The sequence below is a fragment of the Salvelinus namaycush genome, chromosome 15, assembly GCF_016432855.1.
Source record: "Salvelinus namaycush isolate Seneca chromosome 15, SaNama_1.0, whole genome shotgun sequence".
NCBI lineage: Eukaryota > Metazoa > Chordata > Actinopteri > Salmoniformes > Salmonidae > Salvelinus > Salvelinus namaycush.
In genome coordinates this window covers 26180692-26251876 of record NC_052321.1, presented here as the reverse complement: position 1 = coordinate 26251876, position 71185 = coordinate 26180692, and the positions used below count along the sequence as shown (strand labels likewise).

Sequence of the window (71185 nt, the reverse complement as noted above, 5' to 3'; positions counted from 1 at the left end):
GTGATATTTAATTTATACACAAACCATGTCATGGTTTTTATTCTGTCGTGAAAATGTGTATTTTCTTGCATAGTCCTGTATTAGTTTGGTTACTTTATATTTTTCAGTTAAATTTTCACACATTTACCACTTGAAAAGTTACATACTGCTTGACAGTCACTTAAATGTACTAAATAGTGGAATCACAGCAACAACAAAAAATAATTATATATATATATATAATACTTCCAAAAAAGCACTCCTAATTCTAGAAACAGTGTTGCTTGATTTTGACATTTCAACTATTTGACAGTTGAAATTGACACGCCCCTTGCCATGATGTTAGATTGGTTTATTACACACGTGACACAGGGTGGGCGGGGGTCCGGAAGTGCCATTAACAGTCTTGAATGTTTTGTTTGTTTCCTGAAACATCATTCTAACGGCGTGTATAACATGTCGACCATGCCACCAACTGTGAATGATCAACCGGTACTGCATCGGCGGGAGTTTGAGGAGCTAGACAGTCGAATAAGATGTCAATCTCATAATCCACCCAACTACACAGAAAGGAAAACGTTCCAGGTAGCTAAAATATATTTTATAATGAACCCTCATTGGTCTATCTGTAGTAACGTTAACGTCGTTAGCCAATGCTATCCAGCGGGTGTAGTTAGCTAGTTATCTAGGCAATGCGAGCAGCGCAATATTTATCAAGTGGCTTCAGCTCAAAAGTTTATGCCTAACTAGGTGATTTACATTTCATGTTGTGCTTGCTTGCCTGGATTATTACTATTAGCTAGCTAATCCCTTGCCATGTATTTGAGTCATGATGATATGAGAGCAACTCGATAGCTAGCTAACAGCTAGATATGACAAGAGTGATGTGTGATCTGTGTACCTCCGGTCATCAGGGAGGGAACATTGACAGCTACATTTAGTGCATTTATTGTATTGCTTTGGCCAAGGATTCTGCTGTCACCTAGCTACTTGCACAACCAACAGTTGCATTTCAAAGCTGACAGGCAGTCTGACTCCAGCATGTACCAGTATAACGCACATAATGAAGTTATACTCTGTAAAAAGAGTCCTTCACACAGCCTTATAGCATTTCACACAGCCTTATGACACATCACAGAAAGAGCTAGCAGACACCTTGAAAGAGAATGGAACTCTAACTGATACACTTCAATCAGAAGACAGATCTGATGAGAAATCAGTTCATTCCAAAAGTTCCCCCACCCTCATATGTAACCAAGCCACCCTAGCAGACATGGAGAGTGACAACCTGTCCCAAGCCTTTGGGAATATCTCCCTACTGGAGGCAGAGGTGAATGAGCTTCGTGGTGAGGTGACAGTTCTGAGGCAGGAAAAGGAGGACCTGAGAAAGAAACTGGCAACGGTCTAGAGCATAATGAGGTAGCTGACATTAGGGAGGAGTTAGAAAAGGAGTTGTCAGCAGTCAAAGAATTGCTACAACACAGAGACACCACCATCCACAATCTAAGAGAACAACTGTAGCCTACCACAACCCTCACTACCACACCCTCACATTGTTAGTACCACTGCTTCTCATAGTGAACCTCCGGAACTCACAGACTCGGCACAAGAGGTCAGTAACCAGACCCAGTACAACTCCTCCTCCCACACCAGCACATTCCCTTTGTCAGATAGGTCTGACCAGACCTCCCCAAGATGCTCACATCCCAGAGCACCAGCACCCAGCGCCAGCATAGCCATGCTGGGACACAAAGGAGAGAGGAAGACAATGAAAGGCCACCTATGGTCCCCACTCCATCCAAAGAGCATCACTCCAGACACCACAGCCCAGAACAGCAGAACACAGACTATGGCTTTCATTTTATGTGACTTCAATTGGAAATTCTCAGAGAGAAACTGCTATTCCCTGGCATGTCAGTTAGAAAGCTATGGTGCCCAACAACAGCAAGTGCCTTAAAGTATTGTCAAGCAACAAATTAAATGGAGCCAAACATATTATAATTCACACAGGTACTAATGATTTGATGGCAATGGGAGGACATGTAGCTCATACAATTGGCAGTCAGAGCTGCAGAGAGATTTCCTAACACCAAAATCACTATGAGCACCCTGTTGCCACGTGGAGATGTGCCCTTCCACATTATTCAGAGCAACAATGATGAGCTGTCTAGAAGTTGTGCTTGGACAATGTTTACCTAGCGAACCACCAGGAAATTTACCCCCAGCTGAGGTATGCGCTAGTACACTTGAACAAACAGGGTGTTAAGGTGTTTGCTAGGAAACAATTAAAAAAAAATCTGGGACAAAGCAAAAGCCAAAATAAAAACTCTGCCATACATCTTCCACGATTACAACCACCAGCCCCCACCCAGAGAGACCAGAACCACCCTACCCCATCGGTTTCCTTCCAGAGAGGCCAGCTCCACCCTACTCCATCGGGCCTCTTCCAGAGAGGCCAGCTCCACCCTACAACATCGGGCCCCTTCCACTACCCCTCCTCCCCATTCTAACAGAACAACACTCCAATCAGAAGAGACCAACAGTCCAGCAAGACCGCTATGCAGAAGTGGTACAAAGAATAGAGCACACTGCTGCAGCTGAGCTAAACCAGATAAAGCATCTGCTGAACATAATCTGCTAAATCCACTAATTCCTTCTTTGTTATTATCAGAAATAGAATTATTAGAAATACAACCTATTATGAGTTTTATATAAACTACCCAGGAAAGGGTGAAAGTTGACTCATAAATGAATGTAGCCTCAGAAACAAAGTTCATAAGATTAGTACCGGTAATTTGCTAATCTAAGATAATGTTAATATTACCAATTTCTGAGACTCACTTAGACAGGACCTTTGATACAGCTGTAGGAATACAAGGATATAACATCTATAGAAAAGGCAGGAATGTCTACGGGGGAGATGTTGGTGTATGTATGTATATATGTATATATATAATGGGGATCCTAATAAACTAAACACGACCACATGCCTATCCTTGGTATGGTATCCTCTCCTGCACATTCCATGTAGAGTAGCTACTTATTTTGAACAGAGCCCTATGTCGTCCTGGAGAATTGTAGTCCAGCACACTGTATGGGGAATAGGGGTGTCATTTAAACTTAATCCATACTTGTCTTTTCAGGATGACCCCAGAGGCAGACCACTTGGATCTAGGTGGCAAGACCCTCCTGGTGACCCCGGGACTTGGTGGTCATGCCTCTCTGGTGACCCCGGAACCACGTCCCACCCAGTTGCTGACCCCAGAGCCAGGTTATGCCGCTCCAGCGACCCCAGGGCCAGACCACTCCCAGCCGGTGACCCTACGGCAAGGTGGCCAAGCATTGACGACCTCACAACCAGACCTCAGGTGGACGACTGCGAGCGGATGGGGACTCTGTTTGGGCAGCTGAACAAGTGCCTGCGCAGTGCAGGCTTCACCCAGATGTACTTTGGGGAGAAGATTGTGGAGCCTGTGATCATCATCTTTTTCTGGGTCCTACTGTGGTTCCTGGGCATCCAAGCTCTGGGGCTGGTGGGGACTCTGTGCATTGTCATCATCTTCATCCAGAAGTAACTGGATCTCCGGCCTGTTTGGCAGTTGGGAGCTCCAGTGTCTAAAAATGAAAAAATGTGAACTTACAGCGTGAGTCCCTCACTGTCTTTTCTGTTTGCAATAAGGCTTCCTAGATTTGTTGAGCGTTTCTCGATGCTCAGCTTCATACCGGCCAATGTACGCTATATGGATGAACATTTTAGAGTGCTGACGAATAAAATGGAGGCCTTGCTCCTAACTACCGGTTGCCTGGTTTCAAGCTTTTAAAACAAATCTAACTCAAAATCAGACCACTTGGCTCACTAGCTATACCCCAATACTCAAAGGCGATGTCTCATCTTACGTGTGAGTACTGATTTGAAAGAACTGGATCAATGAAAGCAATATGTCTCATAGCTTAAAGGTAGAGTCAGCGAAATGACATTGCACTAGCAGCGCTGCAGATAGTGTGATGAGCAAGATGCAAGTCACATACAGTATCTGCATGTACACGGTTTCGCTTCGAGCTCTTACAACATGGTAGCCACTGGACAAAAACACCAGAGAAGTTTAGCCTCACGCTCCAACTCTCTTAGTTTTTGTGGAAATTAACCCTCTATACGGTTTACTTTGTGCATTTACATCATATAGCTGACTCTACCTTTAACTAGTTTTGTCTCACAGATTAACTGGTATCTATCATTTTCAAGTGTTATGAGACTTTGATCATGAGTGATGGCAATCAAGGAAAGAAAGTCTGTCAGGAGTATTTGGATGTAGATTGCTTCAATTAGCATTTCTAAAGGTGCAATCTGTAAAATGATATCTATGGTGTTCAGGGAATTATACTATGTGTGGGGGGAAAAATAACCTGTAGCCTTGGAATATGGTCTTTCTATGAGATTTACATATACCAGCAGCTCATAATAATTTCTATGATACAGTATATTTGTAGTGAGAGCAACATTACTTACCTCCACATTTAATGCTATATGCCATTTGGTTATAAACAATGGAATGAAGTAAAAGGTCATTTAGTCGTTAGCAATTATACAAATCAACAGGTCTGTTGCTGCTTCATTAGTTTTAATTACCAATGACCATCAGGACATCTTACAGATTGCACCTTTTTAAGGCTAATTGGGAGCAACATTCTAACACCTGCATGCCTCAAAAGGACAAAGCTTGCGGTCCAAACAATTAAAAGACACACCCTATCCCCTCAGCCCTCAACTTTAGTGGACACTTCTGATGACGTATCATGACGTCTGACGAGTATACACTTGCAGGGCGAGGGAGGAAGGAATCATTTTTAAATGGACCACTCTTGGCCGGAAATTCTTTACTCCTTCATGCTGCTATGATTGTGTTTTCAGCCACTGGTGGCTTGTCGGTGCTTTATATGCACTACATTCAATTATGAGTGCATGTCTACTTATATTAAATATATAATTATTAATATACGCCTACTGTATAATAGCTAGCAAATTAATTAGCTAACTAACGTTAGCCTGCCTAGCTGGAACTTCTGAAGAAGGGAAATGTTTTATTTCTACAATTTCCAAAAGATAACCAAACAAAAACATATTTGGACCACCCGCCAAGATGGCGACAGGGATTCCCCCAAGGGCATACGGTGAGGGTGTGTCGTTTAAGTGTTTGGACTGGAACCCTTGAATGCATAAAACTGACTGGTTAATTAGGTTCTATAGTAACTGAAGTTGTCCCCCTACGTTTTAATATGCATTCAAACATCTCCCTTTGACATGCATGTAACCTCAGAGTGAAGGAGAAATGTGTGCTCAGGACAATCCAGGATGTTTAACCAATCATGGATGTTTAACTTGCACTTATATCAAGTCTATCCCTACATTATCTCAAGCCTATCCTTTTGAATGAGAATTGTACATATATACAGTGCATTCGGAAAGTATTCAGACCCCTTGACTTTTTCCACCATTTTGTTACTTTACAGCCTTATTCTAAAATTGATGAGGATTTGTATTTATTTAATACATCTACACACAATCCCCATAATGACATAGCAAAAACAGGTTTAAAAAAACAGAAATACCTTATGTAAATAACTATTCAGACCCTTTGCTATGAGACTTGAAATTGAGCTCAGGTGCGGCCTGTTTCGATTGATCATCCTTGAGATGTTTCTACAACTTGATTGGAGTCCATCTGTGGTGATTTGGAAAGGCACACACCTGTCTATATAAGGTCCCACAGTTGACAGTGCATGTCAGAGCAAAAACTGAGCCATGAGGTCGAAATCGCTTCCAAAGGTGCTTCATCGAAGTACTGAGTAAAGGGTCTGAATACTTATGTAAATGTAATATTTCAGTTTTTTTATTTTATTTTTATAAATTTGCAAACACTTCTAAAAACCTGTTTTTGCTCTGTCATTATGGGGTATTGTGTGTAGATTGATGAGGGGGGGAAACGATTTAATACATGTTAGAATAAGGCTGTAACAAAATGTGGAAAAAGTCAAGGGGTCTGAATACTTTCCGAATGTACTGTACATTGTCATATATAATGAGTGGTATATCATTCTGAAAACCACTCCAAATGTAAACAGAAGGTGGTGCTGTAAGGCTAACAAATACTTTTCTTGCTGGTTTTTCATTGTCAATTCATGTGAGAAAGTCTATATCAAATTGCAAAGTTGAAACTGACTAAATCACTGCTTTTGTTAGATACGGCTACTATCATACAGTTTGAAGATAATGAGGATGACCATTTTTCTGTCATTGGTGTCTAAATATTCAACATCAAACACAACATCAGAATGGATGATAGCTTACAGTATCTACTTATACTACTGTAACCCGGTGCACTGTTAAGCATGCCCAGTGTTCACTGCATGAGAATCATTGTTTAACTTGTGGGGTATTAGATACACATCACATACACTCCTAGGAAAATATTCAGCAACACTATTAGTGCAAGAGCCAGGGATGTAGTCCACACTGGTAAATTAATGTTGTCCATAAGTGCTGATCCAAAGTAGCCTTTGCTACCAAATGGTTAAGGTTAGGGAAACCTGATCCTAGATCTTTGCTGGGGCCAATCTCTACCAGGATTCATCGACTGTAGAATAAAACAGTCATTTTATAATCTTGTGCTACCAACTAAAATACATTAGTTCTTGTGGAATGCTTTTTGGTGTTTGGCATGTTCCATGTTTACAGTGCCTGGAATGTATTCAGTCCCCTTGACCTTTTCCAAATGTTGTTACGTTACAGCTGTTTTCTAAAATGTTTTTTTTTCCCCCTCAACAATCTACCCCATAATGACAAAATGAAAACAGGCTTTTAGAAATTTTACCAAATGTATTAATAATAGAAAACAGAAATACCTTATTTACGTAAGTATTCAGACCCTTTGCTATGAGACTCAAAATTGAGCTCAGGTGCATCCTGTTTCCATTGATCATCCTTGATGTTTCTACAACTTGATTGGAGTCCACCTGTGGTACATTCAAATGATTGGACATGATTTGGAAAGGCACACAACTGTCTACAAAGGGTCTCACAATTGACAGTGCATGTCACAGCAAAAACCAAGCCATGAGGTCGAAGGAATTGTCCGTAGAGCTTCGAGACAGGATTGTGTCGAGGCACAGATCTTTGTGTCGAGGAACACAGTGCCCTCCATCATTCTTAAATAGAAGAAGTTTGGAACCACCAAGACTCTTCCTAGAGCTGGCCACCCGGCCCAGCTGAGCAATCGGGGGAGAAGGGCCTTGGTCAGGGAGGTGACCAAGGACCCGATGGTCACTCTGACAGAGCTCTAGAGTTCATCTTTGGAGATTGTTGTCCTTCTGGAAAGTTCTCCCATCTCTGCAGCACTCTACCAGTCAGGCCTTTATGGAAGAGTGGCCAGGCAGAAGCCCCTCCTCAGTAAAAGGCACATGACAGCCCACTTGGAGTTATTATTTCAGAATAAGGCTGTAACGTAACAAAATGTGGAAAAAGTCAAGGGGTCTGAATACTTTCCGAAGGCACTGTATATGCAAAAAAAGTGGAATCTCTATTAATATTTACAAAGTAGGTTTTTAAGAATGTTTGGTCACAAAGCAAAACAAGATGTGAATCTACAAAGGGAGCGAGTGAATTGAGAGTGAATTAATTGGATTAAATTGACATTGCATCAGATTCACTGTAGGTATGTCTGTGATCAGTTTGTTAAAGGGATGCGTGATCTTTGTTTACGAATGAGAATATAATTCCTCTGTCTATGTTGAAATGTTGGGTAAATTACAAGGTGGATGATGTTTGAGAAATTTGTAACCAATGTTAAGTTTTTTTTCTCAATCTTTTTGGCACTAATTGTACACTAAGTGTTAATTCTTTACTACTGTATGAGTATGAGGGTCGTTCCACCAATTGGGTGCCTTTTTGAGTAGTGTAACTTGGTAAAAAGTTAGTTTTGTTTGACAATTTTTACATTCTGTCATAAAAAGCACATGTTAAACTTAATAAAAATTAATAAATAACATGTTTTCCCATCTCAATAGGTTGAATTAAAAAATATGACAATAGTAAGTGCCATATAAAATAACAGGGTTGACTGTGACAGGGTTGACAATTTCATCTTAAATCAGCCTTAAATTAAAACATTTCTAGCCTGTCAATCGATGGTTAACAGGGTTGATGTGGTATGCTCAACCCACTCAGTTTTCCACCACAGAATACCAGAAAATGGTCGAAAAGAGTACAACCAGTTCAACCGCTTTTACACTAGGGTATGACTAAAAGATTTTCAATGTTTCTTTCAAAATATATAGTTTCATCATATTAAAACGAGAGTTCAGTTCACGTAACAGGGTTGATCTTAAAATGAGAGGCAGGTTTTGGGGGATTTTTTTACCTTAAAAGGAATCACTAATCACATTGAATAAATAATAATCGGCAGAAATAACTTAACTAGGGCTTTACAATGATGGTGAAACCTTGGAGAAATGTTGGGGTTAAGTGGGTTGTTATGTTATTCCTGTGTGTCCTGTTCTCAACACATGAACATGTGCCTCTGCAGAAATACCAAACTAGTTGAGCAAGTCATGGCCATAGAAATATTTCATTCTAATTCTATGGTCATAACATCATACTGTTCTGATGACATCATAATGAATTTTAATAAACCTGTTTATGATGTAAATCAAAATTCCTTGACCAGAACAGGGAGGTTTCAGGAAGGTCCTGCTACATTTCACCATATCATGATGCAAGAGCAGGTCAGTGCTTAATTTGTAAAAATATCTTGCCTGAGACCTGACGACTTCTTTTTGCTCTTGATCAACAATCTAGCCTTTAGCTCAGCGGGCAAACACAGTCGAATGGGACGCTGACCAGGTGATCTGTGTTGAAACCCAGTCACATAGTTATTGTATATTCAAATCATATTTTATTGGTTGTATACAGGTATTTAGCAGATGTTATTGCGGGTGTAGCGAAATGCTTGTGCTCCTAGCTCCAACAGTGCCGCAGTATCTAACAATTCGCAACAATACACACAAATCTAAAAGTAAAATAATGGAATTAAGAAATATATACATATTAGGACGAGCAATGTCGGAGTGGCATTGACTAAAATACAGTAGAATAGAATACAGTATATACATAGGAAATGAGTAAAGCAGTATGTAAACATTATTAAAGTGACCAATGATTCCATGTCTATGTATATGGGGCAGCAGCCTCTAAGATGCAGGGTTGAGTAACCGGGTTGTAGCCGGCTAGTGATGGCTATTTAACAGTCTGATGGTCTTGAGATAGAAGCTGTTTTTCAGTCTCTCTGTCCTAGATTTGATGCAACTCTGCTGACCTCGCCTTCTGGACGGTAGCGGGGTGAACAGGCCGTGGTTTGGGTGTTTGATGTCCTTGATGATCTTTTTGGCTTTTCTGTGACATCGGGTTCTGTAGGTGTCCTGGAGGGCAGTGTGCCCCCGGTGATGCGTTGGGCAGACCGCAGCACCCTCTGGAGAGCCCAGCAGTTGTCGTACCAGGTGGTGATACAGCCTGACAGGATGCTCTCAATTGTGCATCTGTAAAAGTTTGTGAGGGTCTTAGGGGCCAAGCCAAATTTCTTCAGCCTCCTGAGGTTGAAGAGGCGCATTCTTCACCACACTGTCTGTGTGGGTGGACCATTTCAGATTGTCAGTGATGTGTATGCTGAGGAACTTGAAGCTTTCCACCTTCTCCACTGCGGTCTTGTTGATATGGATAGAGGCGTGCTTCCTCTGCTGTTTCCTGAAGTCCACGATCAGCTCCTTCGTTTTGTTGATGTTGACTGGAGGTTATTTTCCTGGCACCACTCCGCCAGGGCCCTCACCTCCTTCCTGTAGGCTGTCTCGTCATTGTTGGTAATCAGGCCTACTACTGTTGTGTCGTCTGCAAACTGGATGATTGAGTTGGAGGCGTGTCATGGGGCCACACAGTCATGGGTGAACAGGGAGTACAGGAGGGGGCTGAGCACGCACCCTTGTGGGGCCCCTGTGTTGAGGATCAGCGAAGTGGAGGTGTTGTTTCCTACCATGACCATCTGGTGGCAGCCTGTCGGGAAGTCGAGGACCCAGTTGCACAGGGTGGGGTTCAGACCCAGGGCCCCGAGCTTAATGATGAGCTTGGAGGGTACTTTGGTGTTGAAGGCTGAGCAATGTTCATCATGTGTTGAACCGTGCTTTCGGCCGCAGGGGGACCAGCAGCTCTGCAAAGCCCAGGAGGCCCAGCGTGTGGAGCGGGCCGTGCTGCTGGAAGCCGTCCAGGGCCTGGAGATCGAGTTGTCTGTGTGCCAGCAGAGACAGAAGGACCTGCAGGACACTTTCTCCACAGCCCAGAGCCACTGGAGGGCCCAAGAGGAGCGGCTGCACCATGAAGGTAACAATGGCACTCATCTTCATCTAAAATGTGTGTTTTATAATTTGGTGCAATGTTTCCCAATCTGTTTCTTGGGGAAGATCCTAGAATTTGCTGCAGTGTGTTTTAGCAGTGTGTGTGTGTGTGTGTGTGTGTGTGTGTGTGTGTGTAGTGTCCTCCCTTACCTGTTTGTTGGGAGACCACAGGCAGATGACCGACAGTTTGATTGAGACAGTCAAAACCGAGCAGAAGAAAGCAGCCAATCAGTTTGCAGAGCGGAGGTCAGTAAATTGATAATGACAGGCTGTGTTAAAAGATTTCTACTCAAGAGCTTGATGATTAGTTGATTTATTGAATCACGAAAACATTTATGATTTCTGGGGACTGGAATCGAATCCCCCAGATTTAAGTTGATAATGATTCCTTGTTGACCATTTCTTCTTTATTTCATGAAGCACGGAAAAGCCGGGCAAACAAGATGAGGTAAAATTTATGTATCTGTTTATTCTTCATTGACCTTAACACTTTATTGAGGAGTTATGCCAGCTTTACATACTTCCTCTTACTTGTCCTTTAGATGGTTGCTGATGCTGCTGAAGGCAAGGGCTACAATCAGAGCAGGCCCCGGCTGCAGCGCACCATGAAGCTCCACTCCGACCTGCACCAGGCCTTAGAGGGCCTCCAGCTGCAGACACTAGCATCACCCTCCCCATCATTAGACCCCATGAGCTCCTACCAGGTCTCCGTCCAGCAGCTTCAGGAGGAGCTGCAGAGAGAGAAGGACCAAGTATCGAGGCTGGTGGAGCGTCTGGAGAGGGCTGAGCAGAAGTCAGAGGAGCTGAGGCAGCAGCAGGAGCAAGATGCCAAGGAAAGCTGGAACACTGTCCACCAAGAGATGGAGACCAACCAGGAGATGGGCGGCATGGTGGAGCGGATGAGGGGGAAGGTGCAGGAGGTTAGCGCCATACTGCGACGCAAGATAAGCTGGGGTGGATGGGCTGGGATGAAGGATGAGGAGGAAGAAGAAGAGGAGGGGAAGCCTGCAAATGCCCTTAACTCAGAGTGCGTAAACCAGTGTCAGACAATGCACCCAGATCCACAAATGCTAGAACAGGCTCAAAGGAACCCAGAACTAGAACCAGAGAAGGGAGCCCAGGACCAGCACTCCTGCCTAGAGACGTTGCTGTGGAGGTGGCAGAAGACGCTGGGGGGACAGAGGGACATTGTGAAGAGGCTGAAGGCCGACATGAAGAGGGAGACAGAGAGCATGCAGGTGATGGCTGCCGGCCTCTTGAACAACAGACAGCACAGCCTGGACACATGCCAGGTCCAAGCCCTTGAAGAGCACCTGGAGATCTGGAGGCGGAGGCAGAGAGAGATGAAAATGCAGGTAAGATGGATGCTTGTTTAATTCAAGTGAGTCTTATCTGTCATGCTTAATTTTTTCATAAAAAAAAAATCATAATAATAATAAAAGGGAAGCTATGCATGTGGGCCTACATTGAGCCCTGAGCTACAAAGTCTAATGTCTAGTGGTTCTCTTTTTCAGCTGTCTGAGATGCAGGCCCAGTTTGACATGGAGCGGAACCGCTCTGCCGAGTTCCTGAAAGAGAATGACAAGCTGAGTAGACTGCTTTGCACAGTGGAGTCCTCGGTGGCTGACCTGCAGCCCCTGCTCACCTACCACCAGGTCCTAGTAGAGGACGCCATGAAGGACAACTCTATACAACATGGCCGCCACTGGAGCAAGATGTAAAAATAACTCTCAAAGACTGATGAATAAAAGTTGACAATATAATTTGCTTTTGTGTTTGCTTACTGTTTCGATTGGCCTCTAAAAGATAATGTATGATGTAATTATAACTCTTTCATATACATTTCTGCCCTTTATATGTCCCTAAGTCAACATAAATTGATTGTTCCTTATCTTTACAATAAGAGCTACAATTATCTACTAGACTATACTGAGCACCTACATTGTCTGGGATTCAAATGTCCCTTTATATTTGCAAGTTGCATTTTAAATTGTGCATGCTGCAAACAGATATAATACCTGAAAGTAATTATGTAACAATATATGTACCTACGCTGTAATTACATAGGCATTATTACACATTGTAAAAAGGGTTAAGTATTGCTGCTAAAATGGCTATTCAACCTAGTAGTCCTTTCACCTATCCACTAAGGTACTGGCAACAAAGACGGGAAGCTATTCAATATTATGTTCTTTATTCTGTAAACCCAGAGCAAACAGGGTCTAATTAAAAAGTCCTGTGAGACATTGCCATATCAGCAGTTCATCAGCACAGAAAGCTGATACATATTTACATAATATCGTTTTATTTATAATATACTCTTTTTATTCATATCTCACTCATTTTCAGATAGTTTGTTTTGAATAACATGTTTTGAGTCCTGAAATCACCTGTATAATATTACTTAACATGCAACTATCTGAGCCACAGGCAAAGACTGCCTATCGTCGTCCTGGGGGAAACCCTGTATTTCAAAAAAGTTATTTTTTAAGAACAACGCTTAATTCAATTAATGGGACTTCACAAGGCATTTTGCGTGACTTGTATTAGACCTAGAGTCATGAAACCTTCACAACTTCAGTTTAATTTATCTGTATTTATTTGTATTATTTTACTGCTCTAGGTTGTTATTATTTCTTGGATAACCTTATCTACTATTATGTATTGATTTATTTTTCATTCACTGCGTAGAACACCGGAGGAATTGTCACTAAATTATTACTGTGAATCATTGTAATGTTTATGTATCAATTAATCCCATAAGGGGATGGGTTGCCAACTGGCAATTTGAAACAAAAATAAAATGTAATTCATTCATTCACTGAATATTGAGGGGAATGACTACTTTCAATGTATGTGAAAAAAACAAAATCGGCAAATAATTTGATACAAGGTTTTTCCAGGACGCCGACAATATCGAAGAGAATAAGTCTCCACAGTGTTGGAGAAGAACGAGACAACACTATCTCCCAGAAGAGCCTATCCCACACAGACAGTTCAATCTAGTTTCTAGTTAACACTATATTGCATTTAATCATAAAGCTAAAATTCACAGGTTATATCAAAGGTCATTACAAACAGATGAATCACATGATTGACTCATCTCGGTGACTTATCTATATTACATGCAGTTATGTTAGCTACAAACAAACTGTACAAACTGTACAGTGTTAGTTTAATCTACGTTGAACAAACCGGCAATTGTGATATCCAATTTCATGGCACTTGTATCAGCGTAAGGATATCTAGCCTTGCAATAAAAAAGTCCCTCCCTTTCTGAATGTTAGCCTCTAGTCTGGATGGCTGGAGTATTTAAAGGTTGTCCAAACCATCCCTCTATCACACTCTCTCCCTCTAACTCTATGCTGAAACATATTGCTCTTCTCTTCCAAACTCCTTAGGTTGATAGAAGATGGCAACTGCAGGAAAAGTATGTATCTCTGTCTTCACCCCTCTCTTTTTCGAATACACATCTGTATATATATTTCAATTAATATATCTACTGCAACTTTTATCACTTATTTATTTTGTATTTGGGTTCATGTACAGTACACATATAGCTGTACACATACAGTTGGCTTCCTACCAAATGATTGTTATTGAGAGATATGCATGTGTAAAGATGTAATAATAGAGAATCCTCTGCATTTTAATTAGTTGATCAATCCTCTCTCTAACTGATATTGAACTGACATGTAATGATGCACAATCTGTGATTAAAAGTGTTTTGGTACGATTTTATTAAGGTTGAGTGTGTATTTTAGAAAATGACAGTGAGTGGTGGCAGTAATGCAATTTTTGGATTATCCAAACTAATTGGATTGCTTTCAGTTACTTTTGCATTAATTTCCCCTTAAAAGGCATCAGAATAAGACAAAAAGGATCCATCAAATGCATTTGGTGTGTCATCATAGTGCTCTCTGATTTGTGGTGAGATTACTCAGGTGGAACAAACTTAAACTTGCGCCTTTTTTCAATGCTGATTTGAACATCATTGCGAAAACTTCAGAAAAAGAATCCAAGAAGTAATCATCTAGTTTTTCAAAAGTATCTGTAATCAGATTACAATATAATGTTAAAAAAACTATTATTAACTTCCCAACCCTGGGCTTACTATAGCTCTCTAGTAAGTTATTTTCAAGTTCATCAGAGGTTTGTCCTGCAGAATAACAACCTCTTGTTTGGGATAAATATCCCTTTGGAATTACACAATAACTGGAATGGTCTTGAAACCTGGCAACTGCGGTCACTCACTCACTCACTCACATACGCTCACGCACACACACACTCACACTCACACACACTGTAAACTCCATGCCTAATGTGAAGTATAATATGTTTTTTGGGGAGAGTCTCTCTGAAACTATCCAAATTGTTATTGCACAACCATTGACTTTGGCAGAGAGTGCATCTGGGATAAAGCCAATGGACAAAAAGATAAATATTTATATAGGGTTTCAGTTGCTCAACAGTTGAATGAATCAGATTGTACTGTAAACAATGAAGTATATAAACACTGAAATGAAGCCCTTTGCAGAAAGGAATTACACAACATAACCAAAAGTATGTGAACACCTGCTTGTCGAGCACTCATTCCAAAATCATGGGCATTAATATGAAGTTGGTCCCCCCTTTGCTGCTATAACAGCCTCCACTCTTCTGGTAAGGCTTTCCACTGAATGTTGGAACATTGTTGCTGAGACTTGCTTCCATTCAACCACAAGAGCATTAGTGAGGTTGGGTACTGATGTTTGGCGATTAGGCCTGGCTCGCAGTCTGCGTTGTAATTCATCCCAAATGTGTTCGATAGGTTGAGGTCAGGGCTCTGTGGAAGCCATGAAGTTCTCCCACACCAATCTCGACAAACCATTTCTGTATGGACCTCGCTTTGTGCACGGGCATTGTCATTCTGAAACAGGAAAGGACCTTCCCCAAACTGTTGCCACAAAGTTGGAAGCACAGAATCGTCTACAATGTCATTGTATGCTGTAGCGTTACGATTTCCCTTCACTGGAACAATGAGGCCTAGCCCGAACCATCAAAAACAGCCCCAGACCATTATTCCTCCTCCACCAAACTTTACAGTTTGCACTATGCATTCGTGCAGGTAGCGTTCTCCTGGCATCTGACAACCCAGATCAGTCTGTTTCCACTGCGCTAGAGTCCAATGGTGGTGAGCTTGGCACTGTGCATGATCTTAGGCTTGTGTGAGGCTGCTTGGCCATGGAAACCCATTTCATGAAGCTCCCGATGAACAGTTCTTGTGCTGACTTTGCTTCCAGAGGCAGTTTGGACCTCGGCAGTGAGTGCTGCAACCAAGGACAATTTTTACGTGCTACGCGCTTCAGCACTCGGCGGTCCCGTTCTGTGAACTTGGCCTACCACTTGTTAGATGTTTCCACTTCACAATAACAGCACAGTTGACCGGGGCAGCTCTATTAGGGCAGAAATTTGATGAACTGACTTGTTGGAAAGGTGTCATCCTATGGCGGTGCCACATTGAAAGTCACTGAGCTCTTCAGTAAAGCCATTCTACTGCCAATGTTTGTCTATGGAGATTGCATGGCGGTGTGCTCGATTTTATACACCTGTCAGCAATGGGGGTGGCTGAAATAGTCAAATTCACTGATTTGAAGGGGTGTCCACATACTTTTGTATGTATAGTGTATATGTGATTGGTCCTGTACAGTGGTGGAAAAATTACCCAATTGTCATACTTGAGTAAAAGTAAAGATACCTTAATCCAGTAAAATAATACTTGGGTAAAAGTCTAAAAGTATTTGGTTTTAAATATACTTAAGTATCACAAGTAAATGTAATTTCTAAAATATACTTAAGTATCAAAAGTAAAAGTATAAATCACTTCAAATTTCTTATATTAAGCAAACCAGATGACATAATTTCTTGTTTTTAATTTTCATTCATCATTTACAAACGAAGCATGTGTGTTTAGTGAGTCTGCCACATCAGAGGCAGTAGGGATGACCAGGGATGTTCTCTTGATAAGTGTGTGTATTGGACATTTTCCTGTCGTGTTAAGCATTCAAAATGTAACAAGTACTTTTGGGTGTCAGGGAAAATGTATGGAGTAAAAAGTACATTATTTTCTTTAGGAATGTAGTGAAGTAAAAGTAAAAGTTGTCAAAAAGATAAATATTAATGTACAAAAAACAACTTGAGTAGTACTTCAAATCATTTTTACGTAAGTACTCTACACCACTGGACCTGTTTTGGGTCGTGTTGTGTTTTATAGGTGATTAAATGCCGCGCTGCAGTGGCATGGGAGCCAAGCAAACCCCTGGTGATGGAGGAAATTGAGGTGGCTCCTCCCCAGGCACATGAGATTCGCATCAAGGTGAGAGAGACTACAATTAATGCAAACACACACACAAGCTCTCATTTATGCAGTCCATAGAAGGCAATGATCAAGTGTTGATCATCGCCATTGATATTACCCTGGCCAAGTATGAGGGCACTGCTGAGGACACACAAGCACACATGAATACACATAACGTGCCATGGGACCAGTACACATAAATACTCATGAATACACATAACATGCCATGGGTTCAGTACACATAAATACTCATGAATACACATAATGTGCCATGGTTCCAGTACACATAAATACTCATGAATACACATAACGTGCCATGGGTCCAGTAGACATAAATACTCATGAATACACATAACATGCCATGGGTCCAGTACACATAAATAAACATGAGCATACAGAAACACTTCTGACACTCACATTAGCAAATTTTTAGAACACTTCTCAAAATTCGTACCTCTTTGTTTTTGTCCTGTTGAGTGCAGATAGTGGCCACGGGTGTGTGTCACACTGACCTGTACCACCTGTTTGAGGGGAAACACAAGGATGGCTTCCCTTGTGTCCTGGGTCATGAAGGGGCTGGGATTGTGGAGAGTGTGGGGTCTGAAGTGACCAAGTTCAATCCAGGTTGGAAACATAGCTAGTAAACCTGTATTTTCAAATTGGATACAAATAACAGCATGTACGAAAAAGCTGTGTACTCTGCCTGTCCTCCTGTTAGGTGATAAAGTCATCCCTCTGTTCATCTCCCAATGTGGCGAGTGCCGGTTCTGCAAGAGCCCAAAAACCAACCTGTGTGAGAAGGGCTGGTGAGGTCCCATTACTAGCCTAGTCTTGAGAAACTTTAACAATACTTTTTTTACATTTTTAATATAACTTTTGTGTGTTATTCTTGCACTGAACATGAGCCAATCCCACCAGGGCCAGTGATAGGTATGATGTGATGTCAGAGTCCGACACCCGGTTCACCTGTAAGGGGAAGAAGGTGCTGCAGTTCATGGGGACCAGCACTTTCTCAGAATACACCGTGGTCAATGAGATCGCCGTGGCCAAGATCCATCCCTCAGCCCCTCTCGACAAGGTCTGTCTCCTTGGCTGTGGAGTCGCCACCGGATATGGCGCAGCCCTTAACACAGCCAAGGTGTGTTAATTGTAACTATCAGGTTTAGTTGTGGTGATGTCTTTATATACTAAAGTGTTGATGCATAGGATATCTTTCCCCCCAGGTGGAGCCAGGGTCTACATGTGCTGTGTTTGGCCTGGGAGCTGTGGGGTTGGCAGCGGTCATGGGTTGCAAAAATGCTGGGGCCAAGAGGATCATCGCCATTGATATTAACCCAACCAAATATGAGAAGGCCAAGGTCTTCGGTGCCACAGAGTTTGTCAACCCCAAGGACCACAACAAACCCATCAGTCAAGTGCTGTCTGAGATGACCAATGGAGGAGTGGACTTTTCCCTGGAATGTGTGGGGAGTGTGGCCGTAATGGTGGGTTGAGATTGTGTGCTTGTATGATGTTGAGATAAGCGTGTGCGTGTGATGTCTTGATAGAGAATTATAGATCAATACCACTTGACTCAATCTATTCCTATCTCTCTTTAGAGGAGTGCCTTGGAGTCGTGTGTTAAGGGATGGGGAGTAAGTGTGCTGGTCGGATGGACTGACATGGATGACTTTGCTGCCAGACCCATTCAGCTCATAGCTGGCCGCACCTGGAAAGGATCTCTGTTTGGAGGTGTGCCACCTATCAATCAACTGTCAAACACTATACATGTATTTGGGTGTGTGTGATATATTTCTGTCTGTCTCTGTCTGTGTGTGTGTGCGTGTGTGTGTGTCAGGTTTTAAGAGTAAGGATGGTGTGCCCAAGCTGGTGAATGAGTACTTGGAGAAGAAGGTGAAGCTGGATGAGTTTGTCACCCACAACATGACCCTGGCCCAGGTCAACGACGCCATCCAGCTCATGAAGACAGGAGACTGGTAACTTTCACCTTAGTACTGTTTGTCTCTGTGAGAAGTTTAATTTAATGTTCAGAAAAATAAATGCTTGTTTTCTTGTGTTCTCCTTGTTTTGCAGTATACGGTCAGTCCTGAGTGTGGCACTGCAGTAAGAGGGTCAACTCAACCCAGCCAATCACACTTATTTTTCCTGCTCAACCAATCAACGAGCAAAACTATACAATATGGCTTGGTAAACCAATGATTCATAATATCACAATATGTATTAGTAGGAGTGCTAGGTAGCACTGAATGGTAGGTAGCATACTGCTGCTAGTAACCATTGTAACAATGATAATCATGTTTTTATTTTATGTTGCCTGGAAGCCAATTATGTTTCTGCTTTAGTCATTGTCAAGTGGGAGTAGGATAAAGTACAAAGAGATCTGGCTATCATGTATGTCAGTTTTGAATAAAACCATTCCCTACTTATCAGTCGTTGCTCAATCAATGCTAGGTCAATAGATTGGCAGTTATTAGTTATCTCATACCTTAGTTTGCACATCTAAACAAAGTCGCTGTGAGCGACGATAACTTATCTGTATGGTATCCGGGCCTTTCAATACCCTTTATCAGTGTAATGTCTGTGCTCAAACATTATTATTAATCTATAAACAGAGTACATTTCCACACAAACGTGTTTCAACAACACTTACATGCTTCTCCGGGTTAGTCTGTTATGATACTTATTGTCATACAAGTGATTGTGTTTGTCAAGGAGTGACAGACAGTGACCCAGTTGTTTCTTTCTTCGTTTTTTAAAAATCAGACAGTGTAGCCTAGTTATTCGTAATAATAGTCAGGGATCAGCTTGTCCCTACATTTGATGATATTCTGTAGTTAGATCATTATAAATATATGTGAATGAAATAGAGTAGGATTGATTCTGGCATTATAAAGACATAACACATTGCTGCTATCAGAACTTTGAATAAAAACCAGAGTGATAAAGTTGCAGTCATTGAAGTGACACAAATTGCCTGTATCAGACAGAAGCAGCCTGGATCAAACACACAAACATCAAAGTGGTGAAGTGACACACACCGCATGTGATCACAAGCATATTGCAGAGCGGCACACACTGCACACACTGACAGGGAATGGGAACCTGATCACATAGAAAATTAAAGCGAAATGTGTTTCAGAATACAACAAATAAAAAAGTACAGGTCTGATTACAGGTAATAAAAGCACTGCTTCAATTCCAATTCGATGCATCTTTATTTTCCCAGAAGACCAACTTGTTGCAGCATTAACAGAATGAAAACAAAACATACATTGGTAAATCATAACTGATTTTAAAAACAGTCTTTTGAGAGACTGTAGTAAAAAGGAGTCTGCAGTAAGATCGTACTTCCAGAATATCCTTATCCATGATTTCACATTTTCTAACATTACAGTAAAAACAAAGTATTTTACAATAATACAAGTGAACTGTCTACTGTACATGGGTGGAGAAAATAAGTGTTTGACGTCATTTGGGATTGTTAGGACAGATGTATTGTATCATTCAGAGAAGATGGGGAGCAAAAACAGAGATGAGGAACTTCAGATGACAGTTATGAAAGAGACATTCTCCTCCTTGGAAGTGTTGTTCATCTGTGGTTTATAGTCCATTTGCTCTTCCTGAAAGGGTGCACACACACACACACACACACACACACACACACACACACACACACACACACACACACACACACACACACATCTTTGCCTATGCATGCATACACACTTTTTAAATGTAAAAACATTACAAAAAGGTTAACCTAAAATGTGATCAACCCCATTTTAAAAATACTTAGATTTCACATGGAGGAATATTTAGTGATGTTTGTGAGAACTCAGTTCACAATAATTCTGACCTGGTCCTTCAAAGTCAATACCACAGTCAAAGGTTTACCCAGTAACAACACACAGTTACTGGTTAACCAGCGGTGATGTGGAGTCAGGGTAGGCAGGATGGGAAATGCTTACCCTGTAATAATAATGGTTTACTGTCATTTCTCTTTGCTTATTTGAGCTGTTCTTGCCATAATATGGACTTCGTATTTTACCAAATAGGGCTATCTTCTGTATAATGTACCACCCCTACCTTGTCACAATACAACTGCTTGGCTCAAACACATTAATGAAATAAATTCCACAAATTACCTTTTAACAAGGCACACCTGTTAATTGAAATGCATTCCAGGTGACTACCTCATGAAACTGGTTGAGAGAACGCCAAGAGTGTGCAAAGCTGTCATCAAGGCAAAGGGTGGCTACTTTGAAGAATCTAAAATCTTTTTTGATTTATTTAACACTTTTTTTGGTTAATACATGATTCCATGTGTTATTTCATAGTTTTGATGTCTTCACTATTATTCTACAATGTAGAAAATAGTGAAAATAAAGAAAACCCTTGAATGAGTAGGTGTGTCCAAACTTTTGACTGGTACTGTAGGTTACACAGGAACATTCAATGTTGTCTTGGTAAGCAACTCCAGTGTATATTTGGCCTTGTGTTTTAGGTAATTGTCCTGCTGAAAGGTGAATTTGTCTCCCAGTGTCTGTTGGAAAGTGTACTGAACCAAGTTTTCCTCTAGGAATTTGCCTGTGCTTAGCTCTATTCTGTTTGTTTTTATCCTAAAAACTCTGTAGCCCATGCCGATGATAAGCATACCCATAACATGATGCAGCCACCACCATGCTTAAAAACAGAGTGGTTCTCAGTGATGTGTTGAATTTGCCCCGAACATAACGTTTTGTATTCAGGACAAAAAGTTCACCTCAAACTCAAAGCGACACCACAGTCAACAAAGCGTCTCGACACTTTTCATAATCCCCAGATTAACGATATTGGACGCAATGGATTCACCTATTTTGATGGGCCCAAACGTGAATGCATAGCTGAATGGGAAGGACTCCTTTTTCAAAGGTTTCCACCAGTTCATCACACAGGACTTGTCCTTGTGGATTAGATCGCAAAGGCATCGTGACTGTATTCATGGGTTTGAGAGACATTGTAGCCTCTCAGCCAAATGCAGCAATATCGCAGGTATTGTCTTTTATCGATGGCAGTTATGATATTGTTTAGGACCTTGAGCGTGGCTGAGGTTAGGGTTAGATTGCATAGCGGATAAGGTACGGTGGGATTCGAAATGGTCGGTGATCTGTTTGTTAACTTGGCTTTCGAAGACCTTAGAAAGGCAGGGTAGGATAGATATACAGTGGGGAGAACAAGTATTTGATAACCTGCAAAATTGGCAGTGTTTCCTACTTACAAAGCATGTAGAGGTCTGTAATTTTTATCATAGGTACACTTCAACTGTGAGAGACGGAATCTAAAATTGTATGATTTTTAAAAATTGTATGATTTTTAAGTAATTAATTTGCATTTTATTGCATGACATAAGTATTTGATACATCAGAAAAGCAGAACTTAATATTTGGTACAGAAACCTTTGTTTGCAATTACAGAGATCATACGTTTCCTGTAGTTCTTGACCAGGTTTGCACACACTGCAGCAGGGATTTTGGCCCACTCCTCCATACAGACCTTCTCCAGATCCTTCAGGTTTTGGGGCTGTCGCTGGGCAATACGGACTTTCAGCTCCCTCCAAAGATTTTCTATTGGGTTCAGGTCTGGAGACTGGCTAGGCCACTCCAGGACCTTGAGATGCTTCTTACGGAGCCACTCCTTAGTTGCCCTGGCTGTGTGTTTCGGGTCGTTGTCATGCTGGAAGACCCAGCCACGACCCATCTTCAATGCTCTTACTGAGGGAAGGAGGTTGTTGGCCAAGATCTCGCGATACATGGCCCCATCCATCCTCCCCTCAATACTGTGCAGTCGTCCTGTCCCCTTTGCAGAAAAGCATCCCCAAAGAATGATGTTCCCACCTCCATGCTTCACGGTTGGGATGGTGTTCTTGGGGTTCTCATCCTTCTTCTTCCTCCAAACACGGCGAGTGGAGTTTAGACCAAAAAGCTCTATTTTTGTCTCATCAGACCACATGACCTTCTCCCATTCCTCCTCTGGATCATCCAGATGGTCATTGGCAAACTTCAGACGGGCCTGGACATGCGCTGGCTTGAGCAGGGGGACCTTGCGTGCGCTGCAGGATTTTAATCCATGACGGCGTAGTGTGTTACTAATGGTTTTCTTTGAGACTGTGGTCCCAGCTCTCTTTAGGTCATTGACCAGGTCCAGCCGTGTAGTTCTGGGCTGATCCCTCACCTTCCTCATGATCATTGATGCCCCACGAGGTGAGATCTTCCATGGAGCCCCAGACCGAGGGTGATTGACCGTCATCTTGAACTTCTTCCATTTTCTAATAATTGCGCCAACAGTTGTTGCCTTCTCACCAAGCTGCTTGCCTATTGTCCTGTAGCCCATCCCAGCCTTGTGCAGGTCTACAATTTTATCCCTGATGTCCTTACACAGCTCTCTGGTCTTGGCCATTGTGGAGAGGTTGGAGTCTGTTTGATTGGGTGTGTGGACAGGTGTCTTTTATACAGGTAACAAGTTCAAACAGGTGCAGTTAATACAGGTAATGAGTGGAGAACAGGAGGGCTTCTTAAAGAAAAACTAACAGGTCTGTGAGAGCCGGAATTCTTACTGGTTGGTAGGTGATCAAATACTTATGTCATGCAATAAAATGCAAATTAATTACTTAAAAATCATACAATGTGATTTTCTGGATTTTTGTTTTAGATTCCGTCTCTCACAGTTGAAGTGTACCTATGATAAAAATTACAGACCTCTACATGCTTTGTAAGTAGGAAAACCTGCAAAATCGGCAGTGTATCAAATACTTGTTCTCCCCACTGTAGGTCTGTAACAGTTTGGGTCTAGAGTGTCTCTCCCTTTGAAGAGGGGAATTACCACAGCAGCTTTCCAATCTTTAGGGATCTCAGACGATACGAAAGAGAGGTTGAACAGGCTAGTAATAGGGGTTGCAACAATTGCGGCAGATCATTTTAGAAAGAGGGTCCAGACTGTTTTGCCCAGCTGATTTGTAGGGGTCCAGATTTTGCAACTCTTTCAGAACATCAGCTATCTGGATTTGGGTGAAGGAGAAATGGGGGAGGCTTGGGCAAGTTGCTGTGGGGGGTGCAGAGCTGTTGACCGGGGTTGGGGAAGCCAGGTGGAAAGCATGGCCAGCCACAGAAAAATGCTTATTGAAATTCTCGGTTATCGTAGATTATCGGTTGTGACAGTGTTTGCTAGCCTCAGTGCAGTGGGCAGCTGGGAGGAGGTGCTCTTATTCTCCATAAACTTTACAGTGTCCCAGAACTTTTTGGAGTTTGTGCTACAGGACGCAAATTTCAGTTTGAAAAAGCTAGTCTTTGCTTTCCTAACTGCCTGTGTATATTGGTTCCTAATTTCCCTGAAAAGTTGCATATCGCGGGGGCTATTCGATGCTAATGTAGTACACCACAGGAGGTTTTTGTGCTGGTCAAGGGGAGACAAGTTTGGAGTGAACCAAGGGATAGATCTGTTCTTAGTTCTACATTTGTTGAATGGGGCATGCTTATTTAAGATGGTGAGGAATGCACTTTTAAAGAATAACCAGGCCTCCTCTACTGACGGAATGAGGCCAAAATCCTTCCACAATACCCGGGCCAGGTCGATTAGAAAGGCCTGCTCGCTGAAGTGTTTAAAGGGAGCGTTTGACAGTGATGGGGGGTGGTCGTTTGACCCATTACGGACGCAGGCAATGAGGCAGTGATCGCTGAGATCCTGGATGAAGACAGCAGAGGTGTATTTAGAGGGCAAGTTGGTCAGGATGATATCTATGAGGGTGCCCGTGTTTACGGATTTAAGGTTGTACCTGGTAGGTTCCTTGATCATTTGTGTGAGAATGAGGACATCTAGCTTAGACTTCTTACGTATCATACGGTCAAGCTGCTCCCACAACAGCTCAATAGGGTTGAGATCCAGTGACTGTGCTGGCCACTCCATTATAGAAAGAATACCAGCTGACTGCTTCTTCCCTAAATAGTTATTGCATCGTTTGGAGCTGTGCTTTGGGTCAATGTCCTGTTGTAGGAGGAAATTGGCTCCAATTGAGCGCCGTCCACAGGGTATGGCATGGCATTGCAAAATGGAGGGATAGCTTTCCTTCTTCAAGATCCCTTTTACCCTGTACAAATCTCCCACTTTACCGCCACCAAAGCACCCCCCACCCACATTGCCTCCACCATGCTTGACAGATGGCGTCAAGCACTCCTCCAGCATCTTTTCACCATCTCACGATCATCACACTTCTTTGTGATCCGAACACCTCAAACTTAGATTAGTCTGTCCAAAACACTTTTTTCCAATCTTCCTCTGTCCAGTGTCTGTGTTCTTTTGCCCATCTTAATCTTTTCTTTTTATTGGCCAGTCTGAGATATGGCTTTTTCTTTGCAACTCTGCCTAGAAAGCCAGCATCCCGGAGTCGCTTCTTCACTGTTGATGTTGAGACTGGTGTTTTGCGGGTACTATTTAATGGATCTGCCAGTCGATGACTTGTGAGGCATCTGTTTTTCAAACTAGACACTAATGTACTTATCCTCTTGCTCAGTTGTGCAATGGGGCCTCGCACTCCTCTTTCTATTCTGGTTAGAACCAGTTTGGGCTGTTCTGTGAAGGGAGTAGTACGAGATCTTCAGTTTCTTGGCAATTTCTCGCATGGAATAGCCTTCATTTCTCAGAACAAGAATAGACTGACGAGTTTCAGAAGAAACTTTTGTTTCTGGCCATTTTGAGCCTGTAATCGAACGCACACATGCTGATACTGCAGATACTCAACTAGTCTAAAGAAGGCCAGTTTTACTACTTTAAATCAAGACAAGTTTTCAGCTGTGCTAACAATTGCAAAAGGGTTTTCTAATGATCAATTAGCTAATCCAAGTTTATCATTTTAAAAGGCTAACACAACGTGCCATTGGAACACAGGAGTGATGGTTGCTGATAATGAGCCTCTGTATGCCTATGTAGATATTCCATTAAAAATCATCCGTTTGCAGCTACAATAGTCATTTACAACATTAACAATGTCTACACTGTATTTCTGATCAATGAGGTTATTTTAATGGACAATTGTGTTGTGCTTTTCTTTCAAAAACAAGGACATTTCTAAGTGACCCCAAACTTTTGAACAGTAGCGTAGTATATTAATAATGACATATTTTTCTAAATGTGATATGTCAACAAAACTGTGTAGTCAGACAAGCAGGAAACGAGATCTTTATGCTCTCCAGCGTATCCATAGTTTATAAGAGGATGTGCCATTATGTGTGCTGTATTCTCACTCAGCAGCAATGCCTCTTGAAAAAAACTGTAATATGAAGCCATTTGTGATATCCAAATCGTGTAGAATATTGCTAAATTATACAGAGCATGATTATTGTTTTTCAACTGAAAAGGCATAAATTCAGGGCTTGAGCAATCTGTCGTTTTGGGAGAGGAATTAGTCCACTTGTTGCAATTATTTCCACACAAACCATGGCAAAGAAAAAACTGCTGTTTATAATCTGAATGTACTGGATGTGTCTGGGGAATCTTTTGAGTGCTAAGCCAAACATGATTCCTTGGCATGAAATTGGTGGTCAAGTTCAAACAAAGCTCGTTTCTCTCAAATGTTGTGCACAAATTTGTTTATATCCCTGTTAATGAGCATTTCTTATTTGCCAAGATAATCCATCCACCAGTCAGGTGTGGCATATTAAGAGGCTGATTAAACAACATGATCATTATACAGGTGCACCTTGTGCTGGGGACAATAAAAGACCACTCTAAAATGTACAATTTTGTCACACAACACAATGTCACATACAGTACCAGTCAAAAGTTTGGACACACCTACTCATTCCAGGGTTTTTCTTTATTTTTACTATTTTCTACATTGTAGAATAATAGTGACGACATCAAAACTATGGAACAACACATATTGAATAATGTATTAACTCAAAAAGTGTTAAACAAATCAAATATGTTATATTTTAGATTCTTCAAAGTAGCCACCCTTTGCCATGACAGTTTTGCACACTTTTGGCATGCCCAAGACTTCCACATCCGGCTTCTTCCCCTGCGGGATTGTCTGAGACCAGCCACCAGGACAGCTGATGAAACTGTGTGTACACAAGCGAAGAATTTCTGCACAAATTGTCAGAAACCGCCTCGGTGTACAGTAGGCATGAGTCACAATAGCACTTAACATTAGGAACCACTTTATTTTGATTACTTTAGATAGGATTGATAAAGCACCTTATATTGATATATGAGATTACTGTAAAGATGCGTGTTGGGAAGGGGGAGAGTGAGTGGGCGACCAAGAATTGTAGGCAAGAGTCCAGTTACCCTTCAATTATTAACATCATTGACACTTAGGTGGTTTCATACTTGCCTTTGAGGGAAAACACTGCAGTTACTGTAGTTACCTCAGTAGACAACAGTAAAGTTGAATCATCTCCTAAATTGGCTGAATTAAAATACATTTACTTACCCTGTGTGTTGCAGATTGTTGTCAGGGCAGCGATCTGCCATAGAGATTCCTACACCCTGAGTGGCTCAGACCCAGAGGCAGTTTTCCCTGTCGTGTTGGACCATGAAGGTGCTGGGACAGTGGAGAGTTGGAGAGAATGTTACCAAATTCAAACCCAGTAATCATAATGAATGATGCAGAGGAAAAATTTTTAATTCAAGGTATTGTTACTGTCAAGAGGCAGAAAAGTGACAGGTTCTTTAACTTCTTATGGCTGCAATCCCGCTACCGGGATCGATATGACAACAGCCAGTGAAAGTGCAGGGCGCCAAATTCAAACAAATTCCTCAAACATACATGTGTCTTATATCATTTTAAAGGTAATCTTGTTAATCCCACCAAAGTGTCCGATTTCAAATAGGCTTTTCAGCGAAAGCACTACAAACGATTATGTTAGGTCACCACCAAACCACAATAAGCACAGCCATTTTCCCAGCGTAAGATAGCAGTCAGAAAAAGCAGAAAGAGATAGAATTAATCACTAACCTTTGATTATCTTCATCAGATGACACTCATAGGACTTCATGTTACACAATACATGCATGTTTTGTTTGATAAAGTTCATATTTATAACAAAAAGTTTACATTGGCGCGTTACATTCACTAGTTCCAAAAACATCAAAGTGATTTTGCATAGCCACATCTTTTCAACAGAAATACTCATCATAAATGTAGATGATAATACAAGTTATACACATGGAATTATAGATATACCTCTCCTTAATGCAACCGCTGTGTCAGATTTCAAAAAAACTTTACGGAAAAAGCAAATCATGCAATAATCTGAGACGGAGCTCAGAACAATAGCCAAATTTGCCGCCATGTTGGGGTCAACAGAAACCAGAAAATACATGATAAATGTTTCCTTACCTTTGATGAACTTCATCAGAATGCAGTCCTAGGAATCCCAGGTCCACAATAAATGCTTGATTTGTTCGATAATGTCCGTTATTTATGTCCAATTAGCTACTTTGGTTAGCGCGTTAGCGGTAAACAATTCCAAAGTCACAAAGCGCGTCCACTATAATGTGACGAAATGACCAAAAGTTCCGTAACAGTCAGTAGAAACATGTCAAACGATGTACTGAATCAATCTTTAGAATGTTGTTAACATACATCTTGAATAACGTTCCAACCGGAGAATTAGATTGACTTCAGTTGAGCGATGGAACGGAGATGCCTATCACGTGAACGCGCGTGGTCAGCTCGTGGCAGTGGTGACTAATTCCTGTCTCCTTCGGCCCCCCTTCACATTAGAGTCATCAGACAAAGTTCTATTGACTGTTGACATCTAGTGGAAGCCGTAGGAAGTGAAAACTCATCAATATCTCGCTGTAATTTCAATGAGAGCTTGGTTGAAAATCTAGCACCCTCAGAAAAAATCCAAACAGGAAGTGGAACTTCTCAGGTTTTTGCCTGCCATATGAGTTCTGTTATACTCACAGACATAATTCAAACAGTTTTAGAAACTTCAGAGTGTTTTCTATCCAATACTAATAATAATATGCAAATATTAGCAACTATGACTGAGGAGCAGGCCGTTTCCTCTGGGCACCTCTGTGCACCTTTCATCCAAGCTACTCAATACTGCCCCTGCAGCCATAAGAAGTTTGCTCTGGGTTGACCAGGCATAGTGAAGTAGAGACCAAAAACAAAGGGCCAGTTTCAAACATTTATTTTAAGGCATAGTTCTGTCCATAACATTGCAATCAAGTCTCAACCAATTCTATATTATGCTTGATTTAGCTCATACATTATATCAAAAAGTTATGAAAAGATAACACAAAAACATACCATAATGAAGAAAATAAACAAAAGCACAGGAAGCGGCGCAATACTGGAGGCAGGCATCCATTTTCTACAACCATCCATGTGTGGGGGTTAATTTCTTTACCATCAAATGAGGAGAGAAACTTATCACACAAGTCAGAGTTATACTTAAACTAAATCTTTATTCACTTATTAATAAAGGGAGCAGGTCAATACAACACACACATATAAAGTGAATCGATTGAGTGCTCTATGATAATGATGGCTGGTCGACGAGTCACCCTCAGATGATTCGTTGAGAGCCCCGGGACAAAGATACAACGGTCTTTTATAGCCAAGATACACCCCCTTCAGTCTACATGACGAACAACAGATGTATGGAATGGGTCACAAGGTTAAGATCTGTATGAAGGATACTTATAATTCACAGCAGACAGTTTCTGCTGTAAAAACAGTCATCTTTGTGTAGAGACCAAGGCCTGGCCCTGGGGTCATCTCTTCCTGGTACCGTGTGGAACAGAAACATTAACTCATGCTCTGGAATGAGGTATCACCCAAAGACATCGTAAATCTTCCAGAGGCCCATCCTCAGTAGAACAAACACAGATGAGCGTTAACCCTTTATTCTGTTGCATAAAACAACCATTTGATGCAATAACAGCATTATATCATAATCTTGTAATTTCTGTTCTGACACCTCACAACCTTCAGTAGTAGCCATACACTCTTATCAAATGCTTGCCACATCAAAGATGGTCTATTATATTGACAAGATATTAGAGTGACCGCTCTAACAATGGAAATACATGTCCTCAAAGATGGAAGGCAGGCGGTGGAGACGAGGTCAGATGGGACCATTCTAGCCTATGATAGGGCAGATACATATTTGAATATAAATTCTAGATCTGTCCTTGTCATTGAACGCAAGTCTAAGAAGCGGTAGATCAGCTCTATGTGCACTATTTTTATGCTTCCCATTCTTAAGTTTCATTTTTGCATCTTTCACTTTTGTACAACAGCTGAATATACAATATTTTTAGTTATGGAAAATATATTAGACGGTTTAGATGGTACACTATACTTGCTTATTTGGTCACAAACTGAAATGAGGAATTATTAGAATTTTAGAATCCAGGAAAAGCCGGAGCGATTTCTGCATAGTGTATCTTTAAAGAAGTACATTTTTATTGGCTGATTGCTCCCAACTCATAGGAATCCCCACCCAGTTGTCCATGCTAAAACGGGTTATATCCATGATGAGTCCTCTAGCTACTGTGTCTATGACAACAGGCACAACTCCGATAGTCATTTTGGGGTAAGTTGCCGAAATGCCACGTGCGTCGACTTGCATCAGTGCATTCGTAACAACCTATCCATAAAAAGAAAAAATAAATGTATATTTGATCAAATAAGCCTCACATAGCAAATTAGCAATTACATTTTTTTTGACCAAATTCAACACTCATTGACCTCCATCCCAAAATAACTCACTTCATGGGCTTATTTTCATGGAAAGATTTTGGGCAGAGTAAAACCTCTCGTTTCATCTCTTCCTCTGGCTACATGCTCTCTGCCATCAGTGATCCATCTGGGATCCACCATGCCTCTGGACGGCCACCTAGAACACAAAAAGAAAGGGGTTTAAATACGCAACACTTAAATCACATGATTATCAATTAGCCAATGGGAGCTCTTGGTTTACAAGGGCAATAAGTCACCTGTGACAAACTCTTTGAACACGAGCGATAGGTTATCATTTTATTGCAATATCTTGATATTGTACAGGCTCTTCATATCAAGTTATTTATTGTGTGTTTGTTTAAGGGATACTATGATCCCCCTGTACATCCATCTGTGTGGAGAGTGCAAGTTCAATGAAAATCCCAAAACCAACCGGTGTCAAAAGGTCAGGTGAGTGTTAACTGTGCCCAGAACAATCAGAAACAACCCCTAGCCCAGACACCCTTCACACTTGTGCAATTGGGACTCTTCCAAAGCCATGTTACTCCTTAACCCAGGGTGACACAGAGCAGGCGGCAAATGCCAGATGGAACCTCCCGATTCTCCTGTAAGGGGAAGTGTCTGGCCCCACTTCATGGGCTGGAGCACTTTCTCTGAGTGCACAAGGTGGATGAGAAGGCATCTCTGGACAGGGTCTGACTGCTGGGCTGTGGGATTTCCACAGGCTACGGAGCAGCAATTAACACAGCTAAGGTCAGTCACTGAATTTCCTGATGGTATTGTCTCACTCCAGGGGGACAAAAACACTATTTATAAAAGCTTCAACAAGAACAAGGAAAACAGCATGACATTTTGTAAATGCTGAATATTTCCTCACTAACACATCTGATTCCAATTGATTGCAGCATTACCACAAATGGAGAAGGCAAGTGGAAGAGGGAGAAGGTAGGGAACTTTGAGGGCAAAAATGTTGACAGCTATGCCATACAGGTTGCAAAATAACTGGGAAAATATTTTTGAAGTACCGATTCCATGGCACATGGTATATGACCTCATACAAGAAACACTTCAAGTTTTTCAATTTAAATTACACAAAATTATTGCCACCAATATAATGCTATATATATAGAGCATAAAACAATCTCAGCTCTGCAGATTTTGCCACGAAGAGACAATCACTAGATAATTTATTCTGGTATTGCCCTATTTTTATTCTGGTATGTAGCGCGTTTCTGGTCACAGGTTCAGGAATGGCTAAAAAAAGCAAAACATTAATTTAAAATGAACCATACAAATAGCAGTGTTGGGCGATTTGGAAAGCCATAGTCAATCAACAATATAATAATACTAGTAGTAAAGGTTATCTTTATGTCACAATATGTGGATACTATGCAATTAGAAAGGTTCAAAATACATGTAAAACAGCAGTTAGAAAAATATATGGCACATGGAAACCAAATGAGCGGTGTCTACGATGGTAGGGGCTGAGAGTAGCTGAAGGGTGGGATTAAGGAGCTCATGATCGGTAATATTTGTCAAGGGAATGCTGTATATAAAAGTGCCAGGTGTGTAAAATGTATCTATATGTAACAAAAAAGCTATAAAACAACTCTCACCTAGTGGCTTTGGTGTTTCATTTCCATTCCCCTACAGGTGGGGGCGGGCTCCACCTGTGCAGTTTGGCGTTGGGCCTGGCTGCCATCATGGGATGCAAAGCTGCAGGGGTGACCAGGACCGTTGGGATCGACCTCAACCCAGACAAGTTTTAGGTGGCCAAGAAGTTCGGAGTCACTGAGCTGGTGAACCCCAGCATGCCTATCAAATCACAGCAATCCTATCCAGGAGGTTCTGGTTGAGATGACTGATGGACTGGATTAGTCTGGAGTGTGTGGGCAATGAGGTGAATTTCACCTTTACTGACCACTCCTTTGAGTGTTTGGGGAGTGAATTACTATTTTGTTGACAATATTGAGGAAGTAGAGCACAGTGCTTTTCTCAATTTTATTGAATTATAAAAAGTGGTTCAAATCTTAATTGCAGCAAATGTTCTCTGTTACACCCAATGGTTAGAGTGGCACCATAGCAAGGTGACGGTTGTCTAAGTGACATACTGTGTTCGAGGGGGGCCATGGAGGGGTGGCAGCAGCTGGGCAAGAGATTTCCACTTGCCCATTCCAGCTGGTGACAGGACGCACCTTGACTGGAACTGCTTGGATGTGACTGGGATGGGTCTAATGATGTTACAGTTAGAGCCAATAGCTCTGTGTAGTTGGCACCCCACATTATCCAATCAATTAATCAGTTTTCCAGCATTTTCTGGGATGTGGTCTTTGATTAGATTGAGGTCAAACTTCACATCTGCTTTCCACAGGACATAAAACTGTGGCGAGTTTTCCTAAACTGGTCAGTGAGTACATGAACAAGAAGCTGGATGAGTTTGTGACCCATACACTGCCCTTTGAGCAGTTCAGAAGGCTTCGGTTTAATGCATGCTGGGAAATGGTAAGGCATTGCAGAAGAAATCACATTAAAGTCAGCTTTCCATTTAGTATGTTTCCACAAGGTTATAAATTGGAAATCCTTACCATCCTTTCCCCCTTCTTACTTTGCAGTATTTGTGTTGTCATGAAATTCTAGGAAAGGAATTTCACTCCTTATTTATCAATTTGAATTTAATACAATAAATCAAAGGATTGTCTTACTGGTCAATTTCATTTGAACCTCGTCGCCAGGCTAATTACGCATAGCATTGGGAGTAAGAATCTAGTCTAATGAATGAGATGAATTGCATTTGCAGAGTCAGATTGCCATAATGTGCACATTATGGGAAGTACAATAAAAGAAAAACAAATGCAGAACTACCAGCTAATGTAAAACAATTAATACTTCAAATGATTACTATTTTAATACAGTATTCTGGAATCGGGTATTAACTCACAGGTCTGTGGTAAACCCAAACTTCTGCTGCAATAGAGCCTTTGGCATTTATACAGTCCTCACACTCAAAACAAAAAAAAACACATACACAACAGCTGCTTATCACTCCATCATAGAAGAAATAAAAAGGTGGCAGAGAAACTGTGGAAAGACTGGAAATGGAGACTCAAGACTGTTGCTCGCACCAGTAAATCGACAGCATACCAAGGTAAATAGCAATTGACTGGACTGAGGAATAACGGATATATGCTGCCTGGACATTAGCCAGCATGCTCATTCTTAATTCACAAAAATTAAGGCTCAACGCACTGCACCAGGACAAGTCCAATCCAGACCCCAGGGTTCGTAGCACTGCCAACTTCAACCCAGATTCAAACCAGACCAGGGGATGCCAGGTGAGGGATTCTGGTCAATCAATTAAACATTACTAAACTAGTTCACTCCCAGAGAAAAAAGAAAACCAGCAGTGCTGCAGACCTCAGGGCCCAGATTTGAATAGACCTGGACTACACACCTTAGCAGAAAACTACAGGTGAGCTGAACAGCTCCCCTTCCCTGGCCACATCTGGCCGGTCAATAGGAGCACGGCTGCCTTGATATCAATTAAGCAATACAGTAAGGTAGCACATGTCTAAAAGTCATGGGGTCAAACTAAAGCCTGATCCCTTCCATGCCTCTTCCGTTATACACATCAACAGAATCCAAGCTAACAATCAAGGTAAGAATTCAACCTGCAACTGCGCAAAGCCACATTTCATGAAAACACTTCCCTTATTTGTCCTTTTTATCTCCTGATGAGACATTTCTTTTTTTAAAACAGCCTAGATAAAAAATCCACACAGTTGATATCAAATGTATTCAAGTACTTTCCGTTAATTTTGGAGAAGGACAGTAAATTCGTTGAACAGTGAGAGCTGGGCCACGGCAGGCGGGCGGGTCGGGCCTCCAGGGGGTGTGGTGCCTCAGGTTAGAGGTGTGTGTGTGTGTGTGTGTGTGTGTGTGTGTGTGTGTGTGTGTGTGTGTGTGTGTGTGTGTGATACGACGGGGGTGCAAAAGAGAACGCATCCCGTGAGACAGTCCCTTTGTTGCTGTTCCCCCCCAGTTTAGATTTGGTTCAGGAAGTGGGGACGTCCGTTGTCATCCAGCCGGCGCGTCAGAATGTCACAGCCCGTCTCAGTCACCAGGAGGGTGTGCTCAAACTGGGCCGAACGCTTCCCGTCCCGGGTCACTGCTGTCCAACCATCAGGCCACGTCTCATCCTGCCAACCACCTATGCAGAACACACACACAGTATTACACATAGGTATATAATTACCAACCATTAGACACAAAATTACACCCCAAATCTGCAGTCATGTCTCAGATGGCCCTTACCTTCACAGATCATGGGCTCGATGGTGAATACATGGCCGGGCTTAATCACTCCGACTGCTTTGTTTTCTGCAAAGGAAAGAGTAAACCCACTGCTTTATACATCTTACCCCAAATCACCGTTGGGGATTAATAAAGTAGGCTACTATGTTATCTGAGAATAGGATGTCAATTTCACGAGCTTATTGGTGTAAGGAGAGGAAGTAGGACCGGAACAATACCAGTATCTCTATATTTTTTCCATGGCAAAAATGGAGAAAAAAAGCAGACTCAACTCTTCGGTCCTTTAAAAACCTGCTGTATGTAAAATAGTGTGCTGTAGCTTGGAAAATAAATATGACTAAATAAATGACAATTGTTTGTTTCCAACATTAGGGCTGTTTTACTAAACAAGTTACATCCGCTTTGTGTTGTTTCCTTGCCATGATACTAATGAGTATCGCAATACAGGTATCATCCCGGCCCTAAGAAGTAGTGTTACGCACTGGCATAGTGTGGCACGTTAGGAGCAGTGTGGAACAGTTTGTGGATGCCGTGGCCACAGTAGCTCCGCACCACAGAGAAGCCGTTAGCCTGGGCATGTTTCTGGATGATGTTACCAAGCTCCCTGTAGCGGATACCTGGCTTCACTAGAAAAGGGAGAGAAAAAAAACAAAGTGGCAATTAGCAGTTGAAACAAAGCATTCTCCCCACCCGTTTCAGTAAAAAGCTGAGGGATGGGGCTGGAGAAAAGTTACCTCTCAAATTCAGACAGAACTGTGGATGCAAGGACTGACCATCCATGATATCAAAATGATAGTTAACCATGTTGAGGCTATATAGGTGTTTGTTTACAAACATTGGAGTAAAACATACTTATATTTTGGGTTAAGGATGGGGTACGGCAGTTGAACTAAGCTCATGAGGCATTTATAAGTTATATTCTTCAAGAATCAAATGGGTACATATCATTCATTTATGAGTCCCAAAATGGATGTAGCAACAGCTGACTGCCCCTTTAACTTTGAGATAGTGACCTAATTGCTAAAGAAATCATCATCATCATCATCTGGCATCAGGTAAGAGATCCTACCGGAGTCGATGGCTTGCATAAGGCATTCGAAGGTGGTCTGGACAAGTTTTTTTGCCCCTTCATCTGCCTCCCCAACGAAGAAGGTCTCGTTGAGGTCTCCGTGAAAACCATTGTGGTACACAGTAATATCCACTGCAAAGGAGGGGGGAAAGAGATGCCGAACATTAGCAGAAATATATGCACGCTAGGGAGCAAAATGGCAAAGCTGAACGCTAATGAGACCATTTGTCTTGTCTAACCATGCTGTAAGTCAGGTTTTTGGCTGCGTCTCCGATTGGATATGGCTCTTCAGAAGAGACTTAGCAGAAATATATAGGACAAAGGCTACATTTTGGCTGAAGTCCTATAGACTGTTGCTGAATACTAAATCAAATCATTTCTCTTGTCAAACCATGCTGTGAGCAAGAAGTCTACGGCAGTCTGTCGAATGGGAACAGCCCATTCTCTATGTGCATCTCAATAGTCTAAAGTGGCCGTCTCTAGTTAAATCCCATTATACTCAATGATCTGATAACAGCACATCCATTAGGTGAAAGCATATGAAGGATGCCAACTAGGGATTTGCTGTTTACCTGCCCAGTCCATTCACATCAGTAAAGACTAAGGGAGTGAGATGAGGAAGCCACTTTAGACTATGGAGATTCCTCCCGGGAAGCCTACCGTTGAGGATATCCCCATCCACCAGAGGTCTCCTGTCTGGGATGCCGTGGCAGATGACCTCGTTGACTGACGTGCAGCAGGACTTGGGGAAGTTATAGTAGTTGAGAGGGGAGGGGTAACAGTTTCTGGCTGTGCAGGCCTGGAGGAAGAAAGAAAAACGTAATTACACATCAACAATCAAGATGAGGGAGAGAGGAGAATAGAAAGAGAAAGGAAGAGAATGAGGGGATAGGAGAGGGGGAAAAGGAGGCCAGGGTCTTTACCAGATGCACAGTGTAGTCAATCTCCTCCGTGGTCATGCCAGGTTTTACCATCAGGGCGGCGATGTCAAGCACCTCTCGGGCCAGCTACAAAAAGACAAATGTCTTTCCATTTCAAACTGTTTTTAGAGCTATGTTAATAACTGCAACGGAGAAAAGTGACAAAGCAATTGAATAATTTACCTTACACACAACTGTCATGCCTTCTATGTCTTCGGCAGAAAGGATCTTGATCTGTGAAGTGCCCTTCAAAGACTGCTCCGACTCAGACATGCCTTTAAAAAAAGCAAACAGAATTGACATACCGGCTTTGTTTTAACATCACTATTCCATCCATACACCAAACTCACCCTGATCAGCATTCCATCAAACTGAGTCAAAGAAAGTAACTAAGACTCTCACTTGAAACTGACTGCTCAAACATAACTACATAGTGTCATTACACTCCAAAGCACACGCACACAGCTACTATGTCAACCTCCTTGCTATTAACATAGAAAAGAGCTTAATGTGGAGTACTGACCATAATACTACCTTCATCATCACATCCTTCTAATGGTAGCCTACATCTAGGATGAAAAAGTGTCCCTAGCTTTACTTAGAAGCCCACATCACAGAATATATTCATCCAATTAAAGTAGACACCAAACGTCTTCACCTAACCTGGCTATATTAAAAGAAAATAAATGAAAACACCACGAGGATGTGGTCCTACACAAGTCGACCAAGAGGCATGACAATGTTGCTCTGCAGACCTCCTGAAGCCATTCTCTGAATTCTGCAGAGTCCAAATTAACCTCTACCCCCTATATTAGACACACCTGTAGAGCTGAAAGGATCATTTACTCCTGTGCAAATATATAATAGCTACATAATTCTGTGCTATGGGGGCCTTGTATTGATATACTGTTATTATGGTTGAGCCACATGGTTTAATAGACTTTTCATTGGAATGAAAATGACATTCTTATTGTACAGTTCTTATCTGTCATGAGATCACAAAACCAAAAACGATGTTTACATACAATGTGTAGACCACAGCATTGATATGCTCTTCATAAGTGTAGGCAACATCACTGACGCATGGGCCACAACCACAGTCAGTTTATCAACCACTTAGACGACATGACTACTGTACCACATCCACATCACCACGATAAAATACAAACCATAGCTCTACTACAGCAACAAAGGATGAATGAAAAGGCCATGCAAAAATGTTGGGCCATGCTCTAGTTTCCTGCCAGGTGTTCACCAATTGAGACATACGAAAGAAACAAAATAGTTACACAATAAGAGAGCGACTGTGTGTGGTCATGTGCCGCACATATGTAAATAGACAACTGGGCGTGGGATGGGGGTGTTGGAGTAGGACATACCTGCCATAAGACCCACTTCTGCGGCTGAAGTGATGAGTAGAAGAGCTTCAGACACCAGCCTCAATCACACTTCCTCTCAAACACTCACAAGCGCTTGCATACATAGCCACACGCAAACAAAGTGGGAATGATTGTGGTATCAACCAAGACGAATAAGCTTCTTTCAGAGGGTAGCAAATGTATACAGGAATGTTCTGCTATTTAAGTTTGTCCACAGAAGGTAAAAATGTATTCTAGGGTAAAGTTTACTAGTCTAATGCACTGGAGGTGGAGTCAATTTCAGTTTAGTAAATTAAGGAATAATTTCTTAATAAAAAAGTTCAAGTGATATCGACCCAAATCTTGTTAAGAGACTAGCAAATAGTCAGATGGTACCTGCTACAAATATCTACAACAGCCATTTAACTCGGGGATTAAAGCAAAAATAAATCCCATGACAAACTTAAAATCAATCTCAGATCGATTGTCCGGGGCCAAATTAACCTACCCTTTAATTAGGGAAAGATGGTAATTTTGTACATGCACTGAAACTGCGAGTTGCCCTTTTAAATACGCCATTGTCCCCTTTGAGCTCTGTCGCGTAGTGATGGGTATTGTGTTTTTTCTGTGAGCTGGTTCATTGGGCTCCGTTCACCTAAGAGCTGTTCATTTGGCTCACAAACGGTTCTTCGTTCATTAATGCTTAGAAACTGACCTAACAATTAAGTAACTTTTAAAGCCTAAAATGTTGCCTACCATTATGCCAGATCATGAAAAAAATCAAAAAAATCAAATACCTGACCAAATTATATGGCCTGCAATGTGGTGTCAGCAACACACATGCATGTCAGTAGGGGGCATAAAGTTTAACAGCAAAAATAAAAATGAGAATGTTTGGGAATATATATTTCGCAGAACAGACATGCTTCTGTATTAGGCGGTGTCATCTCCAAACCAGCGCCCCTGCCCACCCCCGGATATGTTTTATTGCGGATCTACACTGATCTCAAAAAAGACCTCTCCTGAATACATATGATGGAAATCCGTCGCAGTGACAAACCTTTAACCCTAATCTACTCTAACCTACACAGATGAATTCATCCTGTTAACCTGTTCGCATAGATATTGTGTGCGCAACACTTGCATTCCAGTTAAACAATGGGCTGTTTGTTCTCTGAACCAACATAAAAAGCCTAGGGGTAGATCAACTATGCTATTGAGCAAACAATCTCCCTAGCCAGGTTCACAATGTGTAGACTAGACTCAGGACAACAGGAATAGATTGGATGCCATTAACAATTAAACAGCACTGTGGCAGACTTGCCAGACTGTCTAGTAATCAATGCTGGGCAAGGGCAGCAAAGCACATTGACAGTTAAACATTCAAATATATCCAGATGTGCTGCTTATGGTTATATTATTTAACCCAGCCAATATGTATTAGGCCCAGAATTTTCTAATTTAGAAAAGTGGAACAGCAGAAAGAGGTTACGTTCTAATTTTGCCAAGACAGCAGTATAGAGATCATCAGAACAGGGGGAGTGACTCATGTGAAATGGGTTACTTTGATGGGGGCCACAAAATTTGAACGCATCATGAGAGGCAGCAGTGGCTCGCGGTTCTGCGTACCCACATCCATACCCAAACATGTAGTCAACCCATTTGTGCAGTTAAACCACAACTCAATGCATTATACCAGTAGCATTCAAAATCCTTGACATTGGATACAAATACCACAATAAGAAGTTCTATACGTATTTACTGTTTTATAAAGTCAGTGGTCTTTATAAAAAAAGTGGTCAAGATAAGTCGTATAAAATGTTCACATTCCACTGCATTCAACTAATAAAAAAAAAACGATTTCAATATAAATTAATATTTGAGTTAATTTCAAAACAGAGAAGGGAAACAGATCAGTGCAGCCCTCACTACTTCCATTGAGTATTAAGGCTGTATTAAACAAATAAAAATGTAAATATCTGCCTTTGAGATTTCTTTAGCCTAAGAAAATACACAGTAAAATAAATGGAGATTTGTTTGACAAATTTTTAAGAACTAATAGCCTTCTACAAAAAAACAGAACTAATGGAGCCTAATAATCAGAACATGTGGAATTGTTATCACCAATGCTCATAAAAAGTGAAGACAGATAAATGACGCATCCTGTAGCTGTCAACACATGCGGCAGGTATATTTATGGTAGGCTACTGTAATGCTCTCTATGCAGCTAATTCTCCCAATAAGTGCAGGCTTTTAAGTAAAACTACTTCAACACTAGTTCATTTTGAATGCTTAGCAGAACAGGAAGATGGTCCAATTCACGCACTTATCATGAGAACATCCCTGGTCATCCCAACAGCATCTGATCTGGCGGACTCACTAAACACAAATGCTTAAATTTGTAAATTATGGTCTGAGTGTTGGAGTGTGCCCCTGGCTATCTGTAAATTTAAAAAACAGGAAAATCGTGCTGTCGGGTTTACTTAATTTACGGAATTTGAAATTATTTTACTTTTGATACTTAACCAAATATTTGTAGACTTTTACTTCAGTCATTTTCTATTAACGGGTCTTTACTCAAGTATGACAACTGGGTACATTTTCCACCACTGATTATAGACTGCCCTACATATCCCATAATGGTACAGGAAACATACTCCTCAAAAGGGAAAAAATATAATGTGAGGGTTAGGTTACAGAAATAAGTGCAACCAGCAGCAACAACCACTTGTAATCAGTTGTCTTTTAAAATGTGACACTTGTGGTCTCTCATGTGCATGCACAAGGGAGGGATGGTTGTACATACCACACGCATGAGATGGAAGTGTTTTGAGAGTCTGTTTCTCTTTAGATTTAAGATTGTGGAAAAGCTGCTCCTACAAATGGGCTCCCAAAAATGCTGGCCAGTGAAAGTTCAAATTCTCTCAAGCGTGGGAAACTGAACTCTGGCAACAGTTCCCAAAACTCAATCCCCCTCTCGTTCCGTTTTGATTGAAAGAAGGTGTCGGCCTGCAACTCTCAAAGCTCAATTTGCAATTCGGTGGGCTGTTCATTCACAACAGAGGAGATTGGATCAGTGAACAGATGGATGCGAGGCTGCATATCGTGGAAGTCTTGAAAGCGATCTTTGAATTGCTCCTGTAATGTTGTGATGTCAGCTGTGTACCAGCTGAAGGGGACAGTGTTCTCGCATTCAGAGATGTCAGTGTGCAAATCTGCACATGTGGGAAAGTGGGCAAGATTCAGCAGGTCTAATGACAGGTGGTCTTTGAACAGTTCAAGTTTGCGCTGAATCCCATTCACAAAGGCGTAAAGAGCTACCACAGTCTGATTTCGTCCATGTGTTAGCAGTTGGTTATTCTTTAATAACACAGACCCCAAAGCAAATCAGGGGGACGAAAATAGGTTTATTCAAAGCAGACAAATCATGCTTGGAAGTAGATGGTAGATGTTCATGCTCCCCTGTCTTCAGTGGTTCTCTCCTGTGGTTCTCTCCACAGAACAAAGGGACAGGATGTAGTTTTATAACACAGCCCTAGCCTGTGGTTGACCAATTAGAATTCCTTGCAATAAAACTGGGCCAATGGCCAAATAACAAATATCCCATTTCAGGTTGGACCAATAAGAACGTGCCACACGTAGCTATAAGTTCAGGACTGACATTCCTACCAGATGTTGAACTGAAAACCAACCATTTCCATTGATAATTCCCTATTGACCGTTAGTACTCGATTTACTTTTAGTACTTTGACCTCTCGTCCTCTGCGTTGTGTATTTATCTTCAAAATATTCTTACACCTTCAGATGCTGGGTTATGTCAGTAAGAAAGGCCAGATCAGAGAGAAAGCTGATATCCCTAAATTCACAAAAAACACTGGTATCCACACTGATGCTCCCCTCCAAAAACAGAGGACTCTGTGCGCAATGAAAATAACCTCTCCAGGAATTTACCGCAGCTCATCCATCATATCCCTGTGAAGTTGAAGATCACCATACGCAGCAGACATCAGAGGGAGTCCATAAACTTCGATGTTTGACAGCTCTGTTCGCTCCTTGGATCAAGTTGGTAACTTGTCACAACATCCATGACTGAAGTTAAGCTTCTTTCCACAGAGCTTCCTACAATTATAAAATAAGCACAATTTGACTGCAAACATAAGCTACATCCACACAGACAAAACTAAGTGACGTTTGTAATTTATTTTATTTATACACCGAAAAAATATGAAATGCAACTATTTCAAAAGATTTTACTGAGCTACAGTTCATAAGGAAATCCATCAATTGAAATAAATTCATTAGGCCCTAATATATGGATTTCACAATACAGATACGCATCTGTTGGTCACAGATACCTTACAAAAAAAGTAGGGGCTTGGATCAGAAAACCAGTCTCTGGTTTGACCACCACTTGCATCATGCAGCGTGACATCTTTCACATAGTTGATCAGGCAATTGATTGTGGCCTGTGGAATGTTGTTCCACTTCTCTTCAATGGATGTGCGAAGTTGCTGGATATGGGAGTGAACTGGAACGCGCTGTCGTACATGTCGATCCAGAGCATTCCAAACATGCTCAACGGGTAACATGGGATGTAAACAAATCTGGGCTCTTTTATTTCAGCTCATGAAACCAACACTTTACATGTTGCGTTTATATTTTTATTCAGTTTATTATGTGATATTAAAGCCGAGTATAGCCTATGAATTTATGAAAACATGATTGAGTGGTCTTACTTGGTGAATGACGCAGTACAGGGCAGTCCACACCACTCTGGTGCAGCAATCCTGCAAATCCAGTGGGTTATCCTTGCGTTGAAAAGTTGTAAAAACCACTGAAAACCGTGACAAAGTCCTTGACTACAGTGAAAACGTCAGTTCCCTTTGTGGTAGCATGCAAAGGGATTAATTTCAAAAGTTTGTGAAGGTCAAATGCACTGTAAATAGCACAAGTATAGATCAGTAACTGACTGATATCGGTCACATCAGTACTCTCATACAACGCAAGGGAAAAGGAGAAAAATGTCAGAAAGTGGAGTCACAATTCAATGGCTCAGACACAACACGTATGTGGCAGAGGACTCCAGACAATCACGGATTATTAACGTGAAAACTAGCCACGTCACGGACACCAATGTTTTGCTCCAGGACAAGCTAAACACCTGGTCTGTGTCGAGGGAAACACTGCCGCCGATGGGGGCCACCGCCTCTACCATTGACCGTGAGCTCTCGTTCTCCGTGGCCGATGTAAGTAAGACATTTAAAGGTGTTAACCCTTGCAAGGCTGGCGGTCCAGACGGCATCCCTAGCCACGTCCGTAGAGCATGCGCAGACCAGCTGGCTAGAGTGTTTACAGACATACAGTGCATTCAGAAAGTATTCTGACCCCTTGACTTTTCCACATTACAGCCTTATTCTTAAATGGATGAAATTGTCCCCCCCTCAATCTACACCCAATATGCCATATTGACAAAGCAAAAATTGGTTTAGACATTTTTGCAAATGTATTCAAAATTAAAAAAAACTCACATTTACATAAGTATTCAGACCCTTTACTCAGTACTTTGTTGAAGTACCGTTGGCAGCGATTACAGCCTTGAGTCTTCTTTGGTGACACTAAAAGCTTGGCACACCTGTATTTGGTGAGTTTCTTCCATTCTTCTCTTCAGATCCTCTCAAGCTCTGTCAAGTTGGATGGGGAGCGTCGATGGACAGCTATTTTTAGGTCTCTCCAGAGATGTTTGATCGGGTTCATGTCGGGGCTCTGTCTGGGCCACTCAAGGATATTCAGAGACTTGTCCCAAAGCCACTCCTGCGTTGTCTTGGCTGTGTGCTTAGGGTCGTTGTCCTGTTGGAAGGTGAACCTTCGCCCCAGTCAGATCCTGCGCGCTCTGGAGCAGGTTTTCATCAACAATCTTTCTGTACTTTGCTCCATTCATCTTTCTCTCAGTCCTGACTAGTCTCACAGTCCCTGCCGCTGAAAAACATAACCACAGCATGCTGCCACCACCATGCTTCACTGTAGGGATGGTGCCAGGTTTCCTCCAGACATGACGCCTGGCGTTCAGGCCAAAGAGTTCAATCTTGGTGTCATCAGACTAGAGAATCTTGTTTCTCATGGTCTGAGAGTCTTTAGGTGACTTTTGGCAAACTCCAAGCAGGTAGTCTTGTGTCTTTTACTGAGGAGTGGCTTCTCTCTGGCCACTCTAGTATAAAGGCCTGATTGGTGGAGTGCTGCAGAGATGGTTGTCCTTCTGGAAGGTTTTCCTATCTCCACAGAGGAACTCTGGAGCTCTGCCAGAGTGACCAACGGTTTCTTGGACACCTCCCTGACCAAGGCCCTTCTCCCCCGATTGCTCAGTTTGGCCGGGTGGCCAGCTCTAGGAAGAATCTTGGTGGATCCAAACGTCTTCTATTTAAGAATGATGGAGGCCACTGTTCTTCGGGACCTTCAATGCTGCAGAAACGTTTTGGTGCCGTTGACCTCATGGTTTGGTTTTTGCTCTGACATGCACTGTCAACTGTGGGAACTTATATAGACAGGTGTGTGCCCTTCCAAATCATGTCCAAACAATTGAATTTACCATAGGCGGACTCCAATCAAGTTGTAGAAACATCTCAAGGACAATCAATGGAAACAGGATGCACCTGAGCTCAGTTTCAATTGACATAGCAATGGGTCTGAATACCTATGTAAATAAGGTACAGGTTTATTTAATACAAAGCTGTTTTCACTTTGTCATTATGGGGTATTGTGTGTAGATTGAAGAGGGGGGAAAATACTATTTTATCAATTTTAGGATAAGGCTGTAATGTAACAAAATGTTTTTAAAAATACAAGGGATCTGAATACCTTACAAATACACTGTATTCAATCTCTCTCTATCCCAGTCTGTTGTCCCCACTTGCTTCAAGATGTCCACCATTGTTCCTGTACCCAAGAAGGCAAAGATCACTGAACTACATGACTATGGCTCTGTATAACTCACTTCTGTCATGAAGCGCTTTGAGAGGCTAGTAAAGGATCATATCACCTCCACCTTACCAGACACCCTAGACCCATTGCAATTTGCATACCACCCTAATAGAGCCAAGGACTACGCAATCACCATCACACTGCCCTATCCCATCTGGACAAGAGGAATACCTATGTAAGAATGTTGTTCATTGACTACAGCTCAACCTATAGTACCCTTCAAGCTCATCATTAGGCCCTGGGTCTGAAGCCCGCCCCGTGCAACTGGTTCCTGGACTTCCTGACAGGCCACCCCCCCAGGTGGTGAAGGTAAGCAACAACACCTCCACTACACTCATCTTCAACACAGGGGCCCCACAAGGGTGCGTGCTCACTGTTCACCCATGACTGGGTGGCCACGCACATCGCCAACTCAATCCTCAAGTTTGCAGACACAGTGCTAGGTCTGATTACCAACAACGACGAGAGCCTACAGGGAGGTGGTGAGGGCCCTGATGGAGAGGTGCCAGGAAAATATCCTCCCTCAACAAAACTTCAGGAGACAGTAGAGGGAGCACATCCACATCTACATGGCCGCAGTGAAGATGAAAAGCTTCAACTTCCTTGGCGTACACATCACTGACAATCTGAAATGGTCCACACAGAAAGTATGGTGAAGGCAGCGCAACAGTGCCTCTTCAACCTCAGGAGGCTGAAGAAATTCAGCTTGGCCCCTAAGTCCCCCATTAACTTCTACAGATGCACAATTGAGAGAATCCTGTCGGGCTGCATCACTGTCTGGTACATCAACTGCACCAAACGCAACCGCAGGGCTCTCCAGCGGGTGATGCGGTCTGCCCAACGCATCACCGGGGTCACAACCCCTGCCCTCCAGGTCATCTACAACACCCGGTGTCACAGGAATGCCAAGAAAATCATCAAGGACTTCAGCTACCCGAGCCACTGTCTATTCACCCCGCTACCATAGAAAAGGCGATGTCAGTACAGGTGCATCAAAGCTGGGACAGAGACTGAAAAACAGCTTCTATCTCCAGGCCATCAGATGTTTAAATAGTCACCACTAGCTGGTATCCTGCCCTGAACTTTAGTGACTGTCACGAGCAAGCTACCAAAAGGTTACTGTACCTTAGACACTGCTGCACTATGTACATAGTCATGGAACCCTGGTCAATGTAATAATGTTTACATACTGTTTTACCCACTTCATATGTATATACTGTATTCTAGTCAAGACCTATCCTATTTAACCATTGCTGTACATACAGTATATTTGGAAAGTATTGAGACCCCTTGACTTTACACATTGTTACGTTACAGCCTTATTCTAAAATGAATTAAGTTGTAAAAAAAAAAAGTAAAAGTAAACATTGCTAATATTACATTGCCCCCCCTCCCCTCCATTTGTTTTGTACACTGCTGCTACTTGCTGTTTAATATCTATGCAGTCACTTCAACCCTACCTACATGTACAAATTACCTCTAACCTGTACCCCCGCACACTGACTCGGTACCGGTACCCCCTGTATATAGCCTCGTTATTGTTATGTTACTTTAGTTTATTTGCTCAATATTTTCCTAACTCTTCATGAACTGCACTGTTGGTTAAGGGCTTGTATAAGTAAGCATTTCATGGCAAGGTCTACACTTGTTGCATTCAGAGCATGTGATAAATAGTTTGATTTGAAATACGACGGTAAAGTTAAAGTAGCCTATTGTTAGCTGACATGGGCTAATTGAGTGACTGTCAGTGAATGACATAAGATAAAAACGGCTAATTCCCAAGACAATTTTGAAATTGCACCTTGTGTATTCTACTATAAGTCTCAAGAGTTAGTTGAGACCTCGAATGAGTTCCAAGTGAACATAAATTTTTGTAAAAATATATTTTTTGTAATTTCTCCACGGGCCACCAGTTGCCCATCCCTGACATGTAACATGGTTAGTGCTGGCTAGCTTATTGGTCAAATCGATGTTATCCAGTAGTTGGCCAGTATCAACATCCTAATCAGATTCATATTCCAATCATGCTCATGTCTATCTATCCAAGTTTGCATGGTTACCTAGCAACATTAGGTGTTTTACCAGGATCATTTGGTCATGGAGGAAAATGTTCAAGCCACTTGCCATCCAGAGAAAGTGAACTGGAATTCACAGTGTGAGTGTGCACTGGCTACTACTTACTCTCAGACTCCGCAGCTTCAGTAGAGAACTACACAGGTGTTGTAACATAATTCTAAATTAAAATGACTTGTTGCATCTTTAGAAGGGTTGTGGGATCATAGGCAAATTGATGCATGGGATTCGCCTCAAGCCATGTTCGAACATTGAAAATCTGTAGCAAAACGGAGCCATTTAATACATAGAAACAGAATGAATCAAACAGCCAAATCATTGACTTGGATGGGGAATCCCACTCCATTCAAATTCTATGCATTTATCCCATCCGATAGCTGAAATTCAGATAACTTTTGAGAAACTGGGCTCTGATGATCACGAACAACGGACATGACATTCTCACTCGTGTCCCGGCGTGCCATTTGGATGAATGTGCCATGAGTGGAGAGACTAACCATGGCTACCTGGTGGCTGATCAGCAGTCAGGTGACAGTTACCTTATGGAGTGAATCCTCAACATTGAGGTTACCATGGTTACATAATGAATGATCAGCTTTAGTGGAATCTATGGCTGGGGCAGAAACCCATTTTCTATGAATGATGTCACCTGATGTTAAACATAGAAACAGTATACATTTCTCAGATAAAGTGTCATGTTTCAATATCAACACAATTCATGACAAAGAATACTAGCCTTGAGAAGATTTTCAAATGGACAGCAAAGAATTTCTTAAAAGTTCAAAGCAACTGGAGGCAGTCTAGGAGGAGTAGCGTTACCTAGTGGATGGTCGGCATAGTCAGGTCTTTCGATGTTACCGGGGACATGCCTCATGGGAGTCTACATGGGGAACCAATGACAGGTGAGATTGATTACATGGAGCTCACAGAAGGAACCAACAAGACGAGAGTTGAGACATGATTACACAGCTCCCAGGGGCTAACGAATAAACTTTACACAAAGCTTGTGTGGCTTATGTCTATTAAATCATGTTGTGTTGACATATGTTGGACTACTATGTAGTCAAGAAAAAAAGCTCCTACATAAAAGCTCTTATCAGCACATTAGCCCAATTTAGAAATGTACCAGAAAGGTGGCCTTACGAGTGGGTAGTGAGGGCGTAGTCTGCCCGTGTAGCGGTAGCCAGGCCATGGGTCTGTGTTGGTGTCGTTCTCCACGCAGTTCTTTGCCTCATCCTGGTTCTTATCCTCCTCTGCAAAAAGAGAATGTAATATAGGACATCTGATTTGACAACATTTTGAAAGATCACAGACTACTCTTGGGCAAGCTTATCCTGTGAGGGCCCAGTGTGGGTGCAGTTTTTTCTTCCAGCCAAGCAGTAAAATGCCCAAGTCGACTAAACAATTGCTTCTTTTTTTTTACATTGATAAATTGAATCCGGTGTGTTGCTGCCTGGCTGAGGGGGAAGCCTGTACCCCAACCGGATATCACAGATTGTCCACCCCTGCTTTAATGGCTGGTACGTATTACAATGTCAAAGTCCATTTTGAATGGCTACACCATTGCTCTATTTCAACATCAAAATTAGAGGATGGAAAAGTTTGGGCATTTATGCAGGCTTTCACATATTCTATGCCTTCAGATGATAGGTCATGTAGGAATGGGAACAATGACAAAGCCCATGAAGCAACATTGTGATCTGTTTGAAAAATTATTTGGAAGTGAGTTGGTCTGTGATAGGATATTGCTAACGAGGCTACGTACTTGCTTTTTTGTGCATCTGCTTGTGAGTAGCCCAGCTCCCTTTGAAGCACTCCTGAATGAGGGGACAAAGCGAGGAGAGATATATCCATATGAGACTGCACATCAGGGGTGTGCGACCTCAAATCATCAATAGCAGCAGTATCTGCTGGCTGTTTGTTTCTCAATGGCACAAATTGCAGAATCAATTCCTCTAAACGTCTGTGGACTGGGATTTGTGCTTTCCTGCTCAATATTATACAAAGGCAGAGGGAAAGAGACCAATGGGCTCTGAATTGCACACATGCTACATAAACCACTTAACAGTTTATTTCAAGACTAGGTCAACAGCCAGTTGACCATGACTAACATCTCTGCTACTCAGTTAATGGATTTTTTGACCAGTGACCACTAGAACAGTGAGAGCAGCAGGAAAAAAATATCCCACCAACCAGCTGGCTTCATGGATAGAGGCTCTGACAGAGTTGCCTGCACAGATCAAAGCAGATCTGCCCACCTCCCAATCAGTCTCTGCCAAAACTGAATCTAGGCCTACACTGCCAGACTGTGATAAGCTTTAAACTAATTGCACTGCCTTTTACCTTTAATGACACACAGCTAAACCACAGACAGATGGGTTAGTTATAAATATGTTTGGCTAAACTGAAACTGGGGCCTGCATTCTTCTTTCCTTGATTCCTTGGCAATTTCAATGATTGACATTTCAAACAAACAGGCCACAGGTGGGTTACTACAGCCAGGCCAGGAGCAGAGAAATCAAATGAATTAGCATGGCTACATCAATTTGTAGAAAGCATGCTTCATGCACAGTTTAATTTAATTCAGTGCAATAACCAATGCCAATGGGTAAACTAGGCTAACTACCCAACAAGTTTGCTAGACTTCACAAAGTTGATGCTGTTTAACAAACACCGCGCTAGCAAATGAGTTAGCTAATGTTAGTAGCTAACTAGCAGTTAACTAACTAGTTAGAATACACAAACTACAATAAACTAAACAAGCATTTTTCATACGGGAGGATAATGTTAGCTATTGGCTTCAAATAAAGTTCCTAGCTAATGTGTTTGCAAACCATTGCTTTTTAGCTAGGGTTTTAAGCAGAAAATGCGTGTAGTTAGTTAGCTAGCTACTGTAGCTAACTAGCATCATATGTTAGGCTACTTAAAGGGGTGTGAGGAAACTCAATTAGGGCAACTGTCAGCGCTAGCTACCTCGTGATGAAGGATACTGGGCCGCTGTGTGTATCATGTCAGACCCTTTCAAACTGAATGAATTAGAAAACGAATGCTACCTGAGAGCAAAAGTATGAGCCTTGGATCCCGAGCTTGATACAGGTTGGACATTGAAGTTTGGCCTCGCTGCTACAGCCTTCTGTTTCGCATTCCCGTGTCTCGATAGCCGCCATGCCTGCCCGCAGTCTAGAGGGGTGGAGACTGGGAGGAGTGGACGGTCTGTCGGATGGAGAAAACCTCGCCAGCGGGAGATATGTGTTCCCTTTTGCAGGGACATCACCGGATAGAAATTCCAATATGGCTGCCAACGCAATGCCAAATATGGACATGTGTGTGTGACTTCCAAACTCAGTTGCTCTACTCGCATGTATCCTCTTTGTTTACGTTTTTTGCCTTTAGCTTGCGACACAGCCGTCAAGACATCATGGATGAGATCACTGGATCATCGGAAATGGGGATAAATATATATATATTTTAAAGCTCATCTGAATGCGATGCTCACAAGTTATGTTCATAAAACGATCAGCTAGCTAGTAAACTAGCTTGGTTAGCTAACGTTAGTTTAGCTAGCTACAAATAGAAAGATGAGATAGATGGGTAATGGCGCATATTTAAGGCGTTAAACGGGAAAAATAGTGTTAGAAGTGGTTTTATATTATATATACCTCCTCCATTGTCCATATATTCACACACACACACACACACACACCAAATGATTGGGATAACCTGGTTTGGTTCCATCTAGGTGTAGTCGCTCACCTCTCTTTCTCTCTTGTTAAGTGGGTGTGTGTGCCCGGGCTGTGTTCAGTAGAGAACAACCTTGTCGAAAGTTCAGATATAAAGAAATTGTCTAGATATTATCTTATGTGTCTCTCTGCCAAGTAGGTCTAGCAATTAATCATATCACCTGTATTCATTACATTTGGCCTTCTACAATCTTCAATGTGTGCATTGTCATCCATCTGAACTCAACCCTGTTGATGCTGTCCTTTATGTTTTTTTATTGAAGCTGGGTTGTGTTCATTACGGCACACACCATAACAAAACGTGTCGCAAACAAAAAACATCTGATATTTCACAAGTTCAGATAGTATTCTACCTCCTGTTTCACTGTGTTTTCTTTCTTATTGTGCCTTCTAAACAGTACCCTGTCCTTTGTTGACTTCTCTGTCCATCTCTCTAGTGGTCTGTTGTTGTTATTGTTGTATAGACAATGTTGTCTTCTGTTCTTATTTCCCCAGTGGCCTAGCTGCATTGGGCCGGGCTGTGAGGTGGTGGTGGTCTCTGGGTGCTGGTCTAGGCGGAGAGGCAGGAGGGGCCTGCAGTGGAGGAGTGGCTGTCGGTGTTGAGCTGGTGCCCATGCCAGTCCATCCCCGGGGGCCAGAGAAGGCAGAGTAGATAGCAGCTCAGCTGCCTTGCTCTGCCCTCCCAACAGACACTGGTAGGAGGCAGCCTCAGCAACGGACTCACGAACAGGTGAGAAATGGATGAAGAAGGACGACACACAAAGAGAGACACACACACACGGACATGGTGCAGTACTATACTACAACAAACAGGCTTAACATCCCTTCCCCAAACACACATACAGATACACACACATGCTTTACTTATTTACTCAAGGCTCATTCCATGGGAAATTAAATGTGTAGGCCTATTTGATCTGACCCCCTTTTGCAAAAAATGTACATTGACTATCAGTCTGCAACTACCACAAGATGGTAGTATCTTCTTCCTTCCCATCCTGACTGATTTACAATTTTTGTAATTTAGCAGAAGCTCTTATTCAGAGTGACTTACATGACCAATTAGGGTTTAAAAGTACCTTGCTCAACAACACAGACAGATTTTTCACCTTGTCGGCTTGGGGATTCGAACCAGCAACCTTTCAGTTACTGGCCCAACTTTCTAACCGGTGATGTAAGATACCTGCCTTTTAATATTCTCTCTCATCTTCTCTAACACTGAGGAGGAGTAGAGATTATTTACATTGTCTGAAATATTTCACCTGAGGGATAAGAAACTATGACAACACAGATAGGAGGAGAGATATCTTCCACTGTTCAGTTCTCGCCACAAAATACTCACTCACTCACTCACATATTCTTACCCTGTCCCAGTCTGTTGGTGCCATCATTCCAACCCCTTGTCACTAATGGTGATGCCACATGTTTGGCTTGACAATGACAGCAATGGAGTTGGCAAGAGCACACATCTGGGACTAGGCTACAGACACCTAGGCCTGTTCCCGTAGCCAACTTACACTGCACCACAAACACACATACTAACCCCATTACCTCTATGACCCCCTCCGTTTAGGAGCAGTAACTGTGTGGGTCTCTCGGCCTCGGCCCCCAACAACCCGGAACCTGTCCGTCACTCCCGCATCCCTGACCTACCATTGCATGTGCAAGGGAGATATAAGAGGCTTATCCCGGCAAGAATGTGGTAAAAATGGGACTGTATGGAGTGGTGAGAAGGAGGAGGAGGAGCTCCCCCACTATTCGTGTCCAGAAGTAATTTAGGTGCTCTGTAGAGTTTCTTATGTAAATTGACTTGCGACATTCCTGGATTACTCATTATACTAATAAAGTCTGATTTAAAGATAAGATAACTATTGTAAAGTACATTGTGTCTGTAAATTGATAAAGTATGTATAAGCTGGAAGTAGAAGCCTAAGTGTTGTTGTCCATTAGTTTCCTCCAATTAGGAGAGGGGTGATAGGATTAGGGGAAAATAATAAAGGAAAATATAGATTTTTTAAATATATACAGCACCAGTCAAAAGTTTGGACACACCTACTCATTACAGGGGTTTTCTTTATTTTTACTATTTTCTACATTGTAGAAATATAGTGAAGACATCAAAACTATGAAATAACACATTTGGAATCATGTAGTAACCAAATATATTTTTGGTATTCTCTCAACCAGCTTCATGAGGTAGTCACCTGGAATGCATTTCAATTAACAGGTGTGCCTTGTTAAGTTAATTTGTGGAATTTCTTGACAAGGTAGGGGCAGTATACAGAAGATATCCCTATTTGGTAGAAGACCAAGTCCATATTATGGAAAAGACAGTCCATCATTACTTTAAGACATGAAGGTCAGTCAATCCAGAACATTTCAATAACTTTGAAAGTTTCTTCAAGTGCAGTCGCAAAAACCATCAAGTGCTACGATGAAACTGGCTCATGAGGACCGCCACAAGAATGGAAGACCCAGAGTTATCTCTGCTGCAGAGCATAAGTTAATTAGAGTTACCAGCCTCAGAAATTGCAGCCCAAATAAATGCTTCACAGAGTTCAAGTAACAGACACATCTCAACATCAACTGTTCATAGGAGACTGTGTGAATCAGGCCTTCAAGGTCGAATTGCTGCAACAACAAAAACACCACTAAAGGACACCAATAAGAAGAAGAGACTTACTTGGACCAAGAAACAAGAGCAATAGACATTAGACCGGTGGAAATTTGTCCTTTGGTCTGGAGTCTAAATTAGAGATTTTTGGTTCCAACCGCCGTGTCTTTGTGAGACGCGGTGTGGGTGAACGGATAATCTCTGTATGTGTATTTCCCATCGTAAAGCATGGAGGAGGAGGTGTTATGGTGTGTTGCTTTACTGGTGACACTCTGTGATTTATTTAGAATTCAAGGTGCACTCAACCAGCATGGCTACCACATCATTCTGCAGCGATACGCCATCCCATCTGGTTTGGGCTTAGTGGGACTATCATTTGTTTTTCAACAGGACAATGACCCAACACACCTCCAGGCTGTGTAAGGGCTATTTTACCAAGAAGGAGAGTGATTGAGTGCTGCATCAGGTGACCTGGTCTCCACAATCCCCCGACCTCAAACTAATTGAGAAGGTTTGGGATGAGTCGGACCGCAGAGTGAAGGAAAAGCAGCCAACAAGTGCTCAGCATATGTGGGAACTCCTTCAAGACTGATGGAAAAGCATTCCAGGTGAAGCTGGTTGAGAGAATGCCAAGAGTTTGCAAAGCTGTTATCAAGGCAAAGGGTGGCTATTTGAAGAATCTCAAATATAAAATATATTTTGATTTGTTAAACACTTTTTTTGGTTACTAAAATCAAATCAAAGTTTATTTGTCAAGTGCATTGAATACAACAGGTGTAGACCTTACAGTGAAATGCTTACTTGCAAGCCCTAACCAACAGTGCAATGTTTTATTAAAAAATAGGTATTAGGTAAACAATAGATAAGTAAAGAAATTTAAACTGTAAAATGACAGTGAAAATAACAGTAGCGAGGCTATATACAGGTGGTACCAGTAAAGAGTCAATGTGCGGGGGCACTAGTTAGTCGGGCTAATTGAGGTAATATGTACATGTACAGTTGAAGTCGGAAGTTTACACACACTTATGTTGGAGTCATTAAAACTCGTTTTTCAACCACTCTACAAATGTCTTATTCACAAACTATAGTTTTGGCAAGTCGGTTAGGACATCTACTTTGTGCATGACACAAATCATTTTTCCAACAATTGTTGGAAAACAATTAATTATTTCACTTATAATTAATTTTATCACAATTCCAGTAGGTCAGAAGTTAACATTCACTAAGTTGACTGTGCCTTTAAACAGCTTAGAAAATTCCAGAAAATTATGTCATGGCTTTAGAAGCTTCTGATAGGCTAATTGACATAATTTGAGTCATTTGGAGGTGTACCTGTGGATGTATTTCAAGGCCTACCTTCAAACTCAGTGCCTCTTTGCTTGACATCATGGGAAAATCAAAAGAAATCAGCCAAGACCTCAGAAAAACAATTCTAGACCTCCACAAGTCTGGTTCATCCTTGGGAGCAATTTCCAAATGCCTGAAGGTACCACGTTCGTCTGTACAAACAATAGTACGCAAGTATAAACACCATGGGACCACGCAGCCATCATACCGCTCAGGAAGGAGACACGTTCTGTCTCCTAGAGATTAACATACCTGGTGCGAAAAGTGCAAATCAATCCCAGAACAACAGCAAAGGACCTTGTGAAGATGCTGGAGGAAACAGGTACAAAAGTATCTATATCCACAGTAAAACGAGTCCTATATCGACATAACCTGAAAGGCCGCTCAGCAAGGAAGAAGCCACTGCTCCAAAACCACCATAAAAAAGCTAGACTACGGTTTGCAATTGCACATGGGGACAAAGATCGTACTTTTTGGAGAAATGTCCTCTGGTCTGATGAATCAAAAATAGAACTGTTTGGCCATAATGACCACCGTTTGGAGAAAAAAGGGTGAGGCTTGCAAGCCGAAGAACACCATCCCAACCATGAAGCACGGGGGTGGCAGCATCATGTTTTGGGGGTGCTTTGCTGCAGGAGTGACTGGTGCACTTCACAAAATAGATGGCTTCATGAGAAAGGAAAATTATGTGGATATATTGAAGCAACATCTCAAGACATTAGTCAGGAAGTTAGAGCTTGGTCGCAAATGGGTCTTCCAAATGGACAATGATCCTGTAACAACGTGTGTGTAAGTGGCAGGGAAGTCAGGCACCCCAAGCATACTTCCAAAGTTGTGGCAAAATGGCTTAAGGACCACAAAGTCAAGGTATTAGAGTGGCCATCACAAAGCCCTGACCTCAATCCTATAGAAAATTTGTGGGCAGAACTGAAAAAGCTTGTGTGAGCAAGGAGGCCTGCAAACCTGACTCCGTTACACTAGCTCTGTCAGGAGGAATAGGCCAAAATTCACCCAACTTATTGTGGGAAGCTTGTGGAAGGCTACCTGAAACGTTTGGCCCAAGTTAAATATTTTAAAGGCAATGCTACCAAATACTAATTGTGTGTATGTAAACTTATGACCCACTGGGAATGTGATGAAAGAAATAAAAGCTGAAATAAATAATTCACCTCTATTATTCTGACGTTTCACATTCTTAAAATAAAGTGGTGATCCTAACTGACCTAAAACAGGGAATTTTTACTGGGATTAAATGTCAGGAATTGTGAAAAACTGAGTTTAAATGTATTTGGCTAAGGTGTATGTAAACTTCCAACTTCAACTGTAGGTATAGTTAAAGTGACTATGCATAGATGATAAACGGAGAGTAGCAGCAGCGTAAAAGAGGGGTTGGCGGGTGGGGGGTGGCGGAACACAATGCTAATAGTCCGGGTAGCCGATGTGCTGGGGCACCGGTTAGTCGGGCTAATTGAGGTAATATGTACATGAATGTATAGTTAAAGTGACTATGTGTAAAAGATCGGGTTGCCATTTGATTACCTGTTCAGGAGTCTTATTGCTTGGGGGTAAAAGCTGTTGAGAATACTTTTTGTCCTAGACTTGGTGCTCCGGTACCGCTTGCCATGCGGTAGCGGATAGAACAGTCTATGACAGGGGTGGCTGGGGTCTTAGACAATTTTTAGGGCCTTCCTCTGACACCGCCTGGTGTAGAGGTCCTGGATGACAGGCAGCTTAGCCCCAGTGATGTACTGGGCCGTACGCACTCCCGTTGCCGTACCAGGCAGTGATGCAACCAGTCAGGATGCTCTCGATGTTGCAGCTGTAGAACCTTTTGAGGATCTGAGGATCCATGCCAAATCTTTTCAGTCTCCTGAGGGGGAATAGGTTTTGTTGTGCCCTCTTCACGACTTATTCCATATGTGTTATTTCATAGTTTTGATGTCTTCACTATTATTTTACAATGTACAAAATAGTAAAAATAAAGAAAAACCCTTGAATGATTAGGTATTCTAAAACTTTTGACTGGTATTGTAAATTGCACAATAATTAGATATTTTTAGATGTTTTAAGGCAGGGTATTGTTTTCTGTTTATTCAACCCGCCCTAAACCCACACGCTCTTCATCCACACAATATTTTTTTTATTTAACCAGGTAGGCCAGTTGAGAACAAGTTCTCATTTACAACTGCGACCTGGCCAAGATAAAGCAAAGCAGTGTGACAAAAAACAACAACACAGAGTTACACGTGGGATAAACAAAAGTACAGTCAATAACACAATAGAAAAATCTATATACAGTGTGTGCAAATGGAGTAAGGAGGTAAAGCAACAAATAGGCCATATTAGCGAAGTAATTACAATTCAGCAAATTAATACTGGAGTGATAGATGTGCAGATGATGATGTGCAAGTAGAAATACTGGTGTGCAAAAGAGCTGAGGGAGGAGGTAGGTAAGTTGGATGGGCTATTTACAGATGGGCTGTGTACAGCTGCAGCGATCGGTAAGCTGCTCAGATAGCTGTTGCTTAAAGTTAGTGAGGGAGATATAAATCTCCAACTTCACTGACCCTAAACCCACCCAACCTGCGCCTGTGCATCACTAGTGACCACCTTGGCTGGTTATTTTGTAGGCTGAAATTAAGTGTATTTGTGTGTGTACAATAAAGCTGTGTATTATTGACTGTGAGCACAAGTCATGTAATTTCTGATTAGTTACACAATAAAAGTATATTTATTATCTATTTTTTATTATCTTTTTTGATGATTAGTATTGCATGTTTAATTCACAATTACAGAAATTAAGGTAACTTTGAGAAACAACACTTTATATCGGATTTGCCTCGAGATGACTTTACATATTCATGGTACGAGGATAATAGCATGGCATCTCTGCATTAAATGCAGGCGGTAGAGGGCAACAACATCGAATATTCAAAAGAAGATTACAATAATGAGATGTATCCACCAATCCAAAGAAAGGATAGGCGGGAGCTAGACATCTCGCCTTGCCGCTTTGGGGATAACGATTCTCATTGTTCGGCCAGAAACTGAGATATGTGTCTTGTCAGTATATCCATAATCTTTGGCTCTAATAAATGTATAAAAAAAAAAAATGGAAGGCAGTCGGGGGGAGGCAAGACTAGGTGAGACCGTTCTAGCCAATGCGAAGGGCAGATAATGCGTGTGAACATCAGGCACAATGGTTTCCACTAGTTACCCCAGCCACAAAGTCAATACTGTCTCTATCGTAAAAAAATATTTACGGCTGGGATTAGGCATAAAATTAGCACTGAAGGTAAGGTTAGGGTTAAAATCACATTTACGTAGTTAAATTGTAGAAATACACTTCGATTATGACTTTGTGGCTGTGGTAACGAGTGTCAACTAGGCAAAACTCCGATATAAAGTGTTTTTCTCAAAGTTGCTGGGATGTCGCGTGTCCTACTTCTATCAGTACACTCGTCACAACCTAATAATTACTCAACTTCTATTGATCAAATAAGCCACACGTAGCAAATAAACCATTCAAATTGTGTTTACCAAATTCGACACTCATCAACCTCCATTAAAAAAACTCGTCGCTTGGTGAGCAAGAAAAAAAACGCCACCTGCTGGAAAAGACAGATTTAGGGCCCAGGTATCCCTAGTTACCACAGCCACAAAGTAAAAATGGGCTATATAGTAGACAATCAAGAAAACAAAAAAAAGATTTTTGGCCTTAATTTAAGGTTAGGGTTAGGCACACGGTTATCAGTGTGGTTAAGGTTTGGGTTAGGTTTAAAATCACGTTTTAAGAACAAACATTTAAGAAATAGGCGGGGTTATGACTTTGTGGATGTGGTAACTAGTGACGACCCTTATCCCTCTCTCTTCCTCTCTGGTCCAATGAATTTCAACGTTCTACACGGAGACTCATAAGATGGCGACCGCGGAACCGGTGAGTACCTTTACCGACGAAAATATTTTATAACGTTATTGGAATCCGTTGTCCAATATACATTGTTATCCAGAATGTAATATTAATAGCTCGAATCTAATAAATTCGAAAGAAATGCATGTTTACATGGTCGTATTTTCGGCTATTCTTGCCCTTGTAGAAACTTTTTGTGCCACGACCCAAGCAGTGCAAAGACAACTGAGAGGGGAATGTACACTAGCTATGTGAATCGCCTACTGTAGCTAACTAACAACAAGTTCGGTACATGTTGTCACAGCTGTTAAATTCGCTCGGTCGGGCATTTGCGCGTACCTACATGTTAGTAGTACATTTTCAACATTATGTATTTTGTCAAACAAATGTGTTTTAATGAAAGAAAAAGTGCACTATAAATGGTATAATTAGCTAGTTGTCAGCTTGGGCTTTCTTGGACTAGTCTGTTGCTTCCACTTTAGGCTAGCTAGCTAACTAGCTGCTAGACAGTTCACCAACTTGTCCAATCATTTCATTATGGCTGGTGCAATACATTTACGCACAACAGTATTTACACCATAGATGAAAGTAAACTGTTTATTTCATTGATTTGAAATACTGTTGGACCATCTAGCCTATGTAAATAGTGTCTGGAAATTATGTTGCAAAAAACTAAAGTCCGATGTCATTACCTATATATACTCACGTTCAACCCAGCGTTGTATATAAAAACGAAAACAATCAGACTTACCAATGACCCAAGACATGGCAGTCCTGCAAGATCATACTTCTTACTAATTTCAAGTTGTTTTCCACTAGGAAATCAATTTAAATCCACCCCAACATGCTGAAGAAGGAGCAGAAGCAGAGACTGGTCAGGAGATTGTGAGCCCTGAGAGCTACATCAAACACCCCCTACAGAACAAGTAAGTTTGACCCAGGCTACTGCTCTTTGATGACCATTACAGGCTGCTACTCGGTTTTAAGGAACGTTTACCTGTGAAACTTTTTTATATATTTGAGATTCTTCAAAGTAGCCACCCTTTGCCTTGATGACAGCTTTGCACACTCTTGGTATTCTCTCAACCAGCTTCATTAGGTAGTCACCTGGAATGCATTTCAATTAACACGTGTGCCTTGTTAATTTGTGGAATTTCTTTCCTCAATGCATTTGAGCCAATCAGTTGTTGTGACAAGGTAGGGGTGGTATACAGAAGATAGTGCTATTTGGTAAATGTCCATATTATGACATGAACAGCTCAAATAAGCAAAGAGAAACGACAGTCCGTCAGGTCTTTAAGACATGAAGGTCAGCCAATGTGGAACATTTCAAGAACTTTTAACGTTTCTTCAAGTGCAGTCGCAAAAACCATCAAGCACTATGATGAAACTGGCTGTCATGAGGACCGCCACAGGAAAGGAAGACCCAGAGTTACCTCTGCTGGAGAGTATAAGTTAATTAGAGTTAACTGCACCTCAGATTGCAGTCAAATAAATGCTTCACAGAGTTCAAGTAACAGACACATCTCAACATAAACTTTTCAGAGGAGACTGCGTGAATCAGGCCTTCGTGGTTGAATTGCTGCAAAGAAACCACTACTAAAGGACACCAAAGAGACTTGCTTGGATCAAGAAACACTAGCAATGGACATTAGACAGGTGGAAATCTGTCCTTTGGTCTGAAGAGTCCAAATTTGAGATTTTTGGTCCCAACCACCGTGTCTTTGTGAGATGAAGAGTAGGTGAACAGATGATTTCTACATGTGTGGTTTCCACCGTGAAGCATGGAGGAAGAGGTGTGGGGGTGCTTTGCTGGTGACAGTCAGTGATTTTATTTAGAATTCAAGGCACACTTAACCAGCATGGCTACCACAGCATTCTGCAGCGATATAGCATCCCATCTGGTTTGCGCTTAGTGGGACTATCATTTGTTTTTCAACAGGACAATGACCCAACACACCTCCAAGCTGTGTAAGGGCTATTTGACCAAGAAGGAGAGTGATGGAGTGCTGCATCAGATGACCTGGTCTCCACAATCACCCGACCTCTACCCAATTGAGATGGTTTTGGGATGAGTTGGACCGCAGAGTGAAGGAAAAGCAGCCAATAAGTACTCTGCATATGTTAAGCTGGTTGAGAGAATGCCAAAAATGTGTGCCAAGCTGTTATCAAGGCAAAGGGGGGCTACTTTGAAGAATATAAAATATATTTTGATTTGTTTAACACCTTTTTAGGTACTACATGACTCCGTATGTGTTACTTCATAGTTTTGATGTCTTCACTCTTATTCTACAATATAGTAAAAATAAAGAAAAACCAATGAATGAGTAGGTGGGTCCACAGTTTTGACTGGTACTGTATATACAGTGTGCGACTCACTTTATTGTTATAGCTAATAAGTGTTCATAACACAAGCTGGGTCTGTCTGTGTGATTACCAACTATGCATTTCACTTTGTAACTGCAGTCAAGCTCAGTTGAACTGCCTAAGGATTTGACATTGAATGAATATGGCACAAAGCAGTGAACCATGTGTCAATCCCCCCCCCCCATCATCCATAACTTCCTAATTTGCTTTGAGGCTTATGGGCTGTTGATTACGTTTGTTTACCAGCCGTTTAATTAGCCAGTGTTTACTTTATGCAAATCCCATTTCTGTTTTGCCCCAACAGATGGTCTCTCTGGTTCTTCAAAAATGATAAGACCAAAACATGGCAGGCAAACCTCCGCCTCATCTCGAAGTTTGACACGGTTGAAGATTTCTGGGCGTAAGTATCAATAAGACTAAAGTTTAAAAAAAATTGATGACATGGATTGATTGAGTATGAAAAGGATAATTGGAGATTATACCAACATGTCTTCTTTCATCATCCTGATAGCGTTCAGTTCCTTCCCACTATACTGCAATTGTGTGTGTTGTACTAAGAAAATGATCTTGTCATTTCAGTCTGTATAATCATATTCAGTTGTCAAGCAATCTGATATCTGGATGCGACTACTCCCTCTTTAAGGTAGGTTTGTGGCATTTCAAAAAGCGAACAAGGAAGCCATTTTATTCCATGTAACTTCATGGTATCTTTGCAACTAAGCCTAATTGTAAAGTGTGCCTGGAAGGAAATTGTTCAGGACTGTTCAGCCATGGCATCTTCTCCTGTGGTTTTAAACCAAGTAAAGCTGTGTCTCTCCTCTGGTGTGACAGGATGGCATTGAGCCCATGTGGGAGGATGAGCGAAACAAGCAAGGAGGGCGTTGGCTGATCACGCTCAACAAGCAGCAGAGGAGACAAGACCTGGACCGCTTCTGGCTAGAAACAGTGAGTTAGTGTGGGTATATGTCTCAGTGTGTGTGTGCATGGACATTTTGGAATGACATACAGCCTCAAGCTTCTACCTGTGTAGCTGGATTAAGGAATTCTGTGATGCCACTAAAATGTTAATGTATGGTTCCATATTTTTTCCGGGCACATCACTTGTCCAGCTTCTCTGCCTTGTTGGGGAGGCTTTCGATGACTATAGTGACGAAGTGTGTGGCGCAGTAGTCAATATTCGCACTAAAGGAGACAAAATCGCCATCTGGACAGCAGACTTTGACAACAGGGAAGCCGTAACACACATAGGGTAAGTTGGATCAATTTGAAGTCAATGTTTCTTAGTGTAGTTAGCGTTCCAACTTTGCTCTTGCTTTATAAAACAGACTCCTCAGGAAAATGTATTGACTTACTAAAGTGTGTATAGTCTTAGTATTTCAAAATTATTTTGCTACCACCTCCCGTCTCATTGCCCTGTGTGTGTCAACAGGAGAGTCTATAAGGAGCGCTTGGGAATCCCCATGAAGATGACCATTGGCTACCAGTCCCACTCTGACACCTCCACAAAGAGCGGCTCCACCACCAAAAACAAGTTTGTTGTCTGAAAATGAACCGTGTGCCTTGTTTTGTTTTGTCTACTTTTCATTGTGAGTAGGTTTTGTTTACTTAACTGCAATGGCTGCGTGACGAAATCTGGGAAAAACTCATGACTATATACCAAAGCTTCGACAGAAACAGCCCTAGACCTGTGAACACAGGAAAAACGTTATTAACAGGACACACTACTTTCTCTGGAACCCCCCCCACACACACACACCTGCCAATGCTATTAATCCACATGTCATAGCCACACAGGTGAACATGCAAACCTCAAAATGCAAATGAAGACTGTTCATAGTAGGAAATGTAAGATGTTCTGAGTGCTCTTATAAAGAAAATTATTTTGTTGATTTATTTAATGGCAGGGAATTCATTTGAAATACAAAAATAAAACGAAAACATTTCTCAGTGCCCTTGTATACAGCATTGTAATTGCTGTAATCATTAATGATGTTACACTTTTTTAATTTATTATACCAATTAGCTTTTTAGCAATTTTTTTTACTTGTTCTGTGCTATAGCCTTAAAGGTGATTTGTTTTTTGTAATACGTTTTTTTTGCAACCAGATCTCTTTAAAAAAAAATGCTAAATGACATGTTATAGAATATCCTTTTTTGTGATTTCACTTGTTTTTGAGAAACTTACCCCAACCAGAAAATCACTTCTTCATCCTTGTTGTGTAGTTTAGGGGCCCTTCTATAACATGCCATTTACATCAAAAATAGGGATTTGGTTGTAAAAAAAAAAAAAAAAAAAGACTTCTCCTTTAAACCTCAAGCGCATGTAATCAAGCCTTTCTGATAATTTCATGACTCAATTAGTCTTTGTTAACTACATGATTAAAACTTTGGTTTTGCAATTCGGTAGAAGCTGTTTTTATATTATGGAATACTTTTTGCAACTTGTAATTTGTACAGTCCTTGTTAGAAATGGTTTGATATTTGACTTACAGTGATGCTGTATTGCAATATATACATTTCTTAGTGATTTGGTTTCTGCCTGCAATGGAAACACAGCACTAATGAGTAAATAAAGTTTTTCTGTGACTTCAGATCATTTTTAATTATATAATATCATATAGTATATGCCATTGCCATAGCTAGTTGATCTGCCCCTGTCACCCCTAGAGACTTATTGTAGAGCTGAACAATGTATATAGCAATATTATAGTCGTTACACCTACAGTATATCTCCTGTTGTATCATTTCATGAAAGCCTACAACAATGGCAACCCATGACAATGTCATGACACCAAATTAGAGCGCTCAAATACTTACCATTTCATGGCTCATGAAAGTATGAGTTGCCATTATGCCAGGCATGTTTCATTATTTTGGCCAAACACAAGTGCTACCAGTTACTTTCATAACTGCTGTTCAACATTCATACATTATGAAATGCATTTGTGTATTTTATTCCCAATTCATAAATAAACTGAGCTTTGCACTTCAGTTTGAAGTATTATCCAATTGCTTTACTGTTAGGGTCAGTAATTCACTCATCTGAATGAAGTCACCAAGTTTCATATTTTCTTCCATCTAGAGGGTGCTATGAGCCCATAGTGACGTATAGCCAATCTTTGTATAGGTGCTTATTTGACCAATCAGTATTGGACCTTGATTGTCAGTTCTCTGCAAACCAGCATCAACTAGATCCACTGCATACAACTAGATCTAAAAAATGAATGCCTGATCCAGTGATAACAGGTGAATTTTTGGCTTTCTGCCATGGTTGCTAATCATATGGGCAAGGCTACAATTTTGAAAATTGCACGCACAGTGGGTGTCTTTTCCAGAGGTGTTATTTTGAAATGTAGACTTTGAATCAGACATAAAGAAGTCCAACAAAGACAAACCCTTAACAGTAAAACTTTATTTCAAGGGTACCTATGTAAGGAGTGCTTAATTTTTAAAGTTTTATTTAACCTTTATTTAACTAGGCAAGTCAGTTTAGAACACATTCTTATTTACAATGACGGCCTACCAAAAGGCCTCCTGCGAGGACGGGGACTGGGATTAAAAATAAAATATAGGACAAAACACACATCACGACAAGAGAGACAACACAACACTACATAAAGAGAGACCTAAGACAACAACGTAGCATCAACACAACATGACAACAACATGGTAGCAACGCAACATGGCAGCAGCAGAGCATGGTACAAACATTATTGGGCACAGTCAACAGCACAAAGGGCAAGAAGATAGAGACAACTATACATCACGCAAAGCAGCCACAACTGTCAGTAAGAGTGTCCATGATTGAGTCTTTGAATGAAGAGATTGAGATAAAACTGTCCAGTTTGAGTTTTTATTGCAGCTTGTTCCAGTCGCTTGCTCCAGCGAACTGAAAAGACGAGCGACCCAGGGATGTGTGTGCTTTGGGGACCTTTAACAGAATGTGACTAGCAGAACAGGTGTTGTATGTGGAGGATGAGGACTGCAGTAAATATCTCAGATAGGCGACCTAAGAGGGTTTTATAAATAAGCATCAAACAGTAGGTCTTGCGACTGGTATACAGAGATGACCAGTTTACAGAGGAGTATAGAGTGCAGTGATGTGTCCTATAAGGAGCATTTGTGGCAAATCTGATGGCCGAATGGTAAAGAACATCTAGCCGCCCTTACCTGCTGATCTATAAATTACGTCTCCATAATCGAGCATGGGTAGGATGGTCATCTGAATCAGGGTTAGTTTGGTAGCTGGGTGAAAGAGGAGCGATTACGATAGGGGAAACCAAGTCTAGATTTAACTTTAGCCTGTAGCTTTGATATGTGCTGAGAGAAGGACAGTGAACCGTCTAGCCATACTCCCAAGTACTTGTATGAGGTGACTACATCAAGCTCTAAACCCTCAGAGGTAGTAATCACATCTGTGGGGAGAGGGGCATTCTTCTTACCAAACCACATGACATTTGTTTTCGAGGTGTTCAGAAGAAGGTTAAGGGCAGAGAAAGCTTGTTAGACACTAAGAAAGCTTTGTTGTAGAGCATTTAACACAAAAACCGGGGAGTGGCCAGCTGAGTATAAGACTTTATCATTTGCAAAACATATTTGATTTCAAGGGGGCACCAGGATAATAATTAATTCATAACTCATATACTGCATTCCAAAGCAGTACATAAACGTTTAATACATCATAGTACTATGGCATTGCTCTCAGGACTGCAGATGTTAGCATACACACAGGAGACAAAGTCCTGTATAGAGTTTACATATCTATTCCGTTCTGTCCTTGTATTGTAGGCTATAGTGGAGAGGATGACAGGTGATCAATTTCCAGGGGGTCTGGTCGGGGCTTTCATTTCACTCCCGTCAGGATCAATGGGAGAATTTGTTATATGGGATTATGGGGATGGAAAGGATAATCAGAGAACCACTTAAGGACTTTCTAAGGTTGTGTTCCAAGGTGCGAAGGATTTAGTTTAATGCCTTTGGTATAGAATTACAGTCAGGTACATATTTACTGGCAGCCTTGATAAAGAAGAGCAAAAGAGACTGTATAAAATAAATAATACAAATACTGTGCTTTATTTTATTTATAAAAATGTTATAGGGAAATTATATTATTTTATACTAATACAATTGCTCAGAGAAAGACATTTTGTTTAACAAGTTAAAAAAAAAAAAAATTCTTAGGGGTCAAAATGATTGACACTCATGTTTTCAATACTCCAGCACTCTCCCCTTGCGAGGATAACAACACTGAGCCTTTTTCTAAAATGTTTTATGAGATTGAAGAACACGTTGGTAGGGATCTTAGACCATTCCTCCATACAGAATCTTTCCAGAACCTTGATTACCTTCGTCTGCGTTTATGGACTGCCCTCTTCAATTAAAACCACAGGTTTTCAAATGGATTCAAGTCGGGAGACTGAGATGGCCATTGCAAAATGTCGAATTTGTGGTCAATTTTAACGTAGGTATGAGGTACTTTTCTGCATATGCTTCTGTTTTTCAACACCAAATCCACTACTGGTGTGCATGGCAAAATAGCTTTATTTTCATGTCATCTGACCTTAGCATCGCTTGGAGTTTGATAAACGGCATTGGCACTTGAATTGGAACCAGTGCTATGATCAGATGACATGAAAATAGAGCTCTTTGGCAAAGCACACCAGTGGTGAAGTGTACTCTATCCAAAAGATAGAAGCAGATGTATGGTTCTGGTTAGAGGGTGCATGAGCCAAAAGAGCATGGATGTTATTTCCTGAAATGGTACATTTGTTGAACTGCTAAATGTAGACCTGCATTGATATTTTATGCCATCTTGCATAGAATTGCAAATCAGAATATGTTGTTTACTTGAAAATACTAGATGGTATTTACATTTAATTATTGAAAACAATAGGGGTTGTACACTAATTATAGAAATGCTTGTGCCTGAATTATGGAACAGCTTAGATGTTTCCCACTGCACATTATGGAGTAACATTGATGTGTTATGCTTCCTACACAAAGCAGCATGGATGTCATGTCATAGTTCTGCCATTTCCTTAAGTCTAGGGCAGTGGGATGCTGCATCTATTTTGGTCTCCCTCTTCAGTCCTCTGTGTCAGCTGGCTCAGAGGGAGGCAGCAAAGGCGGTCTGTCACCGCGGGGAGAAGCAGAGGGCTAGCTACAGTAGGGTAGCTAACCCTCAGAGATGCTAACCCCACAGGTACATGCTAATAAAGCAAGCAGAATCAATAGCACAGCCTTTCCACCCCTATTTCACCTACTACCTCTATTACCACAGCAATCAGGACTCCTCTTTGTACCGTGCACATACCAGTCTCCAGAGATATAGTTAGAGGAGGATGTGTCCGAAAATATTAAGGAAAGAGAGAAATTGAATTAAAGAGAGCGAGATGGAGAGAGGTGAAAGAGAAAGCCAGGGAGAGGTATAAAAAACCTTTTTGAGCAGATGTGTCAGAGAGAAGCTTAGAGGGACAGAGAGAGAGGCTATGAAATAGAGAGGGGAGGAGTAAAAGCCCTCCCTGTAGGTTTTTCTTCACCCATTCAGAGCGCTGAGGTAGGGCGAGGGCTGATCACAGGTGATGAGCAAGAGTAGAGTGATGAGGGGGGAGGATCAGTAGAGCAAGGGGGATAACTGAACCCCTGCCGCGCCTCAACAAAGGAGCTCACACCAATGAAGAGCCTTTCTCTATTTCTCTCTTTCCCTTTCTCTCTCTCTGCCTCATCTCAGCTCATCCCCCCTCAGTCGCCCGCCTGTTCCAGTGTTTTCACAAGGCTTTCGAGATGGCTCGTTAGAATAGTGGGAGAAATTAGGAGTGCAACCGTGGGAATGAAATGCACAGTAATCAAAGAGATAGTGAGATTAAAGTATATTGTTCCCATGAAGGGCAGAGTAGAAGGGGCTGACACAAAGCGGATTGAGCGGGCACTCGGAAGCTGTGTGTGCATGTTAGAGTAAGTCTGTGTGCGTGTGTCAGCTTGGCTGCGTGACCCTCAGTGAGCTAATCTGGAGTATGGATTTTGGAATGAGGAGCAGCACTTAAAGGTAAGAATCACCTCAAAATATACCTGTCACTGAGAATATACCATATTATTAAGGAATTGTCTTTTTTTCCAGAGGGGAGAATTCTTACCAACTGTACTCGTGTTTCAAATCTGTAACTGACATTTCTAACACAGGGAAGATTTGAATGGAATGATCCTTTCTCCAAAGTCTGTCTTCTCTTGCGCATAGGCACTCTTTCAGAAGGAGAGAGTGAGGGTAGGAGATTTCATAATTTTCTTGTTGAAAACCCTCCTGAAAAGGCGTATTTCTATTCTGTTGTGGATGGGGTATGTGGATAAGTGATATAGGGGCGAGTGGGAACTGTCTGGGTGAAGTGAAATGAGTGGATGAGGTACGTATATAAATTAGGTGGATGCTGTGTGTGAGACTATCAGTGGATTTGGGGAGTCAGGATGAAAGTGTGGTTGAGGTTGACAGAGCGGATAGCTCTGTTGATGAGGTGAGTTTTGTGGATATGTAACTGTTGTAATCAGATTATAAATCAGTGTATAAGTGAGTAATAGTGGGGATAAGATTGAGGAGGAAATTAATGGATGAGGAGTACTGTATGGACGGAATAAATCGATGAAGTCTTTGGATGAGGTTGACGACATGGATGAGGTCTATGGATGAGGTGTGTGTGTATGAAAAGTACATTGCGGTTGAGATGAACTGGATGGGATGAATGAATGAAGTATGTGGATGATATGAACTGCATTGTTGAGAAACATGGATGAAACATATGCAATTAATGAAAATTGCTGAAGAGGTGAACTGTATGGATGCGACTTTTAGATGAGGGAGTCGGTTACCCACTGAGCTGTCCTGATGAGGTGAGCTTAGCGTATGAATTTCTTCTATGTGGATGAGTGCACTTTTGAAAGCTTGCAGATAAGGTGAGATATTGTGTGGCCATAGTCCTTCATGCAGATGAGTGCTCGCAAAACCCATAACTTAATACACACATCTCCCCTGACGTTAAACATGAGCAAATCCATCTGAATTATACATGAGCTATGCTACTGAAGAGGTCTCCAGGCTGGACCTACTGTCTGTCTATTCTGTCTGTTGGAGCTGCTAATGGAGGGAAGAGGAGCCCAGTTTCCAGTAATGAGGCGTTACCGCTGCCCGCGCAGGGATATGAGAGAGTGTGTGAGGTGTTACCATGGCAACCTGTGGTAACGCCAAGGCAGCAGCTACTCTTGCTGGGGTACAAACAGAAATAAAACAATTACATCACAACAAAACTGTAGCCTACATGATAAATAAACCAATACATCTTACAGGACATTACACTGAACAAAAATATAAACGCAAGATGCAATAATTTCGAAGATTTTACTGAGTTACAGTTATAAGGAAATCAGTCAATTTAAATAAATTCATTAGGCCCTAATCTATTGATTTCACAATACTTGTCACGACTGTCGTATGAATAATTGGACCAAGGCGCAGCGTAAGTAGAGTTCCACATTTTAATGATAGTGAAACTTCCAAAACAACAAAGATATAACGATCGTGAAATACGTAGCGCACATAGACTCATACAAAACAATATCCCCCATAGCAGGTGGGAAAAAGGACACACTAAGTATGATCCCCAATTAGAGGCAACGATTATCAGCAGCCTCCAATTGGGAACCATACACCACACCAACATAGAAATATGATACCTAGAAACCCCCCTAGTCACGCCCTGACCTATTACACCATAGAGTACCTCGAGGGCTCTCTATGGTCAGGGCGTGACAATACTGGGAATACATATATGCATCTGTTAGTCACAGTCACTTGGGCTCCTGAGTGGCGCAGTGGTCTAAGGCACTGTATCTCAGTGCTAAAAGCAGCACTACAGATCCTGGTTTGATTCCAGGCTGTATCACAACCGGCTGTGATTGGGAGTCCCGTAAGGCGGTGCACTATTGGCCTGATGCCGCTGGGGTAGGCCGTTGTTGTAAATAAGAATTTGTTCTTAACTGACTTGCCTATTGAAATAAATAAAAGATACCTTAAAAAAAGTAGGTGTGTGGATCAGAAAATCAGGCAGTATCTGATGTGACCACCATTTTTTTGCCTCATGCAAATATTCCACTGTGGCCTGTGGAATGTTGTCCCACTCCTCTTCAATGGCTGTGCGAAGTTGCTGGATATTTGCGGGAACTGGAACACGCTGTCGTATACTTCGATCAAGAGCATCCCAAACATGCTCAATGGGTGACATGTCTGATGAGTATGCAGGCCGTGGAAGAACTGGGACATTTTCAGTTTCTAGGAATTGTGTACAGTTCCTTGCAACATGGGGGTGTGCATTATAATGCTGAAGCATGAGGTGATGGCGGCAGATGAATGGCACAACAATGGGCCTCAGGATCTCATCACAGTATTTCTGTGCATTCAAATTGCCATCAAAAAAATGCAATTGTGTTCTTAGCTTACGCCTGCACATACCATAACCATATAGTTAAAGTGGAAATGATTGAGCCAATTGTAAGTTGGGCATGATCAGGTGGCCATCATGGTATGAGTTTCAGAATGGGAATTTAGCCGTGACACACCATGGTTAACACCCCTACTCTTACAATAACTGCCAAGGGATCTTTAATGATTACAGAGAGTCCGAACACCCATTTAACATCCCATCCAAGAGACAGCACCCTACACAGGGCAATGTCCCCAATTACTAAATTGGGATATTTTTTTTAAATCAGAGGAAATAGTGCTTCCTACTGGCCTTCCAACATCACTTCCAGCAGCATCTGGTCTCCCATCCAGGTACTGACCAGGGCCAACCCTGCTTAGCTTCAGAGGCAAGCCAGCATTGGGATGCAGGGTGGTATGCTGCTGGCCACTCTGTTCACACTGTCTCCTATCTGCCCAGTACAGTTGAAACCTGGATTAATCCATGAAGAGCACAGTTCTCCAGCATGCCAGTGGCCATCGATGGTGAGCATTTTCTCAATGAAGTCGGCTA

General features: G+C 41.7%; 5 protein-coding genes and 1 long non-coding RNA gene across 7 annotated transcripts; 5 read left to right on the top strand and 1 right to left on the bottom strand.

Moving 5' to 3' along the window:
* The first annotated feature begins 372 nt into the window (after positions 1 to 372).
* On the top strand, positions 373 to 3776 carry LOC120059905 (uncharacterized protein FAM241A-like). The gene is made up of 2 exons (XM_039008980.1): positions 373 to 564; positions 3123 to 3776. Exons 1-2 carry the CDS (start codon positions 436 to 438, stop codon positions 3552 to 3554), a joined length of 561 nt encoding a protein of 186 aa, XP_038864908.1. The 5' UTR covers positions 373 to 435; the 3' UTR covers positions 3555 to 3776.
* Positions 3777 to 9984: 6208 nt separating this feature from the next.
* On the top strand, positions 9985 to 13637 carry LOC120060373 (trichohyalin-like). Its single transcript, XM_039009647.1, has 5 exons — positions 9985 to 10399; positions 10551 to 10659; positions 10834 to 10861; positions 10956 to 11768; positions 11928 to 13637. Exons 1-5 carry the CDS (start codon positions 10057 to 10059, stop codon positions 12132 to 12134), a joined length of 1500 nt encoding a protein of 499 aa, XP_038865575.1. The 5' UTR covers positions 9985 to 10056; the 3' UTR covers positions 12135 to 13637.
* Positions 13638 to 13712: 75 nt separating this feature from the next.
* Positions 13713 to 19179, top strand: LOC120060374 (alcohol dehydrogenase 1-like). Its single transcript, XM_039009648.1, has 9 exons — positions 13713 to 13843; positions 16667 to 16768; positions 17233 to 17374; positions 17469 to 17556; positions 17669 to 17888; positions 17974 to 18234; positions 18349 to 18481; positions 18588 to 18726; positions 18824 to 19179. Exons 1-9 carry the CDS (start codon positions 13826 to 13828, stop codon positions 18855 to 18857), a joined length of 1137 nt encoding a protein of 378 aa, XP_038865576.1. The 5' UTR covers positions 13713 to 13825; the 3' UTR covers positions 18858 to 19179.
* Positions 19180 to 32917: 13738 nt separating this feature from the next.
* On the bottom strand, positions 32918 to 50423 carry LOC120060371 (methionine aminopeptidase 1). Of its 2 annotated transcripts, XM_039009644.1 has the most exons (11): positions 50245 to 50423; positions 48957 to 49008; positions 48335 to 48444; positions 48011 to 48071; positions 36969 to 37060; positions 36789 to 36872; positions 36526 to 36664; positions 35866 to 35997; positions 35279 to 35422; positions 34797 to 34862; positions 32918 to 34692 (listed from the first exon to the last, which is right to left on the bottom strand). In XM_039009644.1, exons 1-11 carry the CDS (start codon positions 50356 to 50358, stop codon positions 34526 to 34528), a joined length of 1161 nt encoding a protein of 386 aa, XP_038865572.1. In that variant the 5' UTR covers positions 50359 to 50423; the 3' UTR covers positions 32918 to 34525. The 2 variants fall into 2 exon arrangements, with proteins under 2 accessions (XP_038865572.1, XP_038865574.1); XM_039009646.1 differs by lacking the exon at positions 48957 to 49008 and having other exon boundaries at positions 50245 to 50413.
* LOC120060372 lies at positions 50195 to 52775 on the top strand. The gene is made up of 3 exons (XR_005478221.1): positions 50195 to 50514; positions 51427 to 51661; positions 52505 to 52775. It is a non-coding gene; the product is annotated as an uncharacterized LOC120060372 (long non-coding RNA).
* A 5965-nt stretch (positions 52776 to 58740) lies between these two features.
* On the top strand, positions 58741 to 64160 carry LOC120060370 (eukaryotic translation initiation factor 4E-like). Its single transcript, XM_039009643.1, has 7 exons — positions 58741 to 58829; positions 59622 to 59728; positions 61474 to 61569; positions 61749 to 61812; positions 62001 to 62114; positions 62279 to 62418; positions 62599 to 64160. The coding sequence occupies exons 1-7, from the start codon at positions 58812 to 58814 to the stop codon at positions 62711 to 62713; spliced, it is 654 nt and encodes a 217-aa protein (XP_038865571.1). The 5' UTR covers positions 58741 to 58811; the 3' UTR covers positions 62714 to 64160.
* The last annotated feature ends 7025 nt before the right edge of the window (positions 64161 to 71185 follow it).

Bases quoted from the DNA above. Each gene is read 5' to 3' on its own strand.
- LOC120059905 (XM_039008980.1), top strand. From the start codon at position 436: ATGTCGACCATGCCACCAACTGTGAATGATCAACCGGTACTGCATCGG. The intron at 565-3,122 runs GTAGCTAAAATA...TTGTCTTTTCAG, and splicing joins CAGAAAGGAAAACGTTCCAG to GATGACCCCAGAGGCAGACC.
- LOC120060373 (XM_039009647.1), top strand. From the start codon at position 10,057: ATGACCATCTGGTGGCAGCCTGTCGGGAAGTCGAGGACCCAGTTGCAC. The intron at 10,400-10,550 runs GTAACAATGGCA...GTGTGTGTGTAG, and splicing joins GGAGCGGCTGCACCATGAAG to TGTCCTCCCTTACCTGTTTG. The intron at 10,862-10,955 runs GTAAAATTTATG...CTTGTCCTTTAG, and splicing joins AGCCGGGCAAACAAGATGAG to ATGGTTGCTGATGCTGCTGA.
- LOC120060374 (XM_039009648.1), top strand. The intron at 17,557-17,668 runs GTGAGGTCCCAT...CAATCCCACCAG, and splicing joins AACCTGTGTGAGAAGGGCTG to GGCCAGTGATAGGTATGATG. The intron at 18,727-18,823 runs GTAACTTTCACC...CTTGTTTTGCAG, and splicing joins CTCATGAAGACAGGAGACTG to TATACGGTCAGTCCTGAGTG.
- LOC120060371 (XM_039009644.1), bottom strand. From the start codon at position 50,358: ATGGCGGCTATCGAGACACGGGAATGCGAAACAGAAGGCTGTAGCAGC. The intron at 48,445-48,956 runs GTACGTAGCCTC...CTCTTTTTGCAG, and splicing joins GCAGATGCACAAAAAAGCAA to AGGAGGATAAGAACCAGGAT. The intron at 36,873-36,968 runs GTAAATTATTCA...GTCTTTTTGTAG, and splicing joins GCATGACAGTTGTGTGTAAG to CTGGCCCGAGAGGTGCTTGA.
- LOC120060370 (XM_039009643.1), top strand. The intron at 59,729-61,473 runs GTAAGTTTGACC...TTGCCCCAACAG, and splicing joins AAACACCCCCTACAGAACAA to ATGGTCTCTCTGGTTCTTCA. The intron at 62,115-62,278 runs GTGAGTTAGTGT...TCACTTGTCCAG, and splicing joins ACCGCTTCTGGCTAGAAACA to CTTCTCTGCCTTGTTGGGGA.